General features: G+C 42.4%; 2 protein-coding genes across 3 annotated transcripts; one reads left to right on the plus strand and one right to left on the minus strand.

Moving 5' to 3' along the window:
* Positions 1-18,988: 18,988 nt before the first annotated feature.
* Positions 18,989-26,300, plus strand: LOC311524223 (tripartite motif-containing protein 54-like; the record flags this gene model as incomplete). The annotated part of the gene is made up of 4 exons (XM_084635101.1): positions 18,989-19,162; positions 20,353-20,511; positions 22,326-22,496; positions 25,659-26,300. 4 exons carry the CDS (start codon positions 18,989-18,991, stop codon positions 26,298-26,300), a joined length of 1,146 nt encoding a protein of 381 aa, XP_084491227.1.
* Positions 26,301-45,703: 19,403 nt separating this feature from the next.
* On the minus strand, positions 45,704-70,798 carry FBXW12 (F-box and WD repeat domain containing 12). 2 transcript variants are annotated; one of them, XM_084634051.1, is made up of 10 exons: positions 70,604-70,798; positions 66,890-66,927; positions 64,861-65,024; positions 63,477-63,598; positions 59,177-59,386; positions 57,544-57,708; positions 55,182-55,389; positions 54,014-54,195; positions 53,803-53,930; positions 51,781-53,132 (listed from the first exon to the last, which is right to left on the minus strand). In XM_084634051.1, the coding sequence occupies exons 1-10, from the start codon at positions 70,694-70,696 to the stop codon at positions 53,033-53,035; spliced, it is 1,410 nt and encodes a 469-aa protein (XP_084490177.1). In that variant the 5' UTR covers positions 70,697-70,798; the 3' UTR covers positions 51,781-53,032. The 2 variants fall into 2 exon arrangements, with proteins under 2 accessions (XP_084490178.1, XP_084490177.1); XM_084634052.1 differs by lacking the exons at positions 51,781-53,132; positions 53,803-53,930 and adding an exon at positions 45,704-45,848.
* Positions 70,799-72,089: the final 1,291 nt, after the last annotated feature.

Below are 72,089 nucleotides of genomic sequence, written 5' to 3' on the forward strand. Positions count from 1 at the left end.
AGCAGCTCAAGGCCAGCACTGCATCTCCTGTTCTAATACTGGGCCATCCTCAATCCTATCCCTTTCCCTGTTGGCTTCAAGGAGGCAGCAGAATCATGCAGCATTTTCTAAAAGGTTGATTTATTGACCATTTTACAACCCATTTTGCAGAACCCAATTTCAGTACCTACCTTGAGGTGAAGCTTTGTGGTGATAGGAGATTTTGTTGGTCAGATGGATGGAAACAAACATGAGATAGTTAGCAAAATATATTAAAATGAGCTAATTTTTAGGTCCTTAATTTTCAGAACTGATCATAGTTGCCAATAAGACAACAGTGAAAACATAGGAAGTATAACCCTTCTACTAGCAATGAGGCAGCAATGAGGGCCAGGTTCAAATAGCTAGGAGTCCTTCGTAAAATGAACAAACACCACCATCTTGAGTCCTTACCCACAATTTTTAGAATCACTAACTGCCTTCCCTCTGTGCTCTTCACAGACAGTACTTCCCCATTTACAAGCACTGAGTCTAAGATGAAACAAGGAAAATGTTATTAGTGGGAAAGGGGACACAGCATCAACTTGAGAAAACACAGCAACACTACATGTAACTAAATGACAAATCAAGCACTTCCCAATGGTAACTGTGGCAATAGTCCATTAACTCTGCCTATTGGACACTCACACTGGGTGAGCAAAGATGACCAACTAACTTTTACACCATCTGTTAAATGCCACTCATGGTTTGGTGTCAGTGGATATCATAGTTGCAGAGTCTTGAGGTGCATCTGAACGGACTTGTCTTCAGTCTCTTGGGAAGTGCTGCCTGGTTCTGAGGTTCCCCCACCTAACCCACATAGACTTATTTCAGTTTTAGTTAGTGGTGGGTTGAAGGGACCTCACTGGAGTTCAAAAAGCCTTCTCTAACTTGTACTTGGTCAAGGAGCCACCTTTACATTATCTCTAGTTGCAAAGCTTTCTGTAACAGCTCTTGTAGTGAAATCCTCAGTCTATAGCATGTCTTACCGGAAAAATCCCTCTCCAAAACCAGAATTCTTTAGAAAGAAAAAGCAGGAGCACATAGGACCTCTGAACAGAAGAATTGCGCATGGCTAAGCTCTTTGTTCCCCCAACTTAAATAATAACAATAATAATTCTTTTTTAAAAAGATTTCTCTTATTTTCCCTCTGAACTCAGTTCCATTACCCTAACAATTCTGACTTTGTAGTGATGGTCACTCTCAAAATGTTACTAAAGGAATTCTGGGTAGAAACCATATGCAAATGAAGGTCTTGCTTTGTTGCTATCCTTCCTTCTGTTCACTAGCAGATAGTGCAGAGACTGGCTTATTCCAACACCAGGCCACAAGGCTTACAAAAGCATGTGTGTGTGTTTGGGGGAGTGGGGGCGCTTATTTACAAGGTAGCTTGAAATATGAGGTGTGATCAGACCCTAGCTGGCTGCAACACTCCATAATGCAGTGGAAGTGCCTGCTGTGTGGGAGAGGGTTAGGGCTTGCAAAGTTGTGATTTTAAAACTAGCTACTAGGAAATCTCCTGGCCCCAGCCAGCCAATGACATCTTTTTAGTTTTTGCCTGTGTGATAAAGGAGATAGATGCTGGCTTTTTAAACCATATAGCAGTGTGGGCCCCTTTGGGGTCTCACTCCCCAGGGGACACGTGCAGGAAAGCAGGCACATGCTACCCTGCTTCGCTTTGAAGTGCCCACAGCTCAGAGTGCCCCAGAATGCACGGCAGGGCCGGAGTCAGTGAGGGAAGTTGCCTAAGCCCTACCCAGCGTGGACCTTCCCAGCAGCCTGGGAAGCCTGGTGGTGAAGGACCACCCACTCTCCCTTGAGTCCTGGGTTGAGGGTGGGGAAATTTGAAGACCCTGAGAGGTGGTTGAGCTGGGCATCTCCCTCCCCTCTCCTGGCTGCCAGGGGTGTGTGTGTGTGCAAGCCCCTAATGGCTCCCTCATCCCTGGTGAGGGGTTGAAGAGGAGGGGCCCAAAGTATCAAGCAACCAGTATGTAGCCATGAATACGAGACTACAAATAGGTACAAGGGAGACCAAAGTGCATTGGTTTTGGTTGCTGGGAGCTTTTGTACTCATCTGTTGGCTTTGGGCACTGAGGTGCAGAGCAGCGGGGTGGGGGGAGGGTGTGAGATTTGGGTTTCTGGGAGTGTCTGGCATGCATGGTGCAGTTGAATTTGTTTTGGTTGCCTGGAATGAGCTGGAGGGCGGGAGGGGAGTATTGACTAGTTTATGGTGTCTGGGGTGCATTGTGGGAGGAAGAAGTAGAATTGCTTTCAGTCACCAGGGTTCCTGGGAGCTGATTGGATTTTTGAGTGCTGGTGTGTATTGGGGGCAAGAGGTGTGGCGGGAGGTGAATGGGTTTGGGTTGCTGGGATGCATTGACAAGAGATGATGAATTGATTTAGTCACTGAGGTGCATGCGGGGGCGCTGAATTGCTCTTGGTCGCAAAGGGTGCAGAGAGGAGAGCGGTTGAATTGGTTTTGGTTCCTGGGATGCACTGACATGATTTGGTCGCTGAGGTGCACTGTGGGAGGAGCTGAGATGATTTTGGTTGAGGGGAAGATTGTGGGCGGGGCGGGGGGCAGAGCTGAGGTGATTTTGGCCACTGGGGTGCAACCGTGTGGGGGAGCTGAGGTGATTTTGGTCATTGGGGAGGGAGGTTGAATTGGTTTGGGTGTCTGGTGGAGGAGCTTCCAGGAGACTTTTCACAGTCTCCCTTTTCTCATGCTAGTGTGCTGGGAGATACTTAACACACACTTTTTCCTCCATCTCAGTGTGCCTGCTGGGAAGTTCTTCATGCCCTGCAGCACTTAGGGAGGGATAGGGAATGTGATAGTGTTCTCTAGCAAAGATGTGTGTGCTTGGTGTGAATGAGGATTAGAGAGATCCAGCCAAACCAAGTAGTCTCTGACAAGACAGCTGGGATTCTGTACAGGAGTTGATATGCCTGAGAAAGCTAGAACTGACACATGCAGATGTCATGGTCATAAAGCAGACCATCCATCTTTAAACTTTGTGTGTGTTTGAGGCCTGTATTGATGGTTATATTCCTGGTTGGAGAAGGGGAGAAAAATAGTTACTGTTGCCCTCCTGCGAGATGCTTTTCTTGTTTGGTGTAGAACCACTGATTCTTAATAACTATCACATACTATAGCAATTTAGGATGTGGAGGAGAAAGAGGCAGAAAAATATTTAGATTTCAATTTCCCAATTTATTTTATATATGGATTTTCAGTATGGGGGAACGGTGCTGTTGGAGCTGATTTCCTTTAGGAAGGCAGCTTGTAAAAACCTACATTGGAACTTGGCTAAGACACCTGAGCTAACACCCCTGCACTTGAGAAAAAGTACAAAATGGATCATTCAGGAGCACAAGTGATGAGCCTTTACTTGTGAAGAAGGCAGCAAAAGCGATCCTCATTTGGACAACACGTTTCCCTTGCTACTTCCTTTATTCAGCTCCACGTGTCTCTCGGGAACAGAGTGCTGCTCTAGGGAATATTGTTGAATTTTTACACTAGTCTTTTTCTGGCTGTCCACCCCCCTACCTACAAAATAGCATGTGAACGCAGAGCTGAGCCTGCACTATGCCTCAGATATGAAGCCTGCTTGTTCGCACCCTGGACCTGTCAAAATGCTACGTGTATGTCTATGTGCCTCTTGGGCAGGGGGAAGAATGAGTTTGCTTAGGTCTCATGTATGATTTTGAGGTACGTTGTGAGATTTAGTTAGCTGACGTTTCTGAAGCACTTTGAAGATGAAACATTGTTCTTCTTCAAGTGCTTGCTCATATCGATTCCAGTGAGGTGTGTGCACACGCCGCGTGCATGGCTGTCGGAAACGTTTCCCGAGCAGCTACCCGTTGGGCTGGCTGTGGAGTCCCTGGAGTGGCGCCGGTATGGCGCACTATATATATGACCCTGCCGGCCCAACCCCCCTTCAGTTCCTTCTTACCACCAGTGACGGTTGTTGAAACAGTGGTCTCTTGCTCACAAGTGCTCCACTAATCCCTAGCTCTTCTGCTTAGCTTTGTATATAGTTACCCATTGTTAGTTAATCATTCTCTTCTAGCTGGTAATTGTAGTCTTTAGTGATTGGGTTTTTTCCCCCTTCAACGAGTGCCCTGTGGGGCTCCGGGGCATGCCGTCCCAGGGCTTCAAACCCTGTAGCTCCTGTGCCAAGCCTATGCCCACGGGTGATCCCCATGACTCCTGTCTCTGGTGTCTGGGAGAAGCCCATCAGGCAGATAAATGCAAGATCTGCAAGGCCTTCAAGCCTCGCACTAGAAAGGAGAGGGACATTCATCTAAAACAATTCCTCATGGAGTCTTTCCTCCATCCGCAGCAGGACCCGGCCCCGAGCACCTCGGTGTGGAGTCCTCCTCCAGTGGTGCTGTCCGTGGCACCGAAAACGGACTGCGCACACCCTCCCAGGGGTTGGTGGTCTCCCGGGGCCCAGAAGCGATCCCCTCGGCACTGCTCCGATTTGCTGGTTGTCTGCAAGAAGTAGGCCAATGACAAGCCTCCACAATGGCCTGTTACGGAAACCTCAGCCTCGGCAGGGCATGCTGAGGAGTATGGGCCTACAGCTGACAGACCCTCTGGTTGGGCTTAACCTCCACGGGCCCCCGTCTTCTCAGGAAGCCCACACTCCTGGGCTCCCCGCAGCTGCAGGTGGAAGAGGTCACGCTACCCTCCACACTGGACACTTTTGAGGCCGCTACAGGGCTCATGGAAATGATGGCACCCAAGTCTCCAGTCTCAAGGCCTCCACTACCCCAAGGCCTGGCAACTTCAAGAGGCAAACTGGCTATGTTCGGGCCATCTGCCCCCCGACCAGGATCTCCGTATCACTTGGGGTCTCGACGCCACTCTGAGTCCTGTCACCGTACATATGCCCCCACGTCGGTCTGACTCGCGGCACCGGTCCGACTCGCAGCACTGGTCTCTCAGCCCCGACCCTCAGAGCCGTTCCCACTCGAGGTGGTCATCGGCTGATAGGTCCTGGTCCCGCTCGAGGTCCAGATCCCAATCTGTGACCTGGCAGCACCGCTCGCATCAACCTCGGGCTGTACTTCCCAGTCATCGCTCGACGGACCAGCACTGCTGTATGCAGCAGTACCGCTCTGCGTCGCAGCACCGCACCCCATCTAGGCACTGCTCTCCAACGCGGCACCACGCCCCGGCACAGCACCACTCCCGCTCGTGGCAATGTTCCAGATCCCATTCCGGACAATGGTCCCCCCTTTGGCAAGGTCCTCGATTGCAGTACTGCTCTACATGGCAGCACCGCTCTCCACCAAGGCGGAGCTCCACCTTGCGGCGCTGATCGACCTCCCGGCACCGCTCTGCATCTCGCCGCCATTCCCCACAGTACCACCGGTCACCGTCTGGCCCTCATTATTCCCCACAGCACTCATCCCGTTCGTTTGAGGAGGAGGAGGCCTCCGTGGGGCAGTCCTGCGCCGCCACCACCCCCTGGCCGTCCCGTGAAGGTCAGCTTCCTTCAGGTCAGGCATAGCAACAGGGGCATTGGAAGTGCCTAGATCTGGGCCAGGAAGTCTTAGACAGGATGCTTCAGTGCCCCACTGGCAACGTCAGTGGCAATTCTGGACCCCTTGGGCGTACCATCAGGCCCAAGGTGCCCCCCCCCCCGAAGTTCCCCCACCATCCCGTTCGGGGTCTCACCTCCCCGAGGCAGCCATCAGCCACCCACCTCAGGATCCCTTGCAAAACCCAGATCCAACCCCACCTCTCGTGGAGGCTACACCCGGGGCTTGGGAGAATCCGATCCCGGAGGATCCGGAGGCTTCCATGTGGCGGTGGCGTCTTCCTTGTCCTCCCCTGACGAGGTGGTGGCGGGTTCCTCCACATCCTCGTCCACCACCCATGAACTACAGGGCCCTGCAGGAGCTCCTTCAAAGGGTGGCCCTAAATATGAACCTCCAGGTGGAGGAGATGGTAGAGGACAAGGACCCTGTGGTGGACATCCTGGCCCCAGAGGGTCCCTCAAGGGTGGCCTTACCCATGCTAAAGACTATCCTGTCTAATGCCAAAACTATTTGGCAAGTGCCTGCCTCCATTCCCCCTACAGCCAAAGGGGCTGAACGGAAGTACTTTGTCCCTACTAACAGGTACGAATATCTTTTCACTCACCCCCCTCGGTGTTCCCTTGTTGCGGATGCAGTGAACGATAAAGAGAGGCAGGGTCAGCAGGGGCCCACACCCAAATCAAGAGATGCTAAACACCTTGATTTGTTTGGGAGAAAGGTTTATTCATCGGAGGGCCTTTCTCTCTGGATCGCTAACCAGCTCGCAATCCTGAGCCGGTACAGTTATAACTCATGGTCTGTGGTTCAAAAGTTTAAAGAGCTCCTCCCGTCCGAGTCCAGGTCTGAACTGGGGGCCATCGCTGAGGAGGGTAGAATTGTAGCCCGGACTTCCCTCCAGGGTTCTTTGGATGCCGCAGACTCTGCAGCGTGTACCCTGGCATTGGGTATCGCAATGAGGCGAAATGCCTGGCTCCAGTCTTCAGGTCTCCCCCCAGAAGTTCAGCAAACAATTCAGGACCTCCCGTTTGACGGCCAGAGCCTGTTCGCTGAGCAGACAAACTCTAGACTGTAACACCATTAAGTCCCTCAGCATACATACCCCGGTAACCCAAAGGAAGCCTTTGAAAGCACAGACCACCCAGCAGTGGTCTTTTTCCCCCCTAGTCTCAGGCAGGACTTCTCCCGCAGGAGGAATAGATATAGTTGGCATATAGTCCCTGCGCTATCAGCATCTCACTCATTTTTAAGTTATTTGAGAAAATAATACAAAGAAGAGTCTATATAGAGCTACTGCTGCCTATTGTATTTAAACACCTGAATCTTCTTCAGGCACCAGCCTGTTTTCTTACTGATGTGATGGGCACTGGCCTGCATGTTATCCCCAGGCTCAAGGATAATCTGATGAACACATGAACCTGGCCTGTAATGCAATCAGGAGATAGCTGTTTTATTCCATTAAGCTCTTACCATCAATGTTCTGTCTTTTGAAACTGGAAGGAATGTCCCCAACACCCTCCTGCTGAAATGCAACAGATTAGATGGAGGAATCCCATGAGCTGGACTCTCCAAACAACAAAACTGAATACAAATAATAATTATTGGACTGGGCTTTACCCATTGAAAACTGCATGAATTAAGTCAGTGGTTCTCAACCAGGGGACTGGGGCCCCCTGGGGAGGCTACAAGCAGGTTTCAGGGGTCTGCCAAAATAAACCAGAGCATAGGGCTTGCATTAGACTCACTGGGGCCCAGGGCAGAAAGCCAAATCCTGAGCCCTGCTCCTTGAGGCTGAAGTCAGAGTCCCTCCTCCCCAGGATGAAACTGAAGCCTGAGCAACTTTGCTTTGTTGGGCCTGCATTAGACTCACTGGGGCCCTGGGCAACTGCTGTGCTTGCTACCCCCCAATGCCTGCCCTGGCTTTTAATCTACTGAAAGACCATTGTGGCACGAGTGGGCTGTGGAGTTCTTACTGCATGTTGAGGGGGAATGGGGGAGGAGGAGATGACTCACAAGGACAAAGATTGAGAATCCCTGAATTTTATGGTAGAGACTTAAACTTCTGTCTTTAAGGTCTTAAACTCATAGACTTTAAGGTCAGAAGAGACCATCATAATCATCTAATCTGACCTCCTGCACATTGTAGGCCACAGAACCTCACCCATCCACTCCTGTAAATTGACTCCTAACCTCCTTTCTTATAACAAAGGAAACAAACTCCACTTGGAAGCAGAATCCTTCTGTGTATGCCCCCAAAACCCTGCCTCTTAAATTCCCACATGCCAGAAGTGGGGAGATGCCTTTACCTACAATGTGAAGATAGAGGACAGAGGCTATTTCTGCCAATGTTGTGGGCCTGAATCCTGAAAGTGGCAGATCCTAGGACAGAAATGGTAAAGTTGATTGTCCTCATCCGAAAAGAACAGAAATGGAAAATATTATAATCTCTATTTGTATGCCCCTAATATTGCATCCACCAGCTAAACCTGTATTAATCTGCCTTCCTTCCTGCAAACTTCCACATTGTTTTAAAGAAGCAAATGCAAAGCTTTTTGGTCCAGGAGGGAGCAAAAGAAACAAGAAAAGTGTGTTGAGTAGGAGAAAGGCAGGGAGAGATTTACGTAAATAGCCAGTCCCAGAATGGGAAGAACAGAATCAATTTCCAGGCCTTTTCAAATAACCTTTATGTAATTTCCACAATGTTCAGAAAGCATGGAGATTGACATCTAACAAACACTGCACATAGATGGCAACAGGCTCTGGCAGTAATCTCCATCTAAAATAAGAGCCAACTCGTTATTGGAGCCCATACATGAAAAAGCAGGGAAGTGAGGCAGTCCTGCACATGTCAGGGGAAAAGGAGAATGTGATAAAAATCTCAAAAGATATGGGTAGGGAAAGACTAGCCACATTAGAGGAGGGTGACGTGATGAGAAGTCATGGCTGGGGTGGTGTGGTGGCCAGACAATTTTGGCTGAGGCAGAACTTGGTGCCTTTCGTAATGCCTGAAGTCGTGGAATCATCCTGCATTCCCATGAACATGGCAGCCCGGGGCCATGCTGACACACACAGCTCCTCTCCCATACACATACCCTTTATCTACACAGAGGCAATAACCGATGTGATCCCCATTCTCACCCTACAAAAGTCACCCCACTCTGATTCAAGAAAGTCCCCTGATGGATTATGACATCGGTCTGGTGCATAGCCAATAATCTGTGAATAATAAACTGTCCATTGACACAGTCCTTGTCCTAAACGAAGAGAAGTGGAATTGACATATTGCGGCTGCTGAAAATTCTTCTTTTCTATCAAGATCATCACTACCAACCCAAACCCCATAGATATTGGATCTGTAGGAATCCTTGCACTTTCCCTCCAACTTTTATTATAATCCGGTGATACCATTTTGAAGGAGAAATGTTGAAGTTTCTTTGGCCAGAGTGCAGCAGCAGAGGCAGGAAAGCCCCCCACCCCTCCAACCCCCCCAAAAGCTGTGGACAGGAGAGAGGGAGCACCCCATCTTTCTGTACTTTGGGTACACAGATTGTGTAAGCTGTCTGGGGCAAATGTATTTGACTCACATACTTGTCCGCTAAATGTCTAGTGCAATGTTGGTACCATATAAATAATACTAATTAGGAAAGAACGCCTATTCGATGAGAATGATGCGTAATCGACAGTGCCTGTTGGTGAGACACAATTTGGTGCCTCCTTACACCATGTGCAATCTGTGTTTACATGTTCAGCAAAGTGGTAACCTATTCCATGTCTGTATATATACGTCATACATACATACGCACACACACCTACGCCTCAGTGTTCACACAAGCAAGATGAGCCTCGGTCATAACAGGGGTGAGCAAGTGTCTGGAAAGCCTTAGTCTGGGCCCCATATAAATAATTAATTTTGATAAGTGAAATGCATATTCATACATTTTCATATAACTGGGTGCGAGAGAAGAACATGAATGAGCCCCAAGGCTGCCCAGTTCCTACTTCGCCTTCAACCGCCCCACCAGGTGCTTTATTCCATCTGTTGTTGGTGTTGATCTTGGTCACTATTAGAGGAGAAAATAAATTGCATCTGATCAGAGTTGGGGTGTTCCCTTACACATAGGCAAAGAATTTTAGGCAATATTCCCCTTACAAATGATTACTGGATCTTTAGAGGAGCTGTCAGGTCCCCTCTTCCTCACAGTGGACAGTGAAAAGTCTTAATGAATACATCGTTATCATATTAGAGGTGTTCTTTGCTCCCAGCCTGCACTACTTTACCAGTGAAATATAGCACCTGCAGAGTTTCCATATGCAGGATAAAGCACGGGATTAATCCCTCTCTTTTTTCAATCCTGTGCCCTAATGAACCTAGAACTCCACAGAAGTTTGACTTCAACTGCAGTATTTTCCAGTACTTAGTCACTAGCTGATTTTCACCAATTAGCAGCTTTAAACTGGGGTTCCCAACTTTTGTCCTCAGTAGTTTCCTGCTACTAGAATGCCCGAGTCTAGAGATGTAAAACAAATATTTTTCTATTGCAGTGTTTGTGCTGTTACCTGGTTGCTATGCTGAGGGCTCTTGAGTCTATCTTTGGGTGTCTGCTCACTATCCAGAGAACTAGAAGAAAGGCAGATAACTGTTATATCACAAAATCCTTCCAATCTGAATGCAGGATTAGTCTCCAAGAGAGACAGGGGAGTGGGGGTTACACTCCCAGTTGGCATAACTATCCCAGCAAAACTTTGTAGTGTAGACTAATTCTCAGGCACAAGATTTTCCTACCCTTCCACCTCAAACTTGATTTTCTCAGTTCAGTCATATCGTGGCTCTAACTTGCCCAGTCTTGCCATCAGAAAATGCCAGTTCAGCTCTCTCCTCTGCCAGACTCAGCATGGATAAGATACATCTGAACACGAGAAATCAGACACTGAACAAAACTGCTTAGGAAATCACTGGTGGGAAATAAATAGAGACCCCCCAATATCTCACTTTTCCACAGTCTCTTACAGAAGTGACTAGGAGTAGACTAAGGCAGAGGCACTGGGGAAAAACCTAAATACCTCTCACCTTTTCAGAATGTGTCCTAGAGGATAACAGCCACAAGGAGAACATCATAATTTCCTTTAATTAAGGATGACAATGGCAGAAGCCAGAACAAATAGACACATGGCCCTTTGAGAGACAAGCAGCTTCCCACCACATTGATGATATTATGATTGAGAAAAATCATCTTGAAACCCAACTTTTTCGCACTAGCTCTCCAGATTGTGAAGTGGAAATTAATGATCCACTGCACTTTTTAAAACCCAGCAAAAGATAATTATAGTGTCCTGGCCCAGCATTTCCTTCTCACCACAAAAACAGCTTCTAAAGGAAGGAAACACTAAAGAGAACTGCAATACTCACTTTAAGCCTCTTTCCAGATTAAAAGATCGTACTCAGACGTCACACGGTCAGTCAAGAATCTAAGCACTGATAAACTGCCAGAAGCGGGAAACCTAAAAGAAGAGAAAAAGAAATAAGATATTCAGTAGAAGCTGAAAAATCTCATTCTGTGCCCGAGATATTCCTGGAACCCCTCATACCAGCTAGATCTCAATGAATCCTCCCTCCTAATAAATTACAGGAGAAAAATGCACAGTCTCTCTGCCCACAGTGGGGCAGAAGCAAGCCAGTAAAGGAGTAATGGGTATCCAGCAGTAGATGCCAATGTATCTTGCAGTGCTTGCATTCTTGCAGGGAGTGAAGACTAATGACATGCATGTCCTTCCTTCTAGAGAAGCCCACAGAGGACAATCCGAGGAAGCTGCTGCATAAACCTCTAATCCCAACCCCAAAGAATCAACAGTCACAGACCAGATGTGTATGGAAAGGAGGAGGAATTGGGCACACAATCCCAGCTCTCTGATTTAACAATAAATTTCATCTAACCGTGGAGTTGTCTAGTCAATAATAAAAGAAAGGCAGCAGTCTCCCATACCACAGCCAAGGAGTAAAGGAACATGTATAAACATTGCAGAGATATTAACAGTGTGGCAATAGCAGGGAGGCAAAGCATTTAGTCCCATTACATGAGAATGATCGGGTCTGGGCATAGGTCAGACAATGCCTTGAGTGAGCCAGAGTTTGGTGCCTCCTCCCAATGCCTGTAGAGTCTAGTTGATCTGAATTTTCGTTTTCAGGAAGAAGGCTACCTGATTGCATGCCATTGTCCCCTTACTAAAACCCAGTGGGGGTTTTTTTGGTTGGCTAGTTCCCAGTACCAAAAGAAAGGGGAAGGGCCGATGGGAAATTAGGACCCTGAGACTAACAGTCCCCAGGAATACTGGGGAGAGGCCAATGCTCCAGGTCACAGGCTTCTGTGAATTTTTGTTTATTGCCCGCATCCTGTCTGTGACTTTTGCTAAAAATAACGATGACAAAAGCTTAACCTTAGCCATAATCTATATTAATAATGTCCCATGACCCCATATCCCAGTAAGATTACTAATTCACCTCCCTTTTATCTTCCAGTAAAATCTGGATTGTTTTATCAGCAGAATTTCAAACCTGATTTGGGAAACTGGGCTCCAGCATGTTCCTACATTCTCACACCACCTAACTGGGTGAGAGAGAGGAACAACAGTGAGCTCCATGGCGACCTAATCCCTGTTTGACTTTCAACCACCTTACCAAGTGCTTTGTTCCATCACATATTGTTCTTGGCCTTGGTCATTACAAGAGAAAAGAAATTCCATCTGATCAGGGATGGAGCATTACGTTACCCATAGGCAACAGATTTTAGGCAATGTTCTCCTTACAAGTGATTATAGGGATCTTTGGAGGAGCTGTCAGGCCCTTTTCCTCATAGTGGACAGTGAAATGCCTATATCAATCCATTCTCATCATATTGGAAGTGATCCTCACCCCAGCCTGCCCTATGGTTTCAGTGAAATACAGAGAGGGATGCTGTATTCACACTAGAGATGTGATTGCTGCATATTATATTCATAACTCCCTTCTTTCTCTCTAGAGAGGGGCCTCAAAAACCTAGAAAAATGGGTCCAAGGCTGCAGGCCTGAGTATTCTCAGTCTCTTAAACCTGCACTTTACTGGGGTATAGTGAGGACGCAGACCTCTGGCTGTGGAAGAGGTGTTTGTTTTTTTTAACCGGACTGCATCTACATTTTCAGACAGGTGGGAACCCTGTTCTATAGCTGCATGCTCCAAGTACTGTACCCTCAGGAAAGAGGGCTGATCCCAGAATTACCTGCGGAATGAGGGCTGACCTGCCTTTATAACTGATGAAGATGCTTCCTTTGAAAAGAAGAAGTAGATGAGGGGCCGAAAAGAAGCAGTAAATTTGCTGCAGATACATGGACTAGCCCTAAATGGAGTCTCCATCCTAAGTGAAATGGAAACAAATATTAGTTGCAGCTGCACAATTTCCCTTTGCTGTTACATGTACGAACACCGCCTTCCCCATTAACTCCACCTATCAGAAACATCAGCATTAACCCTCCTTCCCTCCCTCTTCATGTAAACATTGCATCTTATTAGCAGAAACCTGAAAGCCAGTCTGCCTAGAGTGAGACGCTGAAAGGAGTGAGAGTGCATTCGTGTATGCTGGAAACGTGCAGTATGTTTATTATTCCGTATAACTGTGTAAAAATCACAGACAAGAGGTCTGAGAGGGCCTGAAAATAATATGGTACCAATCAGTAATGCAATGCGGGGGCATGTGATGACTCTAGCAGTTAGCTGCAAACTCCATGTAAAAAAGGTCATAATGAGTCTCTGAGGCACCTAGAAAAAATAGTTGACAAAGCAGGGATTTCTCAGAGGAGCCTAGGCATTCAATTACAAAACAGTCAAGGGGTTAAGGAGGAGATATGATATACTATCAATTTAACCAGAACTGCTTACAGGGCTCTTTCTGAACATTTTATGTGGCCTATGTGACCAACTGAGGTTCTTTAGGTTAACTGTGGTGTCCCGAAAACTCACCATTCTCTCCCAACATCACATACACAGTACAACATCTGCAGTGCAAAACCCTTTCTTAACAACAAGCCGCCATTTATTCCATATAGTTCATGATCCTCATACCTTAAATGGACAAAAACAGAGACATTCACATTCGGGCTATCTTCTATGCAGTTAAAGAGAGATGACCTAACAATGGGAGTAAACTGCCTAAAGAAGCACTAGGGTAGACAGATTTATAGTGGGATTAATACAGTGAAGAATCCTAAATGATGCAAGGGGTTGGAGTGAATGAACTACTAAATCCCATTAAATCCTAACCATCCAGGAGCCCAGTGCTGAAAGTTTAGGTTTCTCATCATGACCATCATCTTGTCTCATTATCACCATCCTTTGAAGAAGCAAGATATATAGATACTGTGGTGATTGGTTCTATATAAATACCTACTATCACTAGCTAGACAGAGGATTAAAATTGACATTGGAATAGAAGACTATTTTCCTGGTTGATCACGAGCTCTTTAATGACAAAGGAGGGGAATTTATCAGATAATGCTGTGATCTCTGTAGCTGGCTATGGCAGTAAAACTGCTTCCCTATCTCATATAATAGTTATAATTAAGGGAATTCCCAGTAGAAGCACCCAGTAAAGTAAGGTGGCAATGCGGTAGTTCTTTTAGGACAAGTCCAAAACAAGGCTTATATCCACAAAGAACTGGGGTGAAAGCCATGTCGTCCCACAACTCAATTCAAAAATAACAGAACCCTAGTTCTCTTACACTGGAAAAGCGAGAAAAGAATCACTCACTTCTAGCCAAGGCTTGAATGCCAGATCTTGAATCCAGTATAGTAGGAATTTCCAGAATAGCTGCCATACAGGACAGCATCAACCAGCTCTTCCCAATGTCAGACTGAGTACTGACTTGAGTTCAATGCATGGATTGCTGTGCTTGGGTCAGGTGATGTCATAATGAGGGGGGAATAAATGCCATGACAACCAGGTAATAGCTCCATAAAAGTGCAATGCACTGACTTAATTATGTGCACATTTCTGCTTCTCTTGCTCAAGTGTTTGTGACATATTACCCTCTCTAGAGAGTAGCCCACAAGGTCTATCGAAGCCCAATATAAATATCAATATGTTGATACATTTTAAAAATATTGATAAATATCCTTATACATATTGAACTTTTAATTTAAAGCATCATATTTATTTATAATAGTATTAGTGTCTGCACTAAGATAGCACCTGGCTTCCAAAGATCAATATGTGCAAAACAATAAGTAAGCCACAAAACACACCACCCGGAGTAGGTATTATCTCCATTTTAAAGATGGATAAACTCAGGGACAGTGAGAATTAATATTCATATATATCCTGTTAACTATCAAACATTGACTGCATCACTTATTTAGATGAGTAACATGGTTTGCATTTATTATCTGTCTCATTGAAAGTCCAACATAGTCCATAGGGCAGGGGTGGGCAAACTTTGTGGCCTGAGGGCCACATCTGGGTATAGAAATTGTATGGTGGGCCATGAATACTCACAAAATTGGGATTGGGGTGCGGGGAGGGGTAAGGGCTCTGGCTGAGGGTTTGAGCTCTGCGGTGGGGCCAGAAATGAGGAGTTCAGGGTGTTGGAGGGTGTTCTGGGCTGGGATCGAGGTGTTCGGTGGGTGGGAGGGGGATCAGGGCTGGGGCAGGGGGCTGGGGCATGGGGGGTGGTTCAAGGGATCAGGCAGCGGGTGGCGCTTACCTGAAGCAGCTCCAGGAAGCAGCGGCATGTTCTCTCTCCAGCTCCTACACAGAGGCGTGGCTAGGCGGCTCTACTGTGTGCTGTCCTGTCCGCAGGTGCCGCCCCTGCAGCTCCAATTGGCTGCAGTTCCCAGCCAATCGGAGCTGCGGGGGTGGTGCTTGGGACACGGGCAGCATGTGGAGCAGAGCCCCCTGGCTGTCCCTATGCGTAGTAGACAGAGGTGGGGACATGCCGTTGTTTCCAGGAGCTGTGTGGAGCAGCTCCAGATCCTGCTTCCTGGTTGGAACACCAGAGCAGGGCAAGCCCCGGAGCCCGCTCCCCAGCGGGAACTCAAGAGCGGATTAAAATGGTTAGTTGGCCAGATGGGCCCATGGGCCATAGTTTGCCCACCCCTGCCATAGGGTCTCTCCATAGACTGCAGTAGGATTTGTATCAGGCCATAACATAACAACTTGTGTCCAAGTATCTCAAGGTGCCAAACAATAATTCAGTCATCCAAACCCAGGTCAGGTAGGTTAGCATTACCTGTGTTTTAAAAGGTGAATAAACTGAGGCACGGTTAATATAAGAGGCTTGCCCAAGAACCACAGCAAATTAATAGTTGAAGTGAGAATGGAACCCAGGAGTCCTGTCTCCCTAATTTAACCTCCAAAACCTGAGTTAGCCAGAATTCCCCCTGGGATCCCAGCTGTATTACAGCCCCATCACATGGGCCATGCCTTAAATCCAAAGAGAAGGGCTTTAATTCAAGACAGGGGATTTTGTATTTAATAAAGTTTGGGAATAAGTGACTAGAAAATTCCAACTATATTACAACCGGACTTAACGTCCCAGTGGACATTCTCAATTTCCTAACCTGCCACCTTCTATTTATTCCTCTTATTTCCCGTGGGAATAATCTTGTTTCAGATAGGCAGGGAAAAAACACTTGAAACACACATTAACAACTAGACTGAGATCCCCTTATGACAATTCATATTGAACTTATACAATTCTATGTTGTTGGCTACATGAGAAAATGCACTTCTCCCTAAAGCCTGAAAGCCAAATCTCAAGACCAAGAAAGCAGGAATTTCCAGAATACCTGCAATACAGCATAGCACCAGGCAGCTCTCTCTGAGGCCAGTCTGAGCACTGACTTGAGCTCAGCGTCCCAATAGCTGGGCTTGGTCTAGGAAATGTCATAATAAAAGATGTGGAACATTTGCCATGTTAACTCCCATAAGGGGCAATACACTGGCTGTTATGTATGTGTACATCCCTGCCTGGCCCTGTCTGCCCGAGTGTTTGTGATTATTTTGCCCTCTCTAGGGACTAGCTCAGAAAGAGAATAAAAGCCCAAACATTAGAGAGAGCTGAAGGGAATTCTCCTTTAGCTCAAGTGGCAGAAGCCTTTTTTAAACTGAGGATTCTCAGTTCTGCTTCTCAGACCATAGTGACTCCTGGTTTCTGTTGTGTCTGTCTGCTTTCAGCCATGGAGGTGGCTTATCATGTAAGGAATAATATGTACTACTAAGGAGACAGTTACAGAAGGAGATTGAGAGTCAGGAGAATTAGGTTCTTTTTGTGGTTCTGCCATTGATTGATTACGATGTGTATAAGTTACTTAAAATCTCTGCCTCAGTGATAGACTGGGGATAAAATTTTAAGCCAAATACTCTGTTCTTCGTAGGTGAAGCACTTTGACACCCTCTGAAGAAAGGCACTATAGGTCAGATTTTTAGCATTTAGGGACCTAAAGAGGCAGTTAGGCATCTAGTGGGATTTTCAGAAGTGCCTAGCTGCCTATCTGCATCTTTAGGAACCTATATACCATTAAAAATCTGGCCCTATACAGCTTTCTTATCCAACTATATAGACATCTGAAGTCTTTGATATAGCAAAAACTGAAAAGCGCTAAACGTCAGACATTAAATCAATACTTGTAGTTAACTCTTTCTGATCCCTTCATCCAAGGATCTCAGAGTGCCAAACATTAAACAAGCCACACTACACCTTTCTGAAGTAGGAACTACTACTATCCCCAATTTAACTGTGGTGGAGTGATTGAAAGTGATTTACCTAGGGACCTACAGGACGTCAGTTCCAGTTAGGAATTGAACCCAAGTCCTGACTTTCAGACCCCTGCTCTATTTTCTAGAAAACATTGATAAGATATTAAGACATTTTATATTATGGCAGGTTAACTGACTTTATGTTTAGAAACAAAAGTGCTGTATGCATGCAGTCTCAGCACATACACAGATACATAAAACCGTAATAAGAGGATGGTACAACTACCTTAATTTCCTTTGGTCATTTTTCATCTCACTCTAATTTCCTAACTACGGTACTGTATATGAAAGATTTCTGTAGCAAGAGTTTTAGTCAGAAGGGATCATTATGATTATCTAGTCTGACCTCCTGCACAACGCAGGCCACAGAATCTCACCCACCCACTCCTGCGAAAAACCTCTCGCCTATGTCCGAGCTATTGAAGTCCTCAAATCGTGGTTTAAAGATTTCAAGGAGCAGAGAATCCTCCAGCAAGTGACCCGTGCCCCATGCTACAGAGGAAGGTGAAAAACCTCCAGGGCCTCTTCCAGTCTGCCCTGGAAGAAAATTCCTTCCTGACCCCAAATATGGCGATCAGCTAAACCCTGAGCATATGGGCAAGATTCACCAGCCAGATACCCAGAAAAGAATTTTCTATAGTAACTCAGATCCCACCCCATCTAACATCCCATCACAGGCCATTGGGCCTATTTACCATGAATATTTAAAGATCAATTAATTACCAAAATCAAGTTATCCCGTCATACCATCTCCTCCATAAACTAATCGAGTTTAATCTTAAAGCCAGATAGGTCTTTTGCCCCCACCGCTTCCTTTGGAAGGCTATTCCAAAACTTCACTCCTCTGATGGTTAGAAACCTTCATCTAATTTCAAGTCTAAACTTCCCAAAGACCAGTTTATATCCTACACGATTATGCCCATAAAGGCTTCAATTAAAGTCCAAGATCTGCCAGTATATGACCACAAAACAGAAACTATTGTAATCTGAATGTTCCTTAAAAAGAGGTTGCTAGCTTTCAGTATTATAAGTTACTCAATTTTCTAAAAGAATGCATTTTAAATAAGTTCACAATTACAAATTACAAAGCTAGGTGAAAAGAAAGAGACTGACCAAGCAGCTTCTAATGTGAGCTAAAGGAAAATTTAACAGAGATGGATCAAAGAAAGGAAAGGGGAGAGAAATCTGAATTAAAAATCAAAAGGAACTTGTTTTAATAGAAGCATCTGGATGCAAATCTATTAAATTTGGAGTATTGTGTGCTGTCCACCCCTACCCTGTTTCACCACCTATAGACTTAAATCAAGACAGACTCGAGCATTCCAAGAGAAATGAGAACATGAGGGGTGCTTTCGTGACAATATGTGTGCTTGGGATAATCAAAAATCTGAGAGTCTCAGCTAAACATCACTGTCCCAAAGGAGACATCTGGGACTGGTTGTCTGCCCCCTCATCTGTTACAGAAACCTGGAGGAGCATGATCCTTCAAAGGCTGCACAGATTGTTGGTGCTTGTCGTCATGGAGCTGCTGTCACAGAGGTTTCCGAGTTGTTCTAGAACCTGGATGGCGACCAGCTACTGGAAGAAAAGGGTAGCAGCACCTGGTCTCTTAGAAGGCTTTACTCATGAGGTGCAGCAGTACCATGGAGGCTTTGGGAGAGGCGCTTTCCTGCCCAGTGTGCTTGGAGCTGTTCACTCCACCAGTGCTGGTCCTAACTTGTGCTCACAACTTCTGCAAGCAATGCCTGGAAAAGATCCTCATCCGCCAGAACTGCAGTCACGTCAATGGACAGTTCTGCTGCCCTATGTGCAGGAAAGTAAGTAGAGACGCTCGTTTAATCTTCTCTGTAGTCAGAGCTCTTCTCTTTATTTGCAAGACAAGGGTCTGCCCAAACTGTTCCCAACTGAAGGGGCACATTGCCAACTTGCAAGAAGCCCTAGGCCATGCCTAATTTAATTTAATAAGATGGAGCAGATGGTTGTGACTTCCCATGGAGACTATAGGTCCAAGCATGTAATGTTCTATCCTGATCCAATCACAAGAACCTGGCAGGACAATTCTTAAAGTCTTTCAGAAAATGTTACTTAAATTGTTGGCAAACATGTTTTAAAAGGAAAGATATGGAACAAGGATATGCTGGAACACTTGCTATAAAATGTAAGTCATAAACTAAACATTTCCATGGATTTTAGTCAAACAGCATGTTTCCTTGACATTGTTTTTTCAAAATCTACAGGACTTGTGCTTATATCATATGTAAATTAATTCCTTCTCTTGCATTAATTTAGACTGTAGCTAGCATAATACTCCTGTGGTTTTATAGACTTTAGCAAGTTAATTGAAGCCCCTCTTTTAGAGTCAGAATCTGCTACCATTATTCACATGGAGCAATACTTTACTTCTCAAGTGGTGCTACTCTGTGTGAAAAATGGTGACAAAATCTGGTCCTAGGTTTTTACATAGCTCTTACTGGAGCAAAACTCCCATTGACTTCAATGATGTTTTGCCCAAGTAAGAATGGAGGAGTCTGTCCTGCAGCTCTTATTCATATGAATGATCCCATTGATTTAAATAGTAAGAGCTCCTGGACTGGAACCTCAGTCAAGCCTTCAGGATTTAGCTCTGAATGAGGGGTTTTTGTTTAACTATTAACAGAAGCCATGCAAGGGTCTCTGCTTAAGTACAAGGGGCTAATTCTGCATGTGGGAGCGCACATTCAGTTCCTTTTGGTTCCAAATGTGGGTTTTGCACACACTTATTCAAAGGCAGAATTTGGACCACTGATGTTCATGAGCCTTAGATTTATAAGGTATACATTAGGAGGAAATTGCTGTCTAGATCATTTAGCTGCAGTACTGTATTTCAGTACAAGATCAAATTAATATAAACCACAACTGAAGAATGCTGATGCACTGTTTCTACATTACACAGCTATGAAACTATCAAAAAAGCAAAGTGTCTCCTGCATCTCTCAAATAGTATGTAACAGTTTTTCCTCACTTTTAGGTCATATATTTGAGGGGCAGAGGAATAATTGGATTACCGAGAAATATTCTGGTTGAAAGTATATTGGAAAAATTTAAGGATGAACTTGAAAACATTCGTGCCCAGGAGCAAAACCAGCTGTCCCAAATATGTGAAGAACATGGGGAAAATATGAATTTGGTATACATTTACATATTTCTTATTTTTCCTTTATTTAGTTATTTGCACACCAAATCTGTCCTGTAAATGTTCAATATTCACTTAATCAAAATAAATTCTATTGGTTGGATCTTGTAGCAGAATGGTCATATTCTAAACAAGCTAGTCCTTTATACCATGTTCAGTGACGAATAAACCACATCATTTGAATTTTAGACTATAAAAACACAAGTAAAGGGCAAATCCTACCATTTGAATTGTTTCTTTCCCAAATGGATAACTTCCATCTAGATGAGGAGTCTAGTTGGTGGTTTGCAGTTGGAAGAACTATCAGCCTCCTAATGAAATTCATGAAATGAAATTCACCCTGCAAAAACAAAACATAATTATATAAAAGAGGTCATTATTAATTAGTGCTTTACATTTTCAAAGCACTGCACAAAGATTAAGTGATTTACTAATTAGGGCCAGAGTTTTGCTACCTGTAGTCACATTGAGTAGTGCTTTATTCCACAAGCAGTCCTATTGATTTCTGTGGGGCTACCCACAGAGGCCACAACTCAGAATGTTACATAAACATGTGCCTAGCTAGAAGCACATGAGTAGTCGCACTGAAGTCAATATCTCAGGATTTCCTAGCTCTCATTCCTGTGGTCAGGCCACTGGACCTCTCACACCTTCTCAATGGCCCAACAACAAGCAACAACTGTCACTCCTGCAACAACATTAGAGAAAAGGGCATCAAAACAGTACTAAATTATTTAGTTCAAGAGACACTAAAACCTCACTCACTCCAACAATTGGGAGACCCACTAAAAATTACTGTAGTTTGAGAATTAGTAACTGAATGAACCCAAAAAACAAGGAAAAACTCTTCAGAAGATGTACATTGCCCATTTAATTTGAGAGCCACACCACCACTTAGAAACTTTCCACTGGCTTCCTATTTCACAGCATCTAGTTCAAGTTTCTTATCCTCACACTCCAAGCCCTTTATAAATTTGCCACTCCCTGCTCGTCTGCTTTTATCCCTTACCAAGTCACTGCACCAGTGAAGCCACTCATATCCACCTGTTCAGCCGCTTCTCGCACAGACAATTCTGTGCCTTCCTCCAGGCACAGAATACCCTTCATGAACAAATCTGTAAATCACTGTTCTCTTCCAACCGAAAGACCTATTTTTGCCATGATGCATATAAGAAATCAACCAATTAATAAAGACTTGATGGACCAATGAGAACAGTTCAACTTCACCTCCTTCCGTAATTTTGTTTCCTGACAATTATAAATCTAAAGTGTATAAAATCTGTGTCTCCCCCCTCCAAACTTTATACATTACTTGTCTTCTAAGACAATAAGGTCTTCAGGGCAGTGATTGTGATTTCATATGTGCTTGTGCAACACTTACTACAATCCCTAATTATGGGTGGGCACTACTGTGATGTATGTAGTACTTGCAAAATGCCTGTTGAACGTAAAGTGCAACATAGCTTGAGTAACAATTAACCTCCTTACAGGATCTGTTCTTAAGAACTTTTTAAGAAGTAGGGAGAGAGTATTTCTTTTGGGGTAGAAAATCTAATGTGTGTCGCTTGGAGGAGTTTGGATTAATAAGGTTCCACAGGAGAATGCCAATGGAACTGAAGGTTGCTGTAGCATGAATTTCTCCCTTTTGAAGACAACCATCTCAGCTTCATTCTGAACATTTGTTTTCGACAGTTGCACCAGTATTTACTTAGCAGACCGAGCCTAATGTCCTGGGTCAGTGTGCTACATAGCTAACAACATGTAAGCATACATGGCTGTACTAGAAAATGACTGTGTTCTTTTCTCAGATGTGTCTGACTGATGATGAACCAATTTGTGCAATCTGCAAGCTCTTTGGAAACCATGAGCATCACAGTGTTGCAAAAATGTCTGAAGCTTACACAGCAAGAAAAATTACTTTTATTAAAGATATAGACTTGTTGCTTCAGAAATCTGAAGACACAGTACAATCTAGGAAGGTATAGTACAAGTGACTCACTTTCTTTCGGTTTTATTAACAGAATGGCATGACCTGATGTTTGATACAAGTGTAGGTAGATAGCCCTTAGGAAAGGATTAAGTTATATAAAATGATGTGGTTTAGTGGTGTGAGCGTGAGACTAAGTTGTATTCCTGACTCTTGACTCCTTTTGTGATGTTGCCAAATCACATAACTGCTTTGCCTTTAGTTCCCCCATAGGAAAAATGGAGTTAATAAAGCTTACCTCACAGGAGTGTGAGGAAGATTAATTAATCAATGCCTATCAAACACTTTGATGATGAAGTTTTAAGTATTATCATAGAACTCAGAGTCATGAACAGTCACACACCTTGGCTGATGCTATTTGCAAAGCAGGTACATGCAACCGTGTCCTCCGGAATAACCTCAGTGGGGTAGCAGAAGCCATGGTCTTTACCTGGTGCGGCAGGTTTGGGAGAGGCCACCCAGTACACCTGAAGGCCCTTGGGAGGAGCAAATTGGAGCCAGGCCCCTACCCAAAATCATCCAAGGTTGGATAGATCCCAGGTCTGGAAGGAGTGAGTGGCTCTGGAGAGTTGGTAGAGCACACTCTGAGGGAAAGGTTGGAAATTCTCTGAATGGACCCTGCAGGGTTCAGTTTGTGCGGCCCATCGTTAACCCTGCAGTTTGTACACCACTAGTATCGAGCCCAATATCCTGACTTCAGCAATGACCAGTGTCTGATGTCTTAGAGAAAGGCAAAAAAGCTATAAGGCAAATGTATAATGCTGTACATTGGGTGGGGGTGGGGGGGGGGAGGGAATGGGAATCCTACCTGATCCTTGTGGCAATCTTGTTACACCTTGAAGCAAAGGATTTATTTGCAGATCCAAGAGAATATACAGCCCTCGCTGGTGCACGCAGTAGAGTGTGCTTTCGTTTTCTGAGCCTAGTTATTTGCAGGATGCATATAATCACTGGCTCCAGGATCCAGTAGTCTGGAACTCTTCTTGTTTGCCTGGCCAGCCCCTCCTTTGGCTTAACAAAGATAACACTACATTCAACTGACAGCAATCCAGCCTTTTATATTTATACTTGCTTGCTTGACTGGAGGCAAGCTTTTGGGTTCCTGGCCCTGGGAGCTCTAAACAATTAGTCTGTCTGCCCCCAAGTAGCCTCAACCCACCTGGCTTCTTCCCAGGGCCACTTCCTATACTCTCGAGCCCTCCTGGTCTTTTATAAATCACAAACTCCAAAGGCTATTTTCCCTAGAGTCCCTCACAGTTGGCTCCCTCTTACAACTGCAGGCTGCTCTTATTTTCCTAGAAAGACTACCCTTAGTCACCTGACCATTTGTCATGTGACTTCACTCATCTGACACTAAATCTGACACCAGTGCAGCTGATCCCCAACCTTCTTGAAGGGCCAACTGACCCTCTGAAAGAGTGCCTAAATATCTTTAGATTTTTCATTGTCAACATCAGAAGGGTAGGCATGTAGATTGTATGTGGCTTGGCAAAATTTGATGACAATTTTGCAAGAGTTAATGGTATGGAAGGCTTCCCTGGTGACTTTACTTTGTCCCTTGCTATTTGGGGTCATGTGAGCTTGCTAACCCTATTCCTTCCCAGGTTCTCAATCTTCTGTGGATGCCTGACCTCCACTTGGCTGGGATATAGAGAGTCACACAAGAAGATTTGGATGACCTTGAAAGCTGGAGTAACAGAAATGGGATGAAATTAAATAGTACAAAGTGCACGGTTATCCACTTAAGGACTAACAACAAGAGTTTTTGCTAGAAGCTGGGAACTTACCAATTGGAAGTGATAAAGGAAAAGAAAGACTGGGTGTATTGATTGATCATAGGATGACTATGAGCCACCAGTGCACTGCAGCAGTGAAAAAGTCTTGTGCAATCCTAGGATGCATTAGGCAAGATAATTCCAGTAGAGCTAGGGAAGCATTATTACCATTGTACAAGGCACTGGTGAGCCCTCATTCGGAATACTGTGTGCAATTCTGGTCTCCCATGTTTAAGAAAGATGGATTCAAACTGTAATATGTGCAGAGAAGGGCTACTGGGATGATCAGAGGAATGGAGAACCTGCCTTATAGAGGAAATGTATAGAGCTTGACTTGTTTAGCCTAATAAACTGAAGGCTGAGGGGAGATATGATATGATTACTCTCTATAAATACATCACAGAGATAAGCACTAGGGATGAAGATGAGTTATTTAAGTTAATGGCTAATGCTGGCATAAGAACAAATGAATATAAACTGGGTATCAACAAGTTTAGGCTTGAAATTCAACCAAGATTTCTAACCCTCAGAGGAGTAAAGTTTTGGAACTGGCTTCCAAAAGGAGTACTAGGGGCAAAAAACCTAGCTTGTTTCAAGACTGAGCTTGATAAGTTTGGGGGCGGGGGCAGTTTATGAGGTCACCTACGATGGCATATGAACCATTGGTGATTGCTTTTAGCAAATATCTCCGATGACCAGAGGTGGGACTCTAGATGAGGAGGCCTCTGAGTTACTATAAAGAATTCTATCCCTGGTGTCTGACTGGCAGGTCTTGCCCACACGTTCAGGGTGTATGGATTGCCATATAGGGTCAGGAAGAATTTTTCCCCCAGGTCTGATTGGCAGAGACTCTGGGATTTTTTCTTTTGCCTTCCTCTGCAGCATGGGGCAAATATCACTTGCGGGTTTGAACTAGATGCTCTGAAACTTGCAGTCTTTAAATCAAGATTTGAGACTTCAGTAATTCAGCCAGGTTAGGGCCTTCTGTAGGAGTGGATGGGTGAGGTATTGCGGCCTGCAATGTGCAGGAGGTTAGAGAAGGTGATCATGATGGTCCCTTGTGGCCTTAAAGACTGTGAGTTGTACACAATACAATCAGGAAACTATTTGCCCTTGAAAAGGCCTAAGGGCCTGCCTGACCTTAGCAAAACTCTGAAAGCAAAGTGCTATAAAATGTAATCGCAATTATTTACAACTATAACTGCTTTTGAGCATAAATGAGAGGCAAAGTTGAAACCACTTTAAAATTTAAGGCCTAAAATGTATATCTAGATCCGAAATTATGTTTGAAAGTTAAAATAACTTCTCACACTTTTAACTATTTTGAATACTACTTGTGGACATTACTAAGAAACCTTGCATAAACTTTTTTTAAACAGGAAACAGAAAAGCTGATCAGTGAACTCCTATCCAGCACTACAGACACCAAGGTAATGATTGACACAGTTGGGATCAGTTTACTGAAAGGGATAAGGTGCAGAATTGCAGAACTGAAGACAAAATTACACAAGGACTATTCAACAAAATTAGAAAAACTGCACCTACTAGAGAGTGAAAGTGAAGCCCCCAGGCAGCTTTATCAGCAAATGAAAACTCTTTTGGAACAACATTCAAATTCAGTACAGTTTCTTCAAGAGGATAAAAAACTCAGGAACAAGATGGAAAAACTTATCGAAGGAAGGTCATTGTACCAGGATCCATCAAAGTATAAAATTTCAGTGAGACGATATTTTGAAGAATTGATCAGAGGAATCAACATCAAGGAGTATATCTCTACTACATCAGATGAAATGTTTGCAAGTACTAGTGACCTGTATGAAGCATGCAGGCCAGAATGCCCTGCTTTTGCTTTTTCAGGTGAAAGTCCTGATCAGTCCTTCTGCAAAAGAGTATTAGGCTTATTTGAGAAATCAGGTAGCAAGGAGCAAGATCTTTTCACAAAAGCATCCTGCCCTGACTGTAGCAGTACACCAGGTACTAGCGTTGATTCTTCACTCTTGAAAGATGAGTCAAAAATGTAAAATACTAAAAAAAAAAAAAATCTCCTGCAGTTTACTTGTTGGAATTTGCCAATCATATATGCTGCCTATGTTTCCTACAAACCAAAAAATAAAATAGTTGTAAATGTAAACAGGTTGAATTGACACATACCCTCTTGTGTGCCTTATTGCTTCATTATTATTTCACAGAATAACATTGTTTGGAAGGCTGTGGTAGGAAAGCAACCTAAAAGAAGGTGGAATAAGTTACAAGTTAATTTAGAAAAATGAAGCAGAAGAAACAGATTCTGTGCAGCAAACTGTAGTATGTATAACATTTCTCACTGTGGCCTCATTTTTGTAAGTGCTGAGCAACCACAAACAATGGGAACTGCAGACAATGGGAACTGCAGACAATGGGAACTGCAGGTGCTCAGCACCTCTGGAAAAAAATCAGAAGTTTAATGCTTATGTTGGAGCCCTTGGAAACTTATTCTGACTCGCCATATTTGGCCAAGTACAATGAATTGCTCATAAATTTACCTATTAATGCAAATGAATGTGGTCCATGAAGGAAGTGTCAACACTATTTAAAATGTATGTCTCAGGAAAGAAAGAAAGGGACCAGCCTACTGTATATATGGCAGTCCGCAGTGTGTATTTCTCTCTGATCGTCCTTTTCCACTGCTGGAGCACACAAGAGCCACAAGTATATTATTCTGAACATGTGTGATTTTACATTTTATTTGCTGAGTACAATTTCCATTCCCCCCTTTTTTCCTTATATTAATTAATAAATCAGAATATATGCATTCCTGATAGAGAAGGTAATGCCTGCTTGCTGTCTACGTGGGTTTTCTGTGAGCAAAACATTATTGAGCTTATGAGCTTGGGTTTCCATTGGCTCATGAATTTTATACCCAGACACTTACAGATTCATAGATACTAAGGTCAGAAGGGACCATTATGATCGTCTAGTCTGACCTCCTGCACAACGCAGGCCACAGAATCTCACCCACCCACTCCTGCGAAAAACCTCTCACCTATGTCTGAGCTATTGAAGTCCTCAAATTGTGGTTTAAAGACTTCAAGGAGCAGAGAATCCTCCAGCAAGTGACCTGTGCCCCATGCTACAGAGGAAGGCTTTTGAAATATGGCTACAAGTCTCAGAACTTCATATGGGTAATTTGTAAGAATCCCTCTCCTCCCCACACTTTGGGACTTCATTATCTTTACCACAGGTTTCAAGAGTTGTAGAGAGCCATCCCATGAATACCAGTTGATATTCACGAAAGACAGTACAGAATTGTAACAAGTAAAGAATAAGCTCAAACAACACTATTTGGTGTGGGCAGAGGACTGGAGGAGTCAGGGGATTGATAGTAGTATATAAAGGCTTCCCCTGTAGCATGCCATTTCAAATCAGGCCCAGAACTGGTAATGACCAAAGCTCCAATCCTGCATGCTGCTCTGTATGGTTAGACCCCTGTGTCCACAAGCAACCCACGGATCTTCATATGGGCCTACGTGTGTCACCTATGTAGAGCAGCTTGAAAGATCTGGGTCTAAAAGTTGTTACCCTTTTATAGCTCTTTGTGAAATGAGTGGATGGGCATAAGGGAGGGAGTGCCAAAAAAAGGTGGAATTAATTCTAAGGAGAGGGATTTAAGAACATGAACCTATTTTGCATACAATTGTCTCAAAGTTATTGCTTTTGGTTTCCTAACTGCTGCCATAGATTCTTTCAAGTTCACACACACTACCACCTTTTTTCCTCAATCAGTATCTTGAGTGTCACCAATGACAGCAGAGCCATTTCCCAAGTCACCAATTTACATCTTCTCCATATTCATTAGTTTGAGATGCTTTGCCTCCCATGTCTACCCTGTCGAGGTCTCCTAGATACCATTCTTCCTCCTCTTTGGCAGTTTGACCAAAGCTCTGAGTTTTGTATCACCGACAAGTTATACATCTTCCTCCTACAGGCCATTGTTGTATAGAGTGAACAAGATTAGGACTAACATCCATTCCTGTGGTCCTTTCATCAGTCACTTTTTTTCTTACATGTGAGCTGCTAAGGTGCTGAGCACTCTTTATTCCTATTGGAAATTGTATTCAATAGGTGATGAGAATTTCAGAATACTGAGAGCACTATCTGTGTCCACTTACTACTGCTCCCCGACAATGGTTATTAGGTCAATTTTTAATAATGATTTAATAATAATTTCTAATCTTGCATACTCTTTAATACTACTGTGTAAGTAAATCGTCAGCCAGATCCTCAGATGGTATAAATTGATGTAGCTCCACAGCAGTTAATGGCAGTGTGCCAATTTATACCAGATGAGGATCAGACTCTGCGTTTTCTTCATCATCCCTATGAATTCGCTGATTTTCTCAGTACCCAGCCTAATTTTAGTATAGTCGACCTTTTCCATACCTCCGTATGTATGAAAAGGAAAAATGTTTTAGGCACCCACGCCATAAAGAAAGGGAGGGTGGTCAAAAAAACCCTTAGAATTGTTGGCAACCTCCCTGTGGATTGTGACTCCCAAGCTGAGAATCCATGCTAGGGAGTCTTCCCTAATATTTTATACTTAAACTATAATTTCTTAGTCCCTCCATCAATACCATTTTAAAAATATTGGTGCTAAACAGTAAACTTCTCAACTCAAAATTAAATTCAGGCCTACCAACAGGATTGATGAACAGCTGTCCCTTCTTTAAAAACAAACAAACAAGAACTTCAGCCAACCAGAAATTGATAAAAAAATTATTCACTCTCTGAGGAAAAAACAAACACTTCAGTAGCAGGGTAGTTTATGACTGAATGAAGTGCAGACCAGTTCTATTCCCTAAGACAATAGAAATGAAACTTTCTAATTAGGACATAGTGAGCAATTGTCAGTGATGAAGCCATGGCCATCAGTCAAAGTGACAGCCTCAGTAGAGTACAGTCACTGAATAAATATTTCCTGCTTTGGAAAGAAATGCTTCAGCTATGGAACTCTTCATTTTTGAGGAATACCATAGGTCCACTCCATCATTCACCTAGCAGAAGGAGACCCTTTTCCTTAGGAGCATTTTGTTCCATTGACATCAGCATGGCACATTAAACATCCCACAGGGCCCTCCAGAAATATCCAATATATGGCATTGGACTGTGTGACACATTAGCTGTCAGAAATTTGGTTAGGAACCCCTCGAGGGAGATACATCACTTTTAACTGAACTCTTGCTCACTGTGACTCATGCAAAATAATATAAAATGTAACAACTATTTTTCTTCGGTGAGTCAGTTCTTGTTTCCAAGCCAGTAATGAGTTATTGTAGGCCAGGGGGAAGGCACATGGCTCAAGAAGTGAGGATACTGGTTCTGAGAGACTGTATTTCACCATTGAATGCCACTATTGGCAAGTCTCTCTACTGGGTATTCACACTCCATCTTGTGACCACAGGCAGAACTGCAGGATCTGTCAGTCATACAGCAGAGCCTTAATCCAACCCAAACCGAAGTTTCTGGCACTGCAGCAAAACCACTCCCTCTGTATGCAGGGCAAAATGTATCAATTTACAACCAAGTGTAAAGACAAAAGGTATCTTGGCAACAGGCAGTCTGTTTGGGACACAGCTTTGCCTGCTGTGTGAGAGAGATTGAATTTTAGCTTGGTTTTGGGCACTCAACAGAGGCATCAGAGCTTAACTTGTTCTACTTCCAAGATGGCAGCCTCACCCAGGGAGGTGTCAAGTCAGCCTAAGAAACACCATGAACGCATCCCTAATTTAAGGCTAAACCAAAAGGCTCGCTCAGGCAGCAGGACAGACACCAGAATGAAAGCTATCTCATCCCTAAGCAGCAGGGATTGGTGAAAACGATATCAAAGGGATGATGGACAATCACCTGAAACTGCTCACCAAGACAGCCCTGACAGACACTCAGCTTCATGGATTAATCATTTTTCAACTGCTTCCTTCATCTGGGGGGAGGGGCAACCTTAAAAGATTCCCCTTGGTATTGGCTATTAGCCAAAATGGAACCCCATGCTCCTGGTGTACCTAAAGCTCTGACTGCCAGAACCTGGGACTGGATGACTGGGGATGGATCACTCAAACTGCCCTGTTCTGTTCATTCCTGCTGAACCATCTGGCACTGATCACTGTCGGAGGACAAAATACTGAGCTAGATGGACCATTGGTCTGACCCCGTATGGCCATTCTTACGTTCTTATTGTTTCTCATACTGAACATAGAGCTGCCTGGGACAGGGGCAGTTTCCCCCAGGCCTCCTGTTTGCGAGGGCACCAAAATGATGGTGGGGTGGCTGGGCCAAATTTAAGTGGGTGGCATTGCAACCTGGCACACAGAGTGGCAGCACCGCTCAGGTTTGGTGCCCACCATCAACACTGCAGGGAGCAACTCACTCACTCACCCCAGCTGGGGCCAGATCCCACTGTCACTGCCTCTGGCATTATCGTACTTGGCCCAAGGCAATCCATCAGGCTGGGAGCCTGGGGATAGGAGTGGAGTTGGGGATACCGTTCCCACTGACTTTGGGGCTGAAGCTCAGTGAAAGGCAGAACTGGGAGCGGCCTTCCAGCTGCATGCAGAGCAATGCCTCCCATCCGCATGGCGAAGACAGCAACCCCACAGGCCTCTGCCCTCTCCCACTTATCATACAAATAATTTCCTAGGTGAATTATTGCTTTGCTCATTAAAACCCAGGCACAGACCCTCTTTTCCCTTTCTGTGGCTGACAAATATATTGTCAGTTTCTCTACTTGTACCCAAACAAAGAGACAGACACAAAAAAATCCTACTGGTACCTCAGTTCTAGCTCCTCTCTCCTCTCATGCACAGAGCCTAATAAAAGAGAATGATAAAACTGACAAACCAAGATACACTATCACTGCTCTTCCACCTCCATGCTTCCTGACTCATTCTCCTCTGAAAAGAAGATGAATCAGAAAGGTTAGATAATGAGACCCAGGCCACGGTTTCCAAGGGAAATTGTATTAAATGAGTTAGAAAGGTCATAAAGACCAGACAAAACTCAAAGGACAAGATCAAACGATGAAAAGTACTCTAAAACCAGAAAGAAAGGGAAACATTTGCCCTCTACCAGTTAAACTGAATGTAAGCATTCCACTCCTCTTTCAATCAGCGTATAGTCAAAAAAGAGTGAGATTTCTTCGCTAAATAGAAGAGATGCAACACACAGAATATGGAATACTATAATATTCCTAGGAACAAGTCTGATTAAGTTGATCTCCCAAAAATTGATCATTGATTTCTTTCCTAAAGTTCTAAAAGCTGGAAAAGCACTTACAAAGATTCATGAGACTCCAGCTTCATCTACACGTTTTCCCAGGGACTGCCTTTGTTGAGCCTAATGATCTTACAGAAAATTGAGGGGCACAGAACATAGATACCATGTCACTGCTTAAAATATGTATTACACATAATTATAGCATTTACCTTCATGACTGGTCCAAGAGAGACCCTTGTTTTCAGATACACTTATGAGTGAGAAAACCAGAAAAGCTCCCAGTCTGAGAAGATCTGCTTTCACAGGGCTCTATTCTCAACATACTCCCAAAACTTCCTGATGACTACATGGGACGTCATAGATTTCAAGGCCAGAAGGGACCCATGTGATAATCTAGACTGACTTCCTATATAATACAGGTCATAGAATTCCCCTAAAATAATTCCTAGAGCAGATCTTTTAGAAAAACATCCCATCTTGATTTAAAAATTGTCAATGATGGAGAATCCACCACAGCCCTTGGTAATTGTTCCAAGGCTGAATTACTCTCACAGTTAAAAATGTACACCTTATTTCTAATCTGAATGTGTCTAGCTTCAACTTCCAGCCATTGGATCGTGTTATACCTTTCTCTGTTAGATTAAACGGCCCATTATTAAATATTTGTTCCTCATGTAAGTACTTATAGACTGTAATCAAGTCACTCCTTAACCTTCTCTGTGTTAAGCTAAATAGATTAAGCTCTTTGAGTCTATCACTATAAGGCATGCTTTCTAATCCTTTAATAATTCTTTTCTGAACCATCCCCAATTTTTCAACATCCTTCCTAAAATGTGGATGGCAGAAGTGGACACGGTACTCCAGCAGTGGTTGCACCAGTGCCAAATACAGAAGTCAAATAACTTCTCAACTCCTAGTTGAGATTCCCCTTCTTATGCATCCATGGATCATATGAGCCCTTTAAGCCACAGTGTTGCACTGGGGGCTCATGTTCCGCTGATTATCCACCCTAACTCCCAAATCCTTTTCAGAGTCACTGCTTACCAGGATAGAGTCCACCATCCTGTAAGTATGGCCTACATTTTTTATCCTTAGATGCATAAATTTAGCTGTATTAAAACACATATTATTTGTTTGCACTTAGTTTACCAAGAAATCTAGATAGCTTTGTATTAATGGCCTCTCGTCTTCCTTATTTACCACTCTCCCAATTTTTATGTCATTTGCAAACTTGAACAATGATGATTTTATGTTCTTCCAGGTCACTGATAAAAATTTTAAATTGCATAGGGCCAAGAACAATCTTTGGAGGACCCCACTAGAAACACACTGCTTGATGATGATTCTCCATATAACAATTACATTTTGAGACCTATCAGTTAGCAAGCTTTTAATCCCTTTAATGTATGCTGTATGCATTTTATATCGCTCTAGTTTTTCAATAAAAATGTTAGGTGGTATGAAGTCAAATGCCTTGCAGAAGTCCAAGTATATTACATCAACAATATTACCTTTATCAACCAAACTTGTAATCTCATAAAAAATCTAGTTTGAATGCATTCATTTTCCATAAACTCATGTTGATTGGCATTAATTATATTACTCTTCTTTACTTCTTTATTAATCAAGTCCCATATCAGCTGCTCCATTCACTGGCCTGGGCTTGATGTCTGGCTGACAGACTTATAATTACCTGGGTCATCCTATTTTACTCTTTTTAAAGTATTATCACAACTTTAGCTTTCTTCCAGTCTTAGAACACCAGGAAAGTTCCAGAAGACTTGTTGAAAAATAAACATTAATGGTCCGGTGAGCTCCTCAGCCAGCTCTTTTAAACTCTTGGATGCAAGTTTATCTGGATCTGGGGATTTAAAAATGTCTAACTTTAGTAGCTGCTGTTTAACATACTCCTGAGATACTAGTGAAATGGAAAGCATGTTACCATCATCATATGATGAGATTACATCCATCTGTTTTTTTCCCAAATACAGAACAGAAATATTTATTGAACGCTTCTGTCTTTTCTGCATTATTATTGATAAATGTACTATTTCCCTATAGCAATGGACTAACACCGTTGTCAGGATTCATTTTGTTCCAAATATACTTTAAAAATACCTTCTTGTTGTCCTTAACACTGCTAGACATCAATTTCTCCTTCTGTTCCTTTGTTTCCCTTATTAGTTTTCTACTATTCCTATCTTCTGATTTATATTCATTACTATCAACTTCCAATTTCTTCCATTTGCTATTTATTATTTTTTAATTTTATAATTTTAATTTTATAGCTGCCTTCACTTCTCCTCTAAACAAGGTCAGTTTTTTAACCAATATGGCTTTAGTCTTCAATTGTAGCTTTTTGGGCATCTAGTCAGTGGAAAAGCTACTCTGATCAAGTCAGCAACACATCCATGTTACCTAGGAAACAATCTAGTTTAAAACTATATGCTAGAATTTGGATAAAATTCAAGTATGGGGTGTGTGTGTGTGTGTAGAGAGAACAGTGTGCAAACAAATGCTGCCAAAATTCACAATACCCTAAAGTTCCAAGAGCAAAGTAAAGCTTAAGAACATAAGAATGGCCATACTGGGTCAGACCAAAGGTCCATCCAGCCCAGTATCCTGTCTACCAACAGTGGCCAATGCCAGCTGCCCCAGAGGGAGTGAACCTAACAGGTAATGATCAGTGCCTGCCATCCATCTTCACCCTCTGACAAACAGAGGCTAGGGACACCATTCCTTACCCATCCTGGCTAATAGCCATTAATGGACTTAGCCTCCATGAATTTATCCAGTTCTCTTTTAAACCCTGTTATAGTCCTAGCCTTCATAGCCTCCTCAGGCAAGGAGTTCCTTGTTAGTTAGTTCATGGTTAGTTCATGCAGCTTCATTGTACAATATTTTCACAGCCCATAAAGCAAGATCATACCTTGCCATCATAACACTGGGTTTCCAAATTTCTCAAAGCATGACTCTCCTGAATCCACACATCAGCCACAGATTTTCAACATGGAACTTAAATACAGTTCTGCAAACTCTGTTAAAGTCAACATCTGAACTATTTCAATTAATAACTATATTTATCAAAACTAAAAGTTACCCTCTTCACAGCCATGATGTCAGTGAGAAAAGTATCTGAATTACCAGCCTTTTCTATTGAAGATCAAATCCTATCTTTCATCAAGATACTATCATCTTAATCTCATCAGAGGGAGTTATACCACTTTCCACAGGTCTCAGGACATAATTCTTCATTTTCTTCCAGTTCCAGAAACATGCAAAAAAAGACATGGCATATGCTGGAATTCAGGGGGTTAATGCAGGTCTAAACAGCTGGGCAAATCTGTGAGAAAAATATTCTGCCCAGTTGTATTAGTGAGAGAAACAAAATATCAGAGGTTTATAGTTAGGTGTGTGAATTGTGTTTAATACAATTCACACACCTTAAAAGCTTGTGATTCAGAATATTGCAGTCACATGAAGAAATGAGGCAAACTGTTCCAGATCCAGAGCTTCTGCTCCAACTGAGAAATTAGCCATGACATATCATGAAATTATTTGGCAATCAGTAACATTTTCAATGTAGTTGACTTTCAGTGGGACTTAGGAGTCTAAGCCACATAGGCACTTTTGAAAGTTTTACCTTGAAACTCCAAGCTGGGATGACAAACAAACAAACAACTCCTCCCCCGCAGACTCTTGTGAAAAATGCAGCATCCCCTTCTTTTTAAGCTTCCTCCCTTGCCTCTCATCACTATCTACATTCCAATATGAGGGCTGTCAGACATGAACCTTGACAGAGAAAGGAAAATATGCTCACCAAGTCATTTTATTTATATGAGCATTTGTGTCCTAAAATCCAAACTTCAACAAAATTCATGCTTATACAAATGTAAGCAGAGTCTGAATGAGCTCTCCCTTGACATCTAGTGGTGAGCTGTGGAAAAAGACTTGAGCTGATCTTGTTTGCATGGACACACCCACCCTGCCTAGGTGCTCAGCATGGTGGGATTGCTTGCCCAAATGATCACTTGTGGCTGGTGCTAGATCCCCAGTCTGCTTGTTATTGGGGCAGGAGTAATAAAGCATTGTTATCCTTGTTGTGTGAACCGAGGGCAGCAGAGCCGTACCTGGCATACCCTGATGGAGGGACTCTTCCTCAGCTGAATGGCACTTGGTAGACAGGGAACATACATTCCAAAGCTTAATGAGTGGGAAGAGTTAGGGATGTTAGTTGATTTGTCATGGTATAATAAATGAGCTAATTTAGATTCAGTTGAGAGTATTGTACTCTTTGGAGCTGAAATCACTGATACCTAGGTTTAAGGATTAGACCTACTTTGGGACAGTGTGTTTATTGCAAGAGATTGCCTAGTGTGCACTAGCCGTGAGGCTTTCCCACTAACAGCTGAAATCACTGAGAGCTGTGTTAAGTGGGGACATCTTGGTGAGTGGCTAGCAAAGAGGACCAGAGCAGAGCCCTGCTGAGAGGCGTGACAATCAGCTGTTGGGGTGATGAGCGACTGCCTGTGTGTAAGGTGCCTTCTTACCACCTCCTCTGCACGGGGTAGGTGAACTTTGCAGATGAACCTCTGAACTCTGGGGCTGCACTGGCCAAGTGGGGTACAGAGAAGGGATGGGAACGTTAAAGGGACTTTTGGGTTGCTGGACTTAAGAACCTGAGGGGAAATGGACATTGCCCAACTTACTTCGGGGTGGGTCTGTTGCTCATGGTTTATGTTTATGAACCCTAGTTGTGGTGTTTTCCCAAATTAATGCTTAGTTACTTCCCTCCTTTTATTAAAAGTTTTTGCTACACTTGGACTCTGTGCTTCCGAGAGGGAAAGTATGAAGGCAGAGCTGCCGCCAGCAGCAACGCAGAAGTAAGGGTGGCATGGTATGGTATTTCCACCCTTACTTCTGTGCTGCTGCTGACAGGGTGCTGCCTTCAGAGTTGGGCCCTAGACCAGCAGCTGCTGTGCTCAGGCCACCCAGCTCTGAAGACAGCACAGAAGTAAGGGTGGCAATACCATGATCTTAACTAAAATAACCTTGTGACCCCCCTGCAACTTACTTTTAGGTCAGGGCCCCTAATTTGAGAAACACTGGTTTCCCTGTGAAATATGTATAGCAGGGGTCCCCAACGCGGTGCCCGCGGGCGCCATGGTGCCCACCAGGGCATTTATGTGCGCCCGCCTACTGACAAGGGAGCGCTTCCACCGGACAACCCGCTGCCGAGATGCACGGCCGCCGGACAACCAGCCGCCGAAATGCCGCCGAGAAGCTTCTTGGCGTTGCCGCTTCTCGGCAGCGACACTTCGTGATGAGGCTGCTTCTCTGCAGCATTTCGGCAGCATGTTGTCCAGTGCCCACCACACTTTTCTGGGAACAAGAATATGCTATTGCATCAGAAAGGTTGGGGACCTCTGATGTATTGTATAGTGTAAAAGCACACAAAAGAACAGATTTCATGATTCATGATGTGTTTTTCATGGCTGTGAATTTGGTAGGGCCCTACATATATAGAATAGAGTTGTGGTGGATGAGGGGTGTGGCCCTACCTAGCGCTGTACACTCCACGGGTGTACGTGCCCATGCACATGTACGTTTGCAAGGCTGCTGGAGTCGTTAACTTCTCTCAGAATATATTTTTTCTCTGACCCCATTTTCCCCTTCTTGCCATTATACAGAATGATGCAACACAGCATCACCACATAGCAGTGAGACCTGTGATGGCAGCTCCTCTTCCTGTTTTGAACTACTTTAATGGCAGGGCTGCACATCAGCATACAACTTACTCTTCGCACAAGCCAATTTAAAATACAATCATTCCCGTTTCTCAAACTGATTTTTGGATTAAAGGCTTAGATTATTGGGAGCCAGCTCTGTAGGTTGGACCAAGGCTGATCATAAGACTGATGAAATGGACTAATGTTCCTTTTTCCTCCGAAGGACAAATCCTGCCGTTCTGGTTATGAACACATGTTCTGAACGTACAAAGGTGGAGGAATTCAGGGCCACAGATTTTTACAGAACAGTAGATCCCGGGACACTCATGCTAGACAATGAAAATACCTTTTTATTAGTCTCAGAACTGTGACGCTAATGTCCTGTTTCCCCAAGTGAGTGCAAGGTGCTCTCGGCTAAAGAGAGCGTGCCTCATGATCCCAATTACCTGGCTCTTAACAGGGCAACTCAACATGATGAGAGAGGGCACACAGACTGTCTTGGAAAAACTGGGACAGAGGGATGGGACCTAGGGGCGTGGGACATGCTCCCGCACCCCTGGGCTTGACGTGGTTTCCATTACATATAGGGTTTATTTGGTTCCATGGCTCTCAGCACCCCCGCTATACAAATGGTCCCAGCATCCCTGGAGAAGGGCAGCTCCCCAGACTGGATTTGCTCTGCCTCCAGCAGGGTGCGGAACGCAAATGCCCCCTTCCCCGCATTGTGTGCCACTGACAGAGAGAGAGCGCGCGCGCGCGAGCGAGCCCCACCCCGCTCCCCCACGAGGGAGGGTCTGAGCTCCGGCCCCTTTGGCTCCCGGAGCGGGGAGGGAACAGAAGCTGAAGCCGCGTGCCGCGATTCGAGAACTCGGCTCCTCCTCCGAGTTTCGGCGGCGGGCGCGGGGCCTGGAGCCACCCTCGTCCCCCTTCCAGTTAGGTAGTAGGCAAGTGTGCGGCGGGGTTTCTCCTCCAATGGGAGACCAGCCTCCTCGACAAAGGCGGTGTCACCCGGTCTTCGGTCCAATGAGAGTGGAGACTCTCCGGTGAGGGACGGCTCGCTCTACCACCCCCGGCAACGGAACGGGGGCGGTGCCTGCCGCCCTCTTCTCCAATGAGCAGGGCGACGCGATATTGCCCCCCTTCCCGTGATGCATCGCGACGAGCGGCCACAGGGCAGCTGCGACGAGCGACTCTATCCGGGTCCTGGGCGCCGCTCCGGGTCAGCCTGCAGCAGGTAATGGGGCTGCAGCGCCGCCATGGCTCGCAGGGCAGCGCCCGGCTAGAGGCCTCCGGGGCTAGCGGCCCTAGGGCGAATGGGGGCTTCCCGGCGGCCAGAGAGGCCTGGGGCCTGCAGGGGAAGCGGTGCGGCTCCCTACTGGCTGAGGGGCGGTGCTGGCTGCCGGCCGAGCTCGCCCTAGCGACTGCCTGCTCGGTAGGAAGCGGCGGCTGGACCGTGTCCTCTTCTGGCGGCTGCCTGTGGTGCGGGACCGCGTGCGTGGGGCGGGCTGCACCATGGCTCCTTCCCGGGGGCGCCGCGGCCGCCGCGGGTGGGGACTTTCAACCATCTCCCTCCGCTCACGTGTTTTTGCATTTAAGGTTTTTTCACCTCCCCCCCCCCCCCTTCTCAGACTAACATGAAGCCCCGGAAGTGCCGCCCTTGGGCGCTGCTGATTCGCTATATGGTTTCCGTTCCCATGAGTGATAGGCTGCGGGGGCTACTAGGGGCTGGTAACGTCACTTCCGCTATCATGTTTGTGGGCAGGGGAGACCTTGGCGGGGAGGGGTGCTCTCTTCCCCCCGAAACCCTCCGGACAAGAGGAGCCACTGATTCCTCAGCGGCCGGACCGGAGCGATCGGTGGCGTGAGCCGCCCACCCCCGCTCGGCTGCCGGCCCTTCTTGGGGTGACTCTCAGTTCTGCCTCCTTAATGGCGCGGGTAGGCAGGTGAGCCCCAGCTCCCGCTGCTCTGCGGGGCCGCCGGGAAACCCGGCATCCCCGGTGCCCTTGGCCGAAGTCGCAAGCGTCAGGCGGCTGTGGTGCGGCAGGAGGATGCTGTGGGTGGGATGGGCAGTTCGCAGCTAATAAGCCCCGATGAGATGAAGTGACTGGGGAAGCGAATGTAACTCACTTCACCGAAGGTTTTCACGCTGCAGTGCCCTTTGAACAGGTAACGGACTGTTAATGCGCTTTATCTCTTGGTTCGGCTTCAACAGATTTGACCAAAAACGTTTGAAGCTTTGAAACTGCTGCTGCGACCTGCAGAGTATTGACAACTGTGACCCGGCTTTAAAACAGACCTGGTGGAGTAAAAAAGGTGTTTTTTGAAGAAAAAAAGGTGTTTCTGTTTGCAGAATGAATTCCATGCTTAATAAAGTGCAAGGCGCTTGTGTTGTATATTTAAGCACTAGCATTTTGAAGTATGTCTAGGTTGCAGCTATTATGCATAGCTGCTTCTATCTAACACAGATAGGGATGATAATACATTCTAGATTGGGAATAATCAGTTGTGTTATGTATTGCTGTAATATAGTTACCAGTGCTTATCATACAATCTAGTACTTATACTGGCTGCTGTAATTTTCATAAAACAAACGTTTGGATTATGTTCAGCTGTAGAGAGAAGAGCTGCCAATGTAATTCTGATTTATTCAGGAGCAAGTGTTAACTGATGACAATGACATGTGTGATACTGCAATTATAAGACTGACAAATGCACTAATGTTCCTTTTTCCTTTCCTGCAGCTGGGGGAAGGCAGAGTTTCAAGTTTATCAGACACCTATTGCCCAGAGGCTACAAAATATTGAGCCCAGGAGCAGAGTACTGAGGAAGTACGCTGGTGGGAATTCAGGGACCAGATAGTGGGAGCTTGGTTCTTCACCTGGATACTGTACTTGAAAATTGGACTCTTCATTTTAATTGTCTTTTGGTAAATAGGTGTCTAATAAATTTTGGAAGCCCTGTGTATGAGTAGGTTGGTGGAAATGCTGATGAGGATAAATTCAGAGAGGCAAATGGAGTATCGAATTTTTGTTTCTGTTTTTTAACTGAGGGTGGGATAGTGTGGAAATTGACTTGATTAATCTGTAAATATCTACATCAAGAATAAATACTTGATGATGGACTTTTCAGTCTACAGAAAAAGTTATATATAACACCAATGGCTGGAAGTTGAAGCTAGATAAATTCTGACTGGAAGTGACAGTGAGGGTAATTTAAAAGTAGAAAATATTTACCAAGGGTTGTGATGGATTCTCCATTACTGGCAATTTTTAAATCAAGATTGGATTTAAAAAAAATACTCTAGGAATTTTTGCAGGGGAAATTCTATAGCCTGCAACTAACAGGGAGTCAGACTACATGATCACAAAAGTCCCTTCGGATCTTGGACTCTGTGCATCTGTGAAGCTAGTAGGAGAGAAAGGTAAAGTCAGAGAGAGACTAAATTGTGTTGTTAAAAAAGAAGTTGACTGATTCACATTTAAATACATAAATATTATGTAGCTGTTGCAGGAGCTGCGGTGGCACAGGTTAACTTTCATCCTGGCTAGTAGTTGTCAGTTAAAATTTAGTCTGTTAAAGGCCAGAGCGCAAAACAACATTGTACCCAAGTAGGTCTTGCCATTACCTTGTATTACTATAAAATCCTTAAAGTTGTGGTGTATGCTATTAATATACTACTAATGATTTTCTTGCACTGCTTAATCTTCAGTTGTCTCTAAGGTTTTTTAATCTATAGTAAGTGTAAACTAATTCCCTCTGACTCAAGGTCATCATAGCCACTTACCCCCATTTATAACTCATTTCTCTCTAAAAATTATATTCTTAGATCTATTAGAAATATTTGCTCTTACCCAGGAAGTATCATGAGAAATAAATAAAATGCTAAAAATTTGCTAGTTAGATCTTTTTTTTTAAAAGAATCTAACTAGGATATAAATGTACATTTAGTGCCTAAAGAATAAAATTGATCATGGAAAAATAGGATCAAATTCTGCTGGGGGTTTGAGATAGCATTTGTTGATCAGAATTACAATTTTTTTTGTACTTCAGAAAGCATTTAATGATTTTATTTTTATTGAACTTCTAATTCTTTACAGTAGAGGTGAATGTATCTTAAAACCCCAAGATATAGGAAAAAATCCAGAGTTTTTAGTAAATGGGACTTCACTTTAACAGATCTCTAATAAATTTGAGGGCTACAGTCCACTTCATCGGATGCATAGAATGGAACATATAGTAAGGAGATTAAAAGGTGGAGTAAGAGGCTAATTAAGATGAGCTATTATCAGCAGGAGGAAAAAAACTTTTGTAGTGAAAATCAAGATGGCCCATTTAGACAGTTGACAAGAAGGTGCCCCTCTGCCATGTACACTGGCCAAACCAGACAATCTCTATGTAAAAGAATAAATGAACACAAATCAAATATCAAGAATTATAACATTCAAAAACGAGTAGGAGAACACTTCAGTCTCTCTGGTCATTCGATTACAGACCTAAAAGTCACAATATTACAACAAAAAAACTTCAAAATCAGACTCCAACGAGTGACTGCTGAATTGGAATTAATTTGCAAACTGGACACCATTAAATTAGGCTTGAATAAAGACTGGGAGTGGATGTGTCATTACACAAAGTGAAACTATTTCCCCATGTTTATTTCCCCCCCTCCCCCCCACTGTACCTCACACATTCTTGTCAACAGCTGGAAAAGGCCCATCTTGATTATCACTACAATAATCTCTCTCCTGCTGGTAATAACTCACCTTAACTGAAAAGAAGTACTTGTGGCACCTTAGAGACTAACCAATTTATTTGAGCATAAGCTTTCGTGAGCTACAGCTCACTTCTTTGGATCACTCTCGTTACAGTGTGTATGGTAACACACATTGTTTCATTTTCTGTGTATATAAAATCGTCCTATTGTATTTTCCACTGCATGCATCCGATGAAGTGGGCTGTAGCCCACGAAAGCTTATGCTCTAATAAATTTGTTAGTCTCTAAGGTGCCACAAGTACTCCTGTTCTTTTTAAGAAGGTGTGAGGATACTTAACATGGAGAAATAGTCAATATGTGTAGGTTTCAGAGTAACAGCAGTGTTAGTCTGTATTCGCAAAAAGAAAAGGAGGACTTGTGGCACCTTAGAGACTAACCAATTTATTAGAGCATAAGCTTTCGTGAGCTACAGCTCACTTCCTCAGATGCATCTGAGGAAGTGAGCTGTAGCTCACGAAAGCTGAGGAAGTGAGCTGTAGCTCACGAAAGCTTATGCTCTAATAAATTGGTTAGTCTCTAAGGTGCCACAAGTCCTCCTTTTCTTTTTGTCAATATGTGTAATGACCCAGCCACTCCCAGTCTCTATTCAAACCCACAGTTAAACCTTTAATTATTCAGTCCTTTAATCAGTTTATATTGACACCTGAAATTAACATAGGAGTGAGACAACTGCTCTGTTAATGGGAACAAATCAACTATTTGTCTCGGGTGTTAATCCTCACAGAAAAACACAAGGGAATGAAGTAGGAAAACAAGGATGCATGTGGACATCTTGTTACATTGTCTTTTAAAAGAATGACACCTTAATTTTGATTCAGGCATAAGTCCAACTTATGCTTTTCCTTTTATTAAATTTCTCTCTTAATAAGCCACCCTCTGAAAAGCATATCAGGTGGGGAATTAAATATCAGAAGTAAACAATTGATACTTGATATGATAAAGTAAACATTCCCCATCCTGGGAGTACATAATATCATAATGGAAACACATGCATTATGAAACAGACATTTCAGGGGAAATAAATAACTGGCACTCTAATTGTTCTGTGAAATACAGTCATTCAGAATGCTGTAGTTCTTCAGCTAACTAAAAAAGGAAATGGCAAACTTCTGTTCAGTGGAAGACTGTATTACTAGAGCAGTTGATTCGAAAAGATGGTGAGATCAGCAATGTTTATGTAAAAATTGGGCAACAGTTCGGAGTGGTTGTAGTTAGAAGAAACAGTGCTTTGTTCTATACTTTTATTTCAGTTATGTCAAACATTTTTGTTTCCAGATTAAAATGTTTGTTCCAGCATCAGCACTGCATGCTCAACCTGATATCTAATTGGTTTTTTTGCTGTACACATAACCTACCTTCAATAGTTTATGGTCTTGGAGTTAGGAGTAGCTGGTGACTTTGATACAGCAGATAAAACTAGATTGCTGCTTGCAGGCTTACTGTTGTGTTGCTTGACAAATCTATGGCCTCAAGGCCCTTCATGTAGGTAAAACAGTTTCAACCTCTGGAGGAAGGTAAACACTTGCATCTGTTTTACAGATGGTAAAATGAAATACAGATTAAATGACTTGAAAGTTACACAGCAAGTTACTGGCAGAGCTGTTTGATTAGAAGGCAGGACTCCCAAGATTCGTTGTTCAAATCTCGATTATATTGTCTTTAAGTAAACTAAGCAAATATTTGGGCATCAGGGTGTGTTGTGTACTTTTCTGACCATAGCACTATCACTTGTACATTAAGTTATTACCGATATTTATGTTAATGTATCATCTTGTCTGAAGAGATTTGATCTATAGCATGCTGTTTACTATAACAATCTATAGCAGATTGTTTACTACCCTAGAAGTAATACACTGAAGTTAACAGCTTTTTAAAGTTTGTTGGTGACAGTAGGCAGTAGTCACTTTCTAATTTTGTTTTTGTAAATCTTTTATCTCCAAACATGTCTAGTACTCTTGGCAGGTACCCCTCAGTTCTTAAAAACACAGACCTCAATATCTGATATTCCTGTTTGCAATCATTTACTGAAATTAGAAGTAATGTAAAATGCTTTGATACAGTCACTTTGAACCATTGATTTAAATCAGATTTAGGCTTTGTAAATCCATTTGAAAACTTGTGCTATTGAAATTTAAAATTCATATGCTACATTATAAATATTGTAAGGAGCCACTAGTTGCAGAGTATTTTGAGTAGTACAAAATTAACTACAGCAAAAAAGTGAAAATTATTGTTCTGATCTTGTAAACACTGAAGTAAATACATAACTGTATTCACCATGTATAGTCCAGTTGTCTTTAGTGGGACTATTCAGGCTTAAAGTTAAGTATGTTTGGATTATTGAGGGCTAAAACTATTTTTATTCAGTTCTTCTCCTAATGGCGTAAACTCTGTTCCTACAAAGCAAAATGGTCTGTGTTAACAAAGTTTAGACTTTCAGTACATTTAAAAAAAAAAAAAAAAAAAAAAGCAAGCCTAAGTTTAGGCACGAAAGCCCATAGTTGTGCTCTGAAAATTGCACCCTTCATTGCCTAAGTCCCCTTAATTTCAAATTGCAAACTCTTATAAAGTATATCCTTGTCAGGGCATTTTAGCTTTCTTGATTTGTGGAAGTTCAATATACTGTATCAGAAGGTGGAGTAGCTGCAAATTTAGCTGGGGCTACTTGCTGATTTTGTTTGTTTCTGATGCTTTTACAGTGAGGATATTAGTGACCCTGGACATGTGTTTAGTATAGATGACCATTTTAAGTTTAAAATTTATAAGAAGAAAAATCATTAAACAAGTAAAAAAACCCTCTACTTCAGTAGTTTGACTATAAAATGGGATGAAAGTAAAGAACTAGCACCCTGCAAATAAAAATTTAAATTTTAAAAAGTTATTGAAAATTTTCCCACCATGCTTAGAATCTTCAGTTTTCTCCTTTGTATTTTCCAAAAAAAAAAAAAAAAAAAAAAAAGTATTGGAGCTTTGATTTAAATTGAGAAACTTGTACTTTAACAGGTTGCCTACAACTATGGTTGTGTGCTGTCTTGCAGAGTTAAAATTTTTATTCCTTTGCCTTTAGAGAAAATTTGGATCAGAATAGTCTGTCATTTTGTAGTGTATTAAAGCTGTATCCGTCTCACAGCTAACGGGTTTTTATAGTTTGCTGGTAAGCTTCTACAAGGACTGCTCAGTCATCTTTAGTAACTGCTACTCCTGAGTTGAAAATTGAATATGGAAACAGAGCAGTGTCACCATTCCAAGGACCTAGATAAGATGAAATGGAACTTCACTAGAATTTTTTCTTGCAAATTTGTATACCTTGTCATCTCCAGAATTGTAATAGACGAAAATCCACTAGCAACCATTTCCTGGGGCCAGTTTCCCTTCTTTCACAGTTGGAGAATGTGTTAGTGGGCATGAGCTATTTGTGTCTTATGTTGTAATGTAGTAAGACACAGATCAAACAAAAGAGAAATAACATATAAGCAAATAATTCATTTTTTTTAAACTTAAGCCTACACATTTTAGCAAGTCTCATAATGGTCATGAACAATTCCCCACACAGGTTAGTCAGTATATTGTAGTGTATTAGAATTTTAAATGCATTCTGAAAGCTCAGTGAAAAATAGTTGCAGAATGATGATCACATGTTTTTAAAAAAAAAAAAAAGAAAAAGACCCAATAATAACAGAAGCAATCTGAAGGTAGTCAGGTGGGACCTGGTGTACAAATGAGTCCCAGCAGCATTGGGAAGAGTGGCTGGATTTGTAGGTAGCCCAACTCGGGTTCTACTGTAGCTATGAACACCTTGGGAATGGAGGCTGTTCATTACTCTGAAATGTTAGTAAAGGAACAAAACGTTAGGGTTCTTTCAAGCTTACAACTGAACATTGACTTAATACTGCTTTGAAACTGTACTATGCAGAAGAAAAATGCAGTTTTCCCTTTATTTTTTAGTTGTTTACATTTAACACAGTGTACTGCATTGTATTTGCTTTTCCCTCCCTCTGCTTCTGCCTGATTGGAACCAGAAGTGTGCAAATGAGGAGTGTGGGTGACTGGTCAGTTCATAACTCTGGTGTTTAATTCTGAGGTTTTAATGTACTGTAGAGCTGCTACTTCTCTACAGGAGATTTGGGACTGAAATTAAAGCCCAGATTGGAAGCTTAGACCTCTGTCCTCTATAGGGAATCCTGCTAGTCTGGTTGGAGACTAGGATGCCCTGAATTCATTTCTGCCGACTACTGCAGCTGGAATGGGGAGGTCTGGTACTTTGGTAGATGGTCCTGGATCACCACCTGGTGAAGTTGTATGCAGGGGAGAAGCAGCACCTGGTGACCACAGACAACTCCCATTGGAGCAGAGTAATGAGCAGTAAACTTGCCCTTTGCACCCTGTTGGTCCTATATGAAAATATAAATGAATCAATTTTATCTTGCTTATTCAGTACAGTACCATACTTCTTCACTTCTGTAGTTGAAGATTAAGACATGTGGAACTTGCATTTCACTTATTTCAGTGAATTTAAGATATACTATAACTAAATGTGACAATCACTAGTTGACTGTAGAATGCAAAACTTACAGGTGTGACTGCTTGTACTGTAGGTATTTACTACTTGTGTATCTCAAGCTGAGGTAACCACTAACTGTAAAAATACAAATTGAAATTCCAAACACCTGATTATTCTTTTTTTAGAACTTTAATTTTGTTCCAGTGGGTTCTTAGTCTGCCTGCATTTTATAAACATACATAAAGACATCTGCTATAAAACTTCTTGAGATATTTTAAAATGTGGTCATTTTCTGGAAGTTATGTTTGCTAAACTTCCAAAATACAAAAATTCTCTATTTAATTCTTTCATCTAGTTTGGGGAAGAGGAAGTCATCAATTCTGTATTGCAGTGCTCTATAAAAATACCACAGTAGTTCCAGTCAGGACTAGTAAATTCTAAGTTTCTCCCTAGAAAAAAGAAATTGGAATTTATAGAAACTTTTTTGGAATAAAAACTGAGAATTAATCCACAACTTCACCCATCAGAGGATTAAAAGGTGCTGGGCTTCTAGAAAGCAGAGAAAACCTTTAAATAACTTCAGATACCTGTTTATAAATTATAGTCCAAAAGACAGGTTTTTTTCATTAAGAATAAACTTTATTAAGATTTAAAGGCCGCAGAAACCCATTTTCAATCATTTTGAAAAAATGGACTTCAATATCTTGAGTGATGCATATTTATTTTCACAACTGGATAATGTAAGAAACATAGGATGCTTTTTCCGTTCGGATGGAAGTGAGCGCTGAGATATGTTGGATTAAATTTATAGCTCAAAACAGTGAAGAAAATGAGTGATGGTAGCCTGACCATCTAGTTATTGCAGCATGTAATCAACAGCCATTATCTTTAAGCATAATCTGATGGACAGACTATAAGACCTGGAGTCACACTGAGTCTGCTTCCCACTCTGGCGTGCTGTATGATGACCAGTGACATCTTCCTCATTGGTAAAATGAGGACTGAACGTACTCAAACTGGTATTTGAGATTTCATTAAAATGTTTTAAGACCCTATGACAGACTGCACTATAAAAGTACTATATTAGAAAGATAAAACAGGGTTAGTAGAGTTTAATTTCATTACATCCTTGTTCAGGTATGGTTTGTCTGCTCTTAAACTTAATACCAAAAAGTGCCTGTATGGGGGAAATGTGTTTTCTTACATTGAGTTGAAAGCAACTACAGGCACTTGTATATTGAGGAACAGCAAGCTAGTCTAGTGATGGAAAAGGTGATGGAGAGGGGAAATGATTTGCAGCCTGCCAATTTCTTGTAACAAGTTAATATGGGAATTTTGTAGCTTCAGAAGTAAAACTAAGGCAGAGCCTTGCATGCTTTTTATGGTTTCCAATATGTTGTCTTAACCTCTGTAATTCAAAATTATGAAAAAGCCACACTGGTTTCAACAACATTTACAATATAAACTTCCAAAAACAGTCTACTTTATGTATGAGAGTTAGAGCAATGGGCTTCTAGTAATGCAGTTTTACTGTCTTTATACTTTGTGGTTTTGGTATGCTATGTTGCTGCCATGTAAACCCTTGTTACAGACAATTTTAGACACATTTAAAACTATAAATAACTTTGGATTTTAAGGGTGTAGTGTAGAAATTTAGACCTGTGCTTTTGCAGATTTGTTATGCATCTTGGATTTCATTAAACCCACTGGATTCACTGTCTCAGTGAGTGATAGAGGAACAGCTTTGGGTTACACCTGTTTGGCTTAATCTGACACAATTCACCGCACTGCACAGAGAAGGCATCAGCAGACTCTGTGTCTTGGATATGAGTTACCTTTGCACAGCTCTCTGCTTTGCTAGTGAAAACTCATATGGAAAAGCAAAGAATCTCATGAAAAGATTTTTAGTCTTTCTGCACGTATTTTTTTTATTTCACATCTGATTCCAGGATCTTTGCCTACCCTGAGCTAATCTAAATAAGGTTGTGCCGAATCTGTATAATAGCTTCTGATCTTGTTCCAATGCTACTGTTCAAATTTATTTCTGTTTTGGGAATTAGGACCAACAGCTTATGCCCATCTGTGCAATGAAATACTTAAAAAAATTAAATTATGATAGGCATAAGGTTCATGAAAGCAGGTCTGGGGTTTATGCTAATCCATGGCAGAATCTTAAAAGCAATCCACTAAAATTCATTGTCAGTATTTTGTACAAATGAAGGTACAGAATTGAAGAATTTTGGAAACATTTTTTTGCTTTTGTTTGCTGTTCATGGAGGAATAATGTCATCCGTTTGTGTGTAAATGCACTGGATCACTGGTTGTATTAAGGCTTTGTTGGAAGACTTGTCTGAGAATCTTAAAGTAGAATTGTGAAGAAAATCTAGTACATGCATAGTATTTGAACTGTTTAGAAAGCTTCACTGCTAAATACTTATTTCAGGCTGTTAATTATTTTTCCAAGTATAAATCAGCTTTCCTCCCCCATTCCCTGTTTTCAAGCTACTTTTGCCAAGGAGTGGATTCTAAATCATACGTATCTGCCTGGCCCACACTTAGATTTAGGTCCCGTCCCCACCCCGCCCTGTTCAGGATCATAGTCAACTGAAGTGCTAGTAAAAAGAAAAGGAGTACTTGTGGCACTTTAGAGACTAACAAATTTATTTGAGCATAAGCTTTCGTGAGCTACAGCTCACTTCATCGGATGCTAGTGTGGAAACTGCCTTTAAATTTACATCCGACTGAATTAGTACATCTTAACTTTTTTAAAAGTTAAGTACATTTTAAGTTGCTTTTGGAGAAACAAGTTGAATTCATATTGTAGAGCCTAGAGGGGCCCAATCAGGATCAAAGCAGTATTGTGCTGTATGTACATCAAGGTAGTCTCTGCCCCCAAGAAGTTAATCTAAGATCTGCGGTAACAATTTGCTGACTGATATACTGCAAAGTAGCACTTTTGTACTGTTAGATTTAAAGTTAGCATATAACTGCCATACGCTAAATCAGTTTAAAACACTGGTAGTTCATGGTATTACATTTTGTATTTGGTCTAGTTTATAGGCATTAAGCCCTTACACTGGTACAACTAGAAACATTGGCTGAAGAAAGCCATGGTATTTAGGTTTCACTGTTGCTATTAATTCACAAAAGGAATAAGTGATGTAGGTCTGTATGTAAGATTTCTGATACTGTCTTTGTTCTACTTTCAGATTTGAGATTACATCTATGGAAGAAGATTGTAATTTAACCCATTTTTAAAAGAAAATTGATTTTTAGATTCCTTTCTTGCTCTGCATCTTGCTGTCTATCCAGTGGTGAAGTCTTGAGAGCCCCAATGGTTGGTATAATTTTTAAAAAAGTCTGAGATCAAAATCTTTCTAAGTAACTTGTTGCATGGGGAAGCTTTCTCTCTGGTAAACTGTTATGTATAATATAGATGCTGTCTTGTAGCTAACTTGTCTTTAGTAAAACAACATTCCCTCTACATCTGAACTAAGAAGATGCCTGCACTGTGGGATGAGGTAGTAGGTTGTATAGTTTTAGGGTCATACCCACAACTGGGAGATAACTATACAATCTACTGTCTTTCCTAAAGCAGCAGAAAATCAGCAATGTCAGATCTTTCGCTTTAAAGTTTATTGTCCAGTTCTTCAGACCTTCTCTAGGTCAAAGGGCTTGTGGGCAGAGGAAATACATTTCTGTAGAATAGCAGAGTTGATATGTATGTCTGGATTTGTTTATCCCAGGAAAGTCAGTTTCTTTACCATTCTGATTTTCAAGTTAGATTTTTTTTTTTAATTCTCTTTAGGGGAGAAACACAGGTATGGAAGAATAGATTTCATCTTAACTGTATATTGCATGGGGTAATTTAAAAACTAAAACTGTTGCATTTCTAATTAAGCAAAATACTAGTAGTGGTAATTGGTGCCATAAGATACAACTTGTTCAAAGCTGAATAGCTGTGTAGCTAAGCTATATTTCCTGAAACTAGGACTGTTAAGTACAATTTTCTCTATTGGAGTGAGGTAGTAGATTGTATAGTTGTAGGGTAGTTATTTTACCCTGTTCAGGAGATAACTATACAATCTATTGCCTTCCCCGAGGAGTAAAAAAAAATCTGCAGTTCCTTTGCATGCTAGTTGAGCATCCTGAGTTTACAGTTGGTGAGTGGACTTTCAGGTGATTTGAGTGGCTGGATTTATAGCACTAAATGCTAATGTGGCACACCCTAACATTGGATTTGGCTACTGTGCTGAATTTTTTTTTCAAAGGTGAGTGATGTGTTCATATACAAATGGTCTTTCAAATGTGTTCTGTTACATTACTAATCTTGACTTAAAGTGGTCAGACAGTCACACACAAGTTTCAAAATTCATGGGTGCCCTGATAGCATGTAGCCCGTAAATTGATTTGTGAGAAAATGACTTCAGCAGTACTATCTTGTATAAACATTTCACTGTCTCTCTCCACTTCTTCTCCCCCACCCCAAGGCTAGGGAGTGAGATTCAGTTAGTGGTTCTCCACTTTTTCTTTGCATCTTACTAAATGGGAGGGTAATCCCCATCAGAGTGTAGGATGGCTATGATCCCCTGATGCCTATTTTAACCATCCTGGTGGGTTATGAGCCCCAGAAGGTTTTCTTTACCCAATAAATCTGAGCTGGTTACATTTTATTTTTTAAATGGCATAGGCTCAAACTTGTTCTTTCACTGCCTAAAATGGTTAAACCCTGACTCGTTTATTGTGTGGGAGAAGGAGCTACCTGATAAGTGATTAATTTTAGGGGCTGTTCTGACTGAACAAGTGGTAGTGGACTTAATTAAGGTGAATCTGAAGCAGTATATCAGTCATCAAGGTTTTTAGTCTAGAGACAACTTCTGTAACTGATCCACCATTCCTGACTTATTACCAAATATAGTGAAATAAAGCTGAGGTTATCTGGAAATATAAATGAATGTAAAATGTCACAGTATATGTATGTCTGAAAACAAAGTCAAAAGAAACTGCAATAAAAGTTAACAGCTGATTTCACAGTGCAGCTGCTAAATAGAAGAACTGCAGAAGAAACAGTGGGCTCCTAGGAAGAGGTAGTAGGTTGCATAGTTTTAGGGCAGGGATTTTGCTCACAAGGAGTTAACTATACAACCTGCTGCCTTTCTTAGGGCTTTATTATTACAACAGGACCATTTTGGCTCAGTCTAAACTTCTGCAGCTTTGATATGTGAAGAAAAAACTGGTGTAAGCCAAACATATTTGATCATAAGTTTTAATGAAAGTAAGTGTGGCAGCAACAGACTCATTCTGACAACCCATGTATAGTGTTGCTTTTGAGGACAAACAGAACACACTATTTGCTCTTTTAGTAAAAGTGAGTGATGTAATATGGTAAGAGTCTCTCTCTCCTGCCTTTCAAGATTAGCTAAGATTTTCCAGCACTGAATGAGAGAGTTAAGGTATATTATTTCAGGTGACTTTTAATGATATTAGAAGTGAGGGATGTACCTCTTAAAGTACTCAATGCTTATGAAAGTCTCAGGTTCTTAATGACAATTCAAATTTTCTATAAGATGAATAAAATCAAGCTTTAAAACTCTTTATCCATGATTAAACATCTAAAATGGTTTTCTTAAGGGAAGACTTGCAGCCAGCTTAAAAACAAATAATGTTGAATGAATCACAAGCAATGGAAGTATAGGGGTCCTTTCCTGTAGATGTGTGAGAGAACAAACTGTTCTGTGACTATACCATTGCACTATAAATGTATAGCAGAGTTATGTACTTTTTTCAAGACTTCATGTTGGTCTAAATCTTGCAGGTGTGGAAAAGATGTCTCCTGCTATGTTACTAAGGGGTAATTAGTATGTACTTCACAGTATCATACATCTTCTGGATAAAACACCATGCCAGGAGATGTTGCACTGACCCACATTATATTGACAGAACCAGGTTCAAGAATTGTTTCCTTCCTCTATTTTTTTTGCATTAAAGCATGTATTGAGTATTTCCCATGAGCCTAATTGTACTTCGTTGCAGAGCCAATAAATTTCAAACTGTTGTATGACTCTTTATTTAGGGTAAGCGTACCTAAATTTTCATAATGGAAAGTGAAGTTTACTTATTGAGATACTGCATTCTAAAGGCTATAATATAAATAGCCGTGGCATCACTGAAATGAGTGTATTTTAAAGGACTATTTTTATTCCACAATTGTACTAGATGAAGTACAGCTTAGGTATGATCTCTAGCCGTTGTGGTTAAACTTCAGTATATATGCTACGTGGTGGTAGCATTATTTTTATGGCTACCACACAGGCTTTTACTTAACCCCACAGCTGATGGTTTCTGAGTGAGGGGACCTAGCTTCATGGTGCTCATCAGCATCTCTTCTATTCAAAGGGGGGTGTTCACAAAGCTTATCACAGTATATTGCTCAAAGGGAACTCCTCTAGCTAAGAAACACCCACAACTGCAGCTAAAATGAAGGATTATTAAATGTTTCTCCATTTACAGGTTAAAGGAATATGCTCTTAAAATACTTGTTTCGTCACTTTCAGCTACCACACCTACGATGCTGATGTTGTCACAGGCCACATCTGTAAAGCCCCTGTTGCGGGAAAAATTGTGAACAGAACAAGTTAAATTGAAAACCTTTTAACAGGGAGCTAGTTTTACAATTAATGTGTTTAAAAACTTTAAAAACAATATTATTTTAATCTAGCAGCCCAAAGCACTTAGGTACCCTAAACTTTCAGAGTGTGGCAGGAGGAGAGCCTGAATATTGCCTTGGCAGTATGTTGCATAAGCTCTGCCTGGAGTTTAAACTCCATTACACTGCAGCTTCTCAAAACATAGATACAACTTACTGAAAAATAAAGGTGTGACTTTGACAGATGATTTACAGCAGAAATAGACTTTACAAAAGAATACTATGCAAAATACAAGAACCACATGCTCAGTTCACTAGAAATTTTTTTACATATAAAAAGGCTTGAATGACTGAAGGTGATGTATCTTCCACAGCTGTTTGAACAGCAGGGTAATTTATTCCTAAAAAGGTCATTTTAGTTTGATATTGGGGGGGGGGGGATGTGTCACTGCTGCTGTCTTCAAAGAAAATCTGCCTCATGTCGATTGCCAATGTCAGTTCAGCTTTCAATGTATTGAGTTATTCACATGTTTTTGTAAGTGGAAGAAAATTAATCATATAATAAACAAAGGCTTGATTTATATCACAACTTGCTAGGTTTATCTAGTTACCAATTGAGCTTTCTTACCTTGACCATCTGTGGGTTCCCCCTAGTAAGTAATAGCGACTTATCAGTGAAGAGATTTTGTTTACTTTTTTCCATGTGTAAACACGGAGTGAGAGATCCAAAGATGATGTGACAACATGAAAAGAATCCTTCCAATTTAAAATAAAATACTGTAGTTAAAGTACAGTAAACAATGCAAAAAAAATTAGTACTAAACAGTTGAGGCACATACCACCCATATTGAAGTGATTGTATTGTTGTGATGCTGGAAAGCTTCTAATTGAGTCCCAAAAATTGAATATAGTTTCAAGTTTGATCCACATCCTAGAAGAATTGTTTCTGTTCCGTGCCCTTCCATGAGAATTGTTGTAGGCCAAGTGCTTTGTGGCAGTGTGAAACTTGCAATCTGTTGAGCTTTTATAAATAAAATACAGTACTTGTAAACACACATACTTCAAAGATTACATTTCAACTCTAAAATCACTTCTATTACAATCTGCAGTATAAAGAGTTTAGATATATATATCTATAGCGATATATCTATTTTTAAAAAGAAACCCCTTCTCTGGTGCCCAGACAGCTTGGGCCTCCTTATTATGAGCATGATATCAATGTTCTTTTCCATGATCTACCTCTACCATCCCATGATAGGTCTCCCTCTCTTTGTGATAGAGCTACATAGTCAGGAGAAGCAGTTGAACAGGAGCCCTATTTTTACATAAGGGGCTGCAGGCTTTGTGTTCTCGATGAGGGTCCCTTGACTTTGGAAATCACTTTCTAACCACTAGGGACTGTGTGTGTATATTTTAATTTAGCCTCTTATCCTTTTGCATTCTGCAAGGGATACAGGGGGGGAAAAAAAACCTCTCTCTACTCCTTAAGTAACTTCTTGAGAACAAAGGGGGGCCTGCCACTATACCCCAATGGTCAGCTGGCTCTGTTGGAGCAGTGCTAGTGATTGTTTCCAGAGTTGAGTAGTCCTAGATATGTGTGTCGGTGTGCCCTAGCTGAGCTTGACTGCTGGGACAGTACATAGGGAAATTGTTGGCTTCAGTAAGGACACAAGCTATGCACAGCTTTACAGATCAATTTCAAACACCTCAAACTGCAACCAGAAGCCAATTAGCATAGTTTCTGAAGAACAGCTGCAACAAATGCAACTTATTTTTTCCAGTCTCCTATAACAAGTAACAATGGATTTTACCCACATTTAAAAAAAATCTTGAGACACCAAGTATAGAAAATTCCATCCCCAAAATAAAATGTTTTGGAAAGAGTTTTGTATCCTGAACTATAATAGTAGACATTTGTGATTACTACTGAAAAAAACAAAACCACAAATGGAATAAAATTATTTCTCTGCTATGAAGTGTTTATAGGCAATAGTTATCAAAACATACCTAGAACTTCCGTTTTATATTTAGACTTTTTGACAGCTAGATCAAACACGGTGATGTTCCTTTGAACAGCCATGCGATCTTGGTGCATTACTGCTATTCTTGCTGGTGCTTTTGGTAACCAGCAGACAACAGCACAATTGTTGACAGGCATAGAACTAGATACGGGTGGTTCATCCACTGGGTTAATCAAGCAATCTGTATAAAACATCTGGTGTAGGGAAAAACGAAGACAAATATACTATTCAGTCTGCAGTGCCATCTATGAAAAAAACTTAAAGACTTCATAATTTTTGCTAAGGATTTTTTCCATAAAGAAAAGCTTTTTGCTAAATCAGATTTATTGAAGTTTATCTTTCGATGGTTTATTAAAAGTCATCACAGTCTTAATGAAAAATGTGAGTTTGATGCTTGTGAAAGTATGGGATAGGACCTGGCATAGCTGAGCCTTAGAGCTTGCCTCCATTTAGCAGGGGATTGACAGCCAGTGATCGATCCACCAAGGGTCAATTTAGCGGGACTAGTGAAAACCCGCTAAATCAACCACTGATCACTCTCCCGTAGACTCCACTGGAACCAGAAGCGTAAGGTAAGTCGATGAGAGAGTTTCTCCCGTCGACCAAGTGCAGTGTAGACACCGCAATAAGTCAACCTAAGGTACGTCGACTCCAGCTACATTATTCACATAGCTGGAGTTGCGTAACTTAGGTCCATTTAGCCCAGTACCGTAGAGCTGCCCATAGACTGAGCTGGATTCCTTACACAGCTCTGCCAGTGTATCTGAATGTTTAATGACAGCATTCTCTGCTATTCCACTCCACTTTCCTTTTGTCCAAGAGGCAGTTGTGCTAAAATGTGCATGTGGAAAGGGTGTAGGGGGTGTTGGATGCTAGCAGAGTACTGCCGAAAGTGGAACTTTCTGCACGAAGAAGGATCACAAATGACTTGTGGCTTGGTTTATTATTTTGTGAGGTGTTTCTAGTAAACTTTTCAGTGTCCATTCTGAAACATAATCTGATCTGTCAAGGGCGGTTGAAACTTTGTTGTTGCTCAAGTTATCTAATTTATGGTAGAATATCTCTTATACAAATACGAGTCTAGGGTGAATTCAAAGCTGGTTGGGAAACATTTTCTGCAAAAATGTATCCGGAATTGGGACAAAAATGCCAAAACCTCAAATTTTCACAGAACTGAAATCCCACATTATTTTGTTTCAGAAACACTGAAACATGGTGTTTCCAAAATGAAATGTGCTCCCTAGGATCCCTGGCTGCCCATCTAGTAGGCTGCAGTGGAGATGGGGACCCCAGAAACCCTGACAGCTGCTAAGGAAAGTAATGATTGTCTCACTGCTGCCCATCACTGAATAACAGTTGTGAAATTGACCAGATTCTGGTCAAGTTACTCATCTTGTCAGTTTCACTGCTGCTATTTAGTGGTGGGCAGCAGTGAAACTGAAAATAATGGTCAGTTTGTCTGCGTCTGCCAGAGTTCTTGGGTCCTCTATAGCCTACCTGGTGAACTGACTGGGAGTGTTGATTCACAAGCTCCTGTTACAGCCAGGGCTCTCAGAAGCTGGGCAATAGAGGGAAGTAACTGGCCTGGAAGATATAGGGTCCTGAATCCAGGGAAGTCCGCGTAGGCAATCTGGCAGAAAACCAGGCAGGAGTCCAATATAAATTTGTCAAAATCTACCCCTCTCCAAAAACACCATTTAGGTTTTGACAAATCAACAAATTCCGATGAAAAAAGTGTCTTGTTGGAATTTAGCTGAACCTAGCTGTTAGCAAGGAAATTCAGTTGTAAGATTTCTCATTCTGTAAAGATCAAGAGCTTGACAGTAACCCCACTAGGTGCGTCAGATGCCCAATACTGAGAACAAGTTATTTGTTTACTCTTCCAGCAAAGGTTCCACGGTATTTTTATTTTTCTAATTTTCACATTAGTTATTAGCAGATATGGAAAATTGCTACATAGGCTCTACTTGCACCACAAAAAATATAATGCAACATTTTAGATATTCAAATTCAGCCTGTTGCATTACAAGCAGAGTGTTTTGTAACAGAGAAAGGTGCATTATAAATTATGTGTAATGCCATTAACATTTATGGGATAAAATACATTGAGCACTTCGTTCAGGAAGGGCAAATTCTTTATGTGAATTAGGAAAATATTCTAACAAAGGAAGAATAAATATTTTCCTACTTTGAGATAGAGATTGTTCTAGTGTATATAAATGCTGCTGAGTCCATTAGTCAGTAAGATATGCCAATAGATCCAAGAGGAAGGCAAGACACTATATTAAAACGTTGTAGAGACCCTATATTTAAATGCAGTTTCCAATTTTATGTGAAGCATACTGTACCTTTGGAAATGTATTTGCATTCTCAGTAGATCCAGCAACTAGCCATTGCTTGTCCGGTGAACAAAGTAATAAATCAATGCTAGAGTTTTGAAATGCTGCAATACATGAAACCTGATTTAGATTAGGAACTTCTAACGTATAGATAGCACCTCCTGCAGTAGCCACCTACAATAAAGAAAAGATGAGTAAGAAACATGGTTACATCCCAGCTTCTGTAAAAAAAGAATTTATATGAATCCAAAGGTTTCGTGCTCATGACATCAAGCATTTTTGTCTCATTTGAATTTAAACTTCGAGTGGTACTATCGGCACCAGGCTTGAAGACTAAAGTGTATCTTACATCAAGATGTGCATAGCACAAAATCCCCCACATAGTCAATTCAAAAGAAAAGGAAACTTCCTACTGAGGCTTTTAAAAAGAAAAAGCAGAGTCCATTTTTAGGGGTCATCACAGATGGTTTCCCGATGCTCTTACAGCAGTTGGCATACAGAATGAACCACCTCCTTATATGTGGTGAATCAGACACCTTCTATGTATTGTATATCAGGAGCAGCAGAAACAAAAGGCAGTGGAGAGAGATTTCCTAATGATTCAATGTCTTTGATTCCAGTCTCTGAAGTGGGAATTCAATTCTCCGCCAGTCCATCAAGTGCTACTGCAGTAGCACAATGCCACTATGCTGTAATTTTGAACTGCTATAATATACATTCAGTCCTCTTAACCCTGTTCCCAGCAGTTATGAGAAATACAGGAATGTGTAGTACTCATCCCCTCGCTAGCAGCACTAACTCCACAGAGGGTTGAAACAGTCACTTCCCAAATAAACCCCACAGACACAACTATAAATAAAGCCTTTTTCTATTCCTATCCAAAATAAGCTCAAATTCTATTGTCCTGCTCTGGCATACTTCCACACCACACATGCCTGTACTTGTTCCATTGTAATAGCAAGGCAGAAAATGTACATTACAACCATTTGTGTAAGCACTTAGTATGTGGCATTTTCCTGTGTTCTAGATACTTTGTTCCAAAAAGATGTAGACAAACTCAGGGGAGTCCAAGGAAGAGGGCTTGGAGGAAAGATTAGAAGAACTAAATATAATGTGGATAAGGAGCAACTCGAAGGGGATATGATGGTCTCCAAAGTGTATAAACACAAGGGAGCATGACTGTGCTATAATCAACAGAAAAAGAATGAAGTTAGTAAAATAATAAATTTGAAGCTAAATATCAGAACTCCAGGCTGTGAGAACTAAAGCCCTTGGAAGAGAGACATCTACACAGTCTAGTGGTTAAAGTTCCATCCCTGAAGACTTTTGAAATGAGACTGGATGAAGCACTAGATCATAGATCATCCAGTGCAGAATAATTAATTCTTTACAGACTGTCCTAGGATGAAATCCTGGCCTCAGTGAAGTTAATTGAAGTTTTGCCATTGATTCCAATAGGGCTGAGATTTTACCTGAAGTCTCTTTCAATAAATTCTATGCACCTTTAATTCCTATCTCCCAGTGCTTAAAATGCACCATATCAGAAGTGTATTCCTCATTATTTTAAGTGAGCACATATCTAGGTGTAGCTGATCTTGTTAGATAAGTGGTCATTAATTTACAGTCACCTTGGTTTACTTACAGTTAGGAAGGGCTTATTGTTCACTGAGTAGGTAACCAGACTGGACGAGGACGACGATGTAGAGAATGCAGCAAGCTCTTCCCCAGTTTCTCCATGCCAGACTTTAATGGTTCCAAAGGCGTCTGTGCTGATTGCTAGTTTGTACTGTGGGACAGTAATAACCTTTACAAATGGCACTTCCTGGGAGGGACTTGACCATATCTGTGTACCCTGAACAAAAATATGCAGTTAGAGGCCAGCTTATGGGCATTTTAAATAGATTTAAATTGTTATCAGTAATGCATCCCCTTTTTCCCAGTTGCTTGTTTTCATATGTATATACCATTGAAGATATTACCTATTTCAATAACCTTTTCCTTGGTATTTTCCAGTCTGTGTGTTAAAATAGTTTTCCTTTAACATGATAGCCATTATTTTCTCCTTGTTGGAACTCTCTTCCCCCACTGGATTCTACTAATGACTCAGCTTACTCCATTGTATTTCAAAAATCCTAAATTGCAGCCAAGAAGCTGTTTCCAAAGATGACATCATTTTAAATAACCTGATGTTTCCCTTGCACCACAAATCTCACTTGTTCTCCCCACACCCAATGACTGCAGACCACAGGACTGGAAAATTCCACTCCTTCACCCCCACTTGATAGCAAGAATCTGCAATAGTTCCTAAATCTTCCTTCTCTCCTTTTCTCTTTTACTGTCCCTACCATCTTTAGGGTACCATCACAAACTGATCTGCATTGAGAATTAAAAGCACATTTTAGAGCCACATGTACATGCAGGCAGACTACACAGCAACATTTGCTACCTTGCTATGCAGATTCATCTCAGTTTGGACCCTTTGGTACTCAAGTCCCGGGTCTCTCCTGAGCAGGAACTGCTAATAGCATTTCACTCTGCCAAAATGGATGGTGGTTTCTAAAGTGGTCTAATGATCACAAGAATTAAATGGAGACCAAGCACACGTCCACAAGTCATCTTTGCAAGAATTGATTCTAGTGGCCCAGTTCACCTTTGGCATAATTCTGTTCAGGTCAACTGATACAAGCGGAGGTGCACCTGCTTGCTTCCATGGGTCAAGTTCTATCCTGTTGTAACTGACACAGAAATCCTGGGCTGAACTCAACAGTAACAAACAGTGTTATAAATTAGTCAGAAAATGGGTGTGCATGTCAGATGATTGATGTTATTGGTCACGGTCCATCGATTTACCATTTAATAGGCATGCAAATTGTAGGTGGGTAATAGTGCATGCCAAAGGTTTGTAGGGGGGAAATCCTACCAATACTGGCATCAGCTAACTTAAAAGTTTGCCATATTATTGCACTCATTTCCCCAACCATGTTTACAAGGGTCTGTCTCTCATAGTTGATCTTGAATGCTTTACATTTGGCCAGTTAAACGACACTGGTTCAATTTAAGCTGTATTTTCTAACTGTACATGATAATGTGCAGTCCTGGAGTACCTTAATATTACCATTTTAAATTTTGATTGCATTTAACAAGTCTAGTTTCTCTAAAAGTAATATTCCCCAATAGCTCTTTTCAGGGGCACCAACCTAAAGCTTATTCAGTGACTACCTTAAAAAAAAAAAAAGAAAGAAATCAACACATACGGCACTTTAATCTTATTGCAACATTTCACATGAACCTTTAGGCAAGACTGTCAGGCTAAACATTGTGTAGTCTGTCCCCCCCTCCCAGACAAAGCAACTACAGCAAATACTTTTGCTCTTAGAAATGCTGATCTAAGATCTAATTCAAATGAAGCCAATGGAGCTTTGATGCATGAAGGACCTTCACAGTAATAGGACAGAATACTAGAAATATGAATTGCTTGCATACTCTGCCAGATCTCTTTGTTCCTCTCAAATGTGGACAGAGAAGTCAGGGAAGAAAAGTCTGATCTCATTAATATACCATGGTTTTTGTGCTGTGATTTGAATTAGATATTGAACATTATGGATGGACCACAAGCCTGCATCTCTAGTCAGAATTTAAGGCTGGAAGGAACCATCCAACACCCACACGCTAAACCCCACAATCAAAATGAGACTAAAGGACTAGCCTATTCTGTGCCACAGGCAGAGAATAGGAGCGCCCAACCTGCACCAGTGCCCGAGGCCCCCACAATGGCAGGGAAATGTCAGACTCTCCTAAAAACAAATTGTTTGCTCCTACAACTCCTATTGGGAGAGTGTTCGAGAACCTCTTTCCTCTGATGGTTAGAAGCCTTCTAAATTTCAGCCTGAATTTGTTCATGGACAGTTTACATTCAATTGCTTTTGTGCCAACATTGTCCTTTATCTTAAATAGCTCTTTGCCTCCCTGGTATTTACCCCTCCTCCCCCAACATATTTATAGATAATCATCCCTTCTCAGACTTTTGCTAGCCTAAATAAGCCAAGCTCTTCCAGTCTGTCATAAAATACGCCCTCCATTCCCCAGTCATCCTATTTCCTGAATGTGGGTGACCACAATTGTATCCAGTATCCCAAGCGAGGTGTTACTAGTACTTTGTACAATGGCATCATTGTTTCTCTGTCTCTACTGGAAATGCCTCTCCTAATACATCCTAGGATTGCATTTGCCTTTTTCACAGCCACATTAAATTGATGACTCAGTTATCCTGTTCTTGACCCTCTCCTCCTCTGTCGCTTCCAACTGATGGACTCCACATGAGTACCCGGGGTGTTAATCTTTTGTGATCAAGACTGGCACTACTGCTAAAAAGGGCTTTAAACTAGGAGATGAGGTTGCAAGAGGCTCATGAAGTCTCCAGTGTACTGAAGCCAGGGTCTGAGGGAAACAACTGAAGTGCTTGTACACAAATGCAAGGAATCTGGGCAACAGAATGGAGGAACTGGTACTACTGGTGCAGGAGGTTAAACCAGCAATAGGGATTATAGAAACGTGGTGGGAAAGCACTCATGGCTGGAATAGAGGTATTGAAGGTTATGTACTGTTTAAGAGAGAGAAGAATAAAGGTAAAGATGGTGGGGTAGCATTGTACATCAACCAAGCTGTAAACTTAAAGAAGTGATAGTACAGACAAAATCTGCTTGGGTCAAAATCACATTGGGAAAGGGTTGGTAAAAGGAGGTTCTCCTGGGATAGTATTAGGGGTCTGCTATAGACTCGAAGAGTCAGACTCTGTTATGGATAGCAATCACTTCAGTATTATTAGAGAAATACTTTGCGGACTTGTGTCATAATGGGAAACTTTAAACTTCCTTGATATAGATTGTAGAACAAATACTACTGATAATAAATACTACTAATAATACTTGTAAGGCCCAGTTATTCCTGGATGTGATAGATGACAGTTGTCTTCATCAAATAGTCACTGAACCAACAAGAGGTGATGCAATTTTAGACTTAATTTTGTTAAGTAGCGAGACATCACAGAAGAGCAGGTCATAGGAAATAATCTTGGATTGAGTGATCACAAATTGATTCGCTTTAAATTAAATGAAGGACAACCCAAACCATGTCATCAACTCTGTTTTTTTATTTCCAAAGGGCAGACTTGGGGAAAGTAAGGAAATTACTTTAAGTCAGTTGGAGTGAAGAGCTCAAGGACTTAAATCCGAAAGAGGCTTGAAATTTCTTCGAATCAACTATACAAAAACAATCTGTATTTTGCAAAACTTGTAGGGAAAGGTTCCAGACCCCCCCTAGATGAATAGCCACCTCAAAAAAGGTTCATAGGAGGAAGCAGAGAGCTTATAGGGAACGGGAAAAGGGGCTTATCAGCAAACAAAGCTATATTGTAAAAGTTAGAAAAATGTAGGAATAAAGTGAGAATTGCTAAAAGTCAAGCTGAATTAGCTCTTGCCAAGGAAATTAAATAATAGGGGTTTTTTTTTTATGTAAATAAAAAGGAAGGATGAGGTTGGGCCACTATGCAGTGTGAGTGGCAAAGAGATTTAAGATCTAGTTATGGCCCCAAAACTAAAACTAGTGGATGTTCTCTTCTGAACATTAAAAAATGCCACGATTTCCCCCTGCATAACATTAGAGAGATGACACTAGGAACAAAAACTGGGTTATCTGTAGTCCCCCTTCCTTATTTACATATTAGCCATCTTATGGCATCTGTTTTTTTGGAATAGTTCACTCAGTTTGAATTGAAAAGCATGGGCAATGTTTGACCTGTATTTTAACTATTACCTTCTGATGATTTACAGCTATTCTAGAACAACAAATTGTGTAAGAGGAGTTGGATACATAATTGTTTTTTAAATGAGGGTATCACTATTCTTGATTGTGACACTGGACTTGTAAAGGAGTGTGCATCTCACCTCTTGGACCTGCCATGCTCGGATAGTGCCATCAGTAGATGCAGTGCAAACCACAGACCTCAGCTTTCCAGCGCCAAACACATGCTCGTTGTCTGAGAGATAAGCCAGACCAACTATTTTACCTACAATAATAAAATACAACAAAAATATCAGTATGACCGTCAACTAATTTCATGCCCACCAGGAACAGTAAGGCCCCTATCCAGCAAAGCATTAAATGGGAGACTAATGGCATTAAGCAGAATGGGGATGCAAATCTGGGGAGGTCTGGATTGCTTCCTGGCACGTTATCATTCTGCACTTTCAAACACGGCCTAGTAGTTTGTTCCTAATATTCAGAGGAACGGTAGATACAGTGTTCCATTTTTCATGAGTGTGATGACTCACTTATTAGCGTAGCCCATGCTGTTATCCAAAACCTGTTCAGTCAAAATAAAAAAAACTTTTCATGCAACAACAACAACAAAAGCGTCTGCAGGAGAGAAAATAAATCACATAAATTATTCCCGATGCTGACGAGGTGATTAAACAATATTTATTTCAGCAAATAACTCTTCAGAATAATACCTGGGTAGCAATAAAATGCCTTAGTTAAAACTGTTAACCCTTTGCTTGACAATCTTACTGTTTGAAAATATGATGTATTCCAAGACTTGCATTCTAGTTGGTTTTATAATATGATGCCTTCATGGCTTGAGTTAGTGCAATTTACCCTTTAATTTCATGCTATCTGAAGGGAATAGAATAAATTAGATTCAACTTTTATTGGTATGTGGAATCAAGAGTCCAGTCTTATTTTTATGTGTGGGTGCTATTTAATTTGGATTTCACTGAAGGTGACATGCAACTCAGAGGATATAGGGCCAGATTTTTAAAAGGTATGTGTGTGTCTAAAGATAAAGATAGGCACCTAACTCCCTTTAAAAATCTGGCCATAGTTATCAGTGAAGAGAGAATTTATTTAAGCAGCATGGAATAACAGATGAGATTTTTATTTGGTTTTATGTCACTGTCTTTGAAGATGACATTTTCTGCAAAATGTTATGGGATGAAGCTAGTAATTTTAAAACATTCAGGCTCTGCTCTCCCGAGAATGTGCACACCCCATCATACCATACAGCCAATTTTCCAAGGTGCTTCAACTGAATCTGAAGATTTTCCCCATGGTTTTGTACCAGTAAAACTTTCCAGCTTTTGGATTTATGGGATTTGCATGTAAAAAAATGCATGTTCAAACTGGGAACAACAATTTTTCAGGCTGCTAAAGTCTTTATTGCTAATGTATAAAGCATTTGTCTGCCTAGATCCCATGAGGGGTTGGATCCATTTGTACAAAACACCTTACAACAGAAGTAACCATTCTTTTTACCGTTTTCTCACATACCTTTATGCCCCCTCATGGACCTACATATATAATCAGCTGATGGCCGGCCTGATGCCATTTCATGCTCAAGTTTGGAGCGGTGGAGATAGTACTGTTTCCATGTCTGCATACCCGGAGTCAGGTTGGAAATATTGCAAAAGGTCCAACGATCTAGGCACATCCTTCTATAAAACATAAAGGTGACACTATTCAGTTAAAAGTAGGGGATGGTCATTCTGCAACACTTTTCCTTAACGATTCACATTTGCTGGATGTCACTAGCTAGGTACATGCAAATATTTGTCATGGATAAAAGCATGATTTTGTTATTTACTTGGAGAATTTAAGATGTGGCAATGGAGAAAGGGAATTCTTCCCCAGTCACAAAACAAGACCCTGCAGTTACCATCATGAAATATGAAGAGATGGAAACAAGGAAATGCCATCATGGATTGAGAGTACAAACATCGATTTGTCTGCCTCCACTATTTTGCTCACTGCAACATGCTGAAAATGGGTTTTTTTTGTTTTTTTTTTAAAAAAAGCCTGGTTGCATATAATGCATTGGAGAAAACATTCTAGAACTGTTTGAGTGAAAGCGTAACTTCCTGAAGTACGGACAGTCAGTGAGAGACTTACAGCAATCCCCAGAGTGGGTGTGATTCAGCAGCACTTGAGTCTGTGTGCTTTTCCACTGACTTTATTAGGCAAAAGATCAGGCCCAGAATGCACAATTTCTACTCCCTATAAAGGCACTTGTGGAAAGATGTGACTGAGAACCAGTTTTTCCTCTAAGATGTACCCAACCTCTACAAGGGAGTGCCGGACCTTTGGAGAGTCTGACTGTACAAAAACAAGGTTTGTAAGCTCAAAATATGGTCACCTAAAATGAAAATGTCCCTGTGATAGTAAACACGCTCCCAGCCAACAGTGGTAAACTCTCCCGGAACCTGAACTGATCTGTTCTTTCCTAATTCTGGAATTTATTAATTTATTTGTAAATAATTTAAAAGAAAACATGCTAATGAAAGGTGCCAGCCTGTAGACCAAAGGCCTGTATTTGTCTGCTGAATAGATACAGCCCACTTGGTGGCAGCAGAAGCTTCCCCACTAGGGTGACCAGATATCTTGATATTATAGGGGGACAGTCCCGATGTTCAGGGCTTTTTCTTATATAGGTGCCTATTACCCCCCATCCCTGTCTTGATTTTTCACACTTGCTATCTGGTCACCCTATTCCCCACCCTGCCCTGTCAATGTACTTAGAAGGAAAATCTCTATAAGAGTTAGAAGATAGCAGTGAGGCCATAGGCTCACACAGATGCCAATTAAGTTATAAGTTAACTGTGTTGCTGCTGGGGTAACAGATGGGTCTGCCTTATTCATTACTGTATTTTTAAAAGATTATCCAGGGTGTCCAAAGCACTGGAGGGGTGCTCTTATTGCAGAGCAGTAACGAAGTTATTAAAATAAGGTGGTATTTGTATGACGTGGCTATAGTTTCATATCAGCCAAAGGGAATGGATTCCAAACACTATGGTGGTTGAAAAACAGTGTGCGCACACATATACATGCCTTACAATCAAGCCTGGGAGCCTTTTGTCCACCATGTTGTATGCTCTTCAACTTTATGTAGTTTAAATTCTTGGGTCACAAGTATTTCCAGGTTTCTCATTCTGTGTATGCCCCAAGAGAGACTGGGTTCTCTCAGTCCCCATCAGAGTCGGTGAGGGCACCCAAGTTGATGTTCAGCACCTTGCGGGACTGGTCTGTTTGAACTTGGTAGCTATGAAGCCCCTGAAAGGGCCCACCCACAGGAACACTAAATGACCACCTTCTTAGGAAAGGAGGTGCCAAAATGGGAACCAAAGGCTACTAAAAAAGGCAAAGCAAAAGTACCGGGCAGGTGGCTATAAAAGAATGCCAATGCGGGACACTGAGCAGGGAACCCCAGGCAGTGCCCACGCTACCCCAAAAAGATCACCTTGCAGCTTGTCAGCTATTACAATACCCAGACTGGACTCCTTGAAACACTAAAAGGGGCACTCACCTCCATAGGGAAGTTGTGCCTGCGGCTTCGTTCCATGCCTATTACAAAGGGAAGGGAGAAAGACGAGACATTTTAGAATGAAGGAAGCTGAGTTTCAGACTTTTCAGTGTTACTGTGACTGACAGAAAAGAGAAGATAACACCAGTCATTGGAGAGGGAAGGGGTCCAGGAAATCTTTCTAGGTCTGCCGTGCACCCCCATTTCTTTGAATCATCACTCTAAGTTTACATTTTGTTTGAATGTTTAGCACAACACAGTAAGGGGGAATTTTCAAATCAATTAATTGGTTATAGTTTTACATTGATTTTTATAGGAATTATACAGTTAAAATCATGAACAAAGTTTTGTAAATTTGGACATATGTATAGGGACTGGCCTAGCAAGCTTTTTAGTTAAGTAGTTCAGGCTTAATCCCAAAATTTGAAAATAATCATTGTGACGTGAAAGATCAATAAAGATCTAAGCTTCAAACACCCAAATAACTTGCTACTAGCGGAAATAACATCAAATGGAGAGTAAAAACTCATTTTTACAAGATCCAATAAGCTGAATGTATGTGATCAGATATAGATAGTGTATAGATCTTAAAGGATTGTTAACAGTTCAGTTTATACCACCCACTGCACATTTAGTGTAGGATATTAAAGCCATACAGAACACAGTAATATGGAGTATACTACTGATTCAGAAATGTGCTAGATAACTATTCAAGATTGTATTTTGTTGACATTTCCTTCAGTGTTTGTGTACACATGCTTTATCTGTATGTCTGTTTACTTCGCCATACTAAAAGCTATATAACTATTTAAAGAGTGCCATCCTGCACCATCTAGGTATTTAAGGTAGCACAGTAAAAGCAATCTAAAACAGAAAAGCAGGTTAATATTGTAACATTAAAATGGGTTATTGCCACCTGCAGATGAAAAGAACAGACCGAGGACCTGTGACAAGGATAAAAATAGAGGAAAAGAGGTTATAAATATGGGGCCAACAGTGGCCATAACAAACACATGCCTTTGGGGAAAAACCAAACCAACTCACCCACCCTTATATATTGTTTAAAGAGTATTCCACACCCTGGGGCCAACCAAAGCAAAGTCTTGATCTCTTACCAACCTAAAACATGGCAACTGGATTCTCAAAAGATGAGTGACATCTCAACATAGGTACCTGTCAGGTTCCTCCAGGAGGCCTCAAATATATAAAGGAAAGTGCCAATTTGATATATCAGGTTTAAAAGGTATGCAGGATGGGTCTAATGCAATCCTGGCTGCTCATACCAGCAAGCATATGCACAGCTGCACTCTGAACACACTGCAAGTGACAAATATTCATTTGGAAAGAGCATTTCCCAACAGCAGGATGGACTACACACTGCAGCTGGATTCCTGACAGCAGAGAAGTTGAAACGTCAAGCTGATATTTTTCATTGTTGTTCTCTCCCCATGCTCCCAGTTCCGTCTAGGATGGGTTTACTCAAGACTTTGTACTCAGTGTGCTTGTTCTGAACTGGCTCAAATAAAATAATCTCCTGAACTTTGCTTCAGTGGTTTGCCAACCAACTGCCATCTGTGTAAAAGCAGTTTTTAGAAATTGTTTGCAAAATAAGCACTGCATTATAATAAATAATGCTACTAATAATTTGCATTTTATAGAATCTTCCAGCCAGAGATCATAAAGTGCTTTACTTTTATTAATGAATTTAGCCTCACTACTCTCCGGTGAGGTAGTAAAGTCTGAGTTCCATATATTAAATGGGGAACTCAGCACACAGTTAAGCAATTTATTGAAAGTTAGACAGGAGTTTTATGCATAGCAAGGCAAACAGCCCAAATTGTTTGGCTCCCAGTGCTGTCCTTTACCTGGTAGGTATTGCATCCTCTCTATTCCAGTGGAGAGGATCAGTCTTTTGGTTACAGTTATCACTGATAAACCATTACTGCAGATCACATGGGATGGGCAGAGCTTTACGTCAAGTGTGAAATAAAACAGACTAGCTTTCTCACCTGGTCTAGCTGCTTTGAGTCATTCTGGAGAATCCAAAGGGGATCCCCAACTGGCATACAACTGCTGTAATGGCTGTACACCCAATCCCAAACTTGGTCCCTGCTGTGCTCACTAGCAGGAGCACCTGACATTGTGTGTCACTATGAACGAGTCCCTATTTTCCTCCTCAAGATCTGCTCATCCCCACAGAGTAGGAGCAGGCATGGGGGCTAGGCAGGAGCCTATGTGCCTCCACATTGCAGAAACAAGATGGTGTTTGCTAGGGGAGGTTAAGAGATCCTGCAGCAGCTTCTGTTGCTGCCCTCCATTTTTTATCCTCCTCTGCCTCATTCTCTGCCCTGTCCCTCCCACCTCTCTGGCGACAGCTGCTTCCCCCATGATGGCTTGGATGCAGCATAGGGAGTATGGAGAGTTTGGATGCGATAGCATGCTATATGCAATTCTTCTGCCATGGCAGCCAGACAGAGACTAGAGAAGAGAAAACCTGCAGGCTCATGGGGGTGTGATCTCAGAGAGGCTGGGGCTGCAGCCCTGAGCATGGATCAGAGTGGGGGTGATGATGGAGGTGAAAAAAGGCTGGCTCAAGGGAGAGGCTCATTGCCAGTGGTCATGAAGGGTGGGAAGGGAACACTTATGTGCAGTGATGATGGTTGTCTCCAGACTTGTGTGTGCTCCTCCAGCCCGCAGGTGCTGGAACTACTGGTGGGGAGGGGAGGGTGCTGCTGCACCCCCCGGCTTTAAGTGATTTCCATTATATATAGGTTTCAGAGTAGCAGCCGTGTTAGTCCTGTATCTGCAAAAAGAAAAGGAGTACTTGTGGCACCTTAGAGACTTTAATTTATTTGAGCATAAGCTTTCATGAACTACAGCTCACTTCATCGGATGCCCGATGAAGTGAGCTGTAGCTCACGAAAACGTTATGCTCAAATAAATTTGTTAGTCTCTAGGGTGCCACAAGTACTTCTTTTATTATATACAGGGTTTACAGTTTGGTTCAATGACAGCACCCCTGCTCCAGCCTGTGTCAATTTCACAGCTCAGACAGCTGGTGCGGGTGGCTGCTCTGCTGGGGTTTCTAAACGTCAGGGCAAAACAAACACCCCCCCCCCCCCCAGGGCCATGCAGGTACTTTATTTGTGAAGCAGGCTCCCCTACTGCTCTGCAGGGTGTGCTCAGGTGCAGTGGCAGGGAACTCGGGGGGAGGAGAGAGAGAGAACAGGAACCACTGCATCCGATGAAGTGAGCTGTAGCTCAGGAAAGCTTATGCTCATATAATTTGGTTAGTCTCTAAGGTGCCACAAGTCCTCCTGTTCTTTTTGCGAATACAGACTAACACAGCTGCTACTCTGAAGCAGGAACCAGTGTTATTTTGGTGGGAAAAGGCATCCCCGGGAGTAGGAAGAAGCGCTAAGGCAGCTCTGGTGGGCCCGGGAGCTCTAGGAAATGGGCTTGCAAAGGCCCTTTCATTCCTCCAGCGCCAGGGCTCGCCCAGCCTGGTGCAGCGTGTCTGGGGAAAGAGAGAAGCCCCCACCCCAGGGGCACGGGCCGTGCAGCGGCCCCCAGGGCTGGGCTGACGCCACCCGTGTCCTGCCAACGGGGTGCGACCGACACGAGCCCGCGTCTCCCTGCGCTACACGCGCGGCTGCGGGCGCTGGAGCAGAGCCGAGGCGCCCCCCGCCGCGGGTGCGGCCAGCCCCAGCTGGGTACCTGGTTCACCCGCGCGGCGCGGAGCAGATCCGGTGCCTCCAGGTAGGAGAAGACGTGGACGAGGCAGTCCAGCGTGAGCAGCTCGCTGCCCATCTCCAGCCCGCACCCCCGCCGCGCCGGGGAGCGCCCGGCCGCTTCCACGCCCGGGCCTCACGTCTCTCCGCTTCCGGACCAAGTGTCCTGCTTCAGCTACAGCGGCTGCTCCGGGGCGGAGCTAGCGCGCCTGGCGATCAGCTGGCTGCGCTGATTACACCGGCACCGCCCCTTGCCCCAGGCACAGCGCGCCTGGCCCCTGCCAGCCAAAATACTTCATGGGCGCGGCCAGCTAGTTGCACGAGGGCTGCTAAAGTGTAACGCAGCGCTCCGGGCGCGGGAATAATCTGCTCAGGACAGGATTAAATACTTTGTTTGAGGCTTGTCCTCTGTGCCCATTTGTAATCCTCTTTCTAAGCCCCAAGCCCCCTTCTCTCCTTTATTCCCTTCAACCTGTGTCAAGGCCCCATCCTCTCATCCCTACCTGTGAGAGCAGAGTGGGCCACCCAGTGTTGAGATGCAGCTACTTCTAGGGTGGCACATGGTAGCTTGACTACCATACAATAACATCACATCTCTACTTAGGGCAGGCAGTGAAGGTGAATCCTTGTTCCGGCTAAAATGGCAGGGGGACTATCCATAGCCAGAATGCAGTTACCTGAGTTGAAATAGGACAAAGATTAAAGACACCTTCGCCCTCTTACTGAAAGTGCCATGGAACAATTAATGACCATCCGTGGTCATGACCTTGGTGTTGTCTCATCCAAAAACACCAGAGAAGGCCCAACCTGATGATCACTTTAGATAAGCTATTACCAGCAGGACAGTGGGGTGGGAGGAGGTATTGTTTCATATTCTCTGTGTATATATAAAGTCTGCTGCAGTTTCCACGGTATGCATCCGATGAAGTGAGCTGTAGCTCACGAAAGCTCATGCTCAAATAAATTGGTTAGTCTCTAAGGTGCCACAAGTACTCCTTTTCTTTTTACCAGAGAAGCATTCTTTCCTCTAGAGGAGGGACCATGACATATGATGGGAGCCAAGCAAGAAGACTTAGGGTAGCTAGTGGAAGGGGAAGGCTAAAAGCCTGGGGGCAAAGTTTCTGTGGGTTTAGGCTGTAGTTTTGCTTTAATGCTTTTCTACAAGTTTTACTGTGATCTACAGCTATACTGAGTGAAAGAAGAAAGTGAGCCTGATGGAAACCTGGAGAGCTTCCTTAGCTCTCGTCCCCTAACACCTCTACTCTACTTGCACTACATTGTTGACATTTTCATCATCTGGACACATGGAAAAGAAGCCCTTGAGGAATTCCACCATCATTTCAACAATTTCCATCCCACCATCAACCTCAGCCGAGACCAATCCACACAAGCGGTCCATTTCCTGGACACTACTGTGCAAATAAGTGATGGTCACATAAACACCACCTACACCGGAAAACTACTGACCACTA

This window comes from Lepidochelys olivacea (genome assembly GCF_965140295.1).
Source record: "Lepidochelys olivacea isolate rLepOli2 genome assembly, chromosome: 7".
Lineage (NCBI taxonomy): Eukaryota > Metazoa > Chordata > Testudines > Cheloniidae > Lepidochelys > Lepidochelys olivacea.

Bases quoted from the DNA above. Each gene is read 5' to 3' on its own strand.
- FBXW12 (XM_084634051.1), bottom strand. From the start codon at position 70,696: ATGGGCAGCGAGCTGCTCACGCTGGACTGCCTCGTCCACGTCTTCTCC. The intron at 66,928-70,603 runs GTACCCAGCTGG...CCTTTGTAATAG, and splicing joins GCGCCGCGCGGGTGAACCAG to GCATGGAACGAAGCCGCAGG. The intron at 59,387-63,476 runs GTGAGATGCACA...ATTTTTGTTCAG, and splicing joins GAGCATGGCAGGTCCAAGAG to GGTACACAGATATGGTCAAG.